We start from the raw sequence: 69523 nt of genomic DNA, 5'->3' as shown, positions 1-69523 counted from the left end.
TCCGACTATCCTCCAGTCTGCTGTGCAAATCTGACTTTTTTTTTTTTAAACAACCAGGCCTAAACGACTTCGTTTTGGACCTGGTAAAAAAAATTTAAAAAAAAAAAGAAAAAATGAAACGGGCAGTTTTGATAAGTTGGAAGTCAAAAAAAAAATATTATATGGGGGGGACCGCATGTCCCCCATTCATTCAATCTCTTCCTCTCTCTCTTTGTGTTGTGTCGTTTTCCACCTTTCCCCTTTTCATCCTCCAATCACAGCATCAAAGGGTAGCCTGCCCTGCTCCCCCTTTCGAAGTAGAAAACGGAAGAACTGCTACACAGCAGCACCGCTTGGCATCAGACCATTCAGCACTCAACAGCAGCACAGCGCCAGGGCCCAGCTTCCAACCATCAAACCCACTATTTAGGTAAATTTTTTAATTCCCAAATTTATAATCCCTAACCCTAATTAATTATTTAAAATGAATTTTGTTTAATTGGTATAGAATCATATAGTAAAACACTCAATGCACTAATATGGTTATTAGTTATTTATTATTGATATGAAAATATGAAATTATTTTTTAGGGTAAAAATTAAAATTTGAATTCTCAATTATTGGTTAATTAATTGAATTATTACATAATGTATTACTAAGTTTTCATGTGATTAGTTGAATTGAATTTTTTTTTTATCGAATAATTGTATGTTTATTGGTATTGATTAATTGAATTGTTAGTTGGATTAGTTATTATGCATACTATATAGTATAGTCTACTCTAGGATTAAGAGTCTAAGAATTTTTTTTTTCTTTCCATTTTACAGTTACATAATGGAACGATACTATAAGAAACAATGCTTAAATCCTCCTTCAAACATTTCGGGTAGTCCTTCTCCTTCAAATATTTCGAGTAGTCATCCTCCTCCTTCAAATATTCCAAGAAGTCCTCCTTCAAATATTCCAACAATTGTAATTGTATTGATAAATTATGGAAGACATTACTATATAAAAGGATTTGGTTGTTGCTATTCTTTTGAACCTTGCAATCTTTTAACTTCGTCCCTCCCCCCGTCAATTCCTGGCTTCGCCACTGGTTGTGACTGTGGAATTTGGGTGGCTGGTGGTTAAAGGTTAAGAGCTTCGAAGTGAGGGAGAAAGAGATGAGTTGAAGGGTGAATTTGTATCAGTAGATGAGATTCATTGATTTGGAAGATCCTCAAGGAACTTATTCAAAGAGGATCTGAATCCCAAAATGATAACCTAATAGCATAAGTTATTGAGTCACTATATTTTTTTTTAGTACAAGTGATATGACTATTTTAGTTTACACTAAAAAAAAAGGAAAGAGTTTGTATCTTGAACGCAGTGTGTTAAAAGAAAATATTGATCAATAGGCCAAAAACTGACCAAAATATATAAACAACTTCATTTCTATCTTATCATCTCGTAACAGCCTGAATTGACCAAGGGCATATATTAATGTACATTATTTTTTAGCAAAAGGAAAAAAATATGTATTCTTACTAGCATTAAGATTTGAGGTGGACAAGTACTAAGTTGGTTTTCCCTAATCGACGTCTCTGGAGTTCTCATTCCACAAATTGAATTCATTTTAGCCAAGTTAAATTATAAATTCACATAGCTAAATGACGTCTATAGGTGACTTGAGAGTTAAAGCACACTTAATATTTGTCCATGTCATCACTGAACACAAGCGAACCTAATAGATGTTCATTTTTCAAGACCTTATGTAGTTATTTGAAATGTTTTAAAAGGTTAGGACCAATTTGAAATCACCCCTAAAGGTTGGACAATTATTCGGACTTACCCCTTATGTAAATGTGAGAGATTTACTAATAATATAATTTAAGTCTTTAATAATAAAACTTACACATGGTGTGTCACGTTGGGCCAAAAATGTTTATCATTACATCATAGACGACTATTTTTCCAATCCATCTTGAGCTCAAATTATGCTTTTCTCGTTTTGATTTAGACCCAATTAACACACAACATTTTAGAGGAAACCCAAATTAATTTTTTGTGACAATTAATGTCCATTGAATTTTTTATTCTAGGTTTTGATGTTTTATTATTGAGTAATGTTAGGGAGACTCAATTTAGAAACTAAAATTATAAACTAAATGATGTGTCACCAGTAGAAATGAACACATCTATCAACGCTTAACTAATAAACCAATCATCAACTTTCATATCCTTTAGTTTCCAAAATTTAGTCTCCAAATTGAATCACCCTAGCATTACTCTTTATTATTAAATTTGTCAACAAATTTGCCCTCCTATGTGAACTAGGAAAACAATTTTAAAAATTAAAAATTAAATTAAAAAAATAAAAACTCTTGATTAAATGCATTATTTGATCCAAATATACATTTTAAATTTTGAAATCTTGCATTGCCTTCATTAAAACATGAATTCAAAATAAACAATATGTGTCACTTAGTACTATAGTCTAATGATATTTCTCTTCACTTGTAAGTGAGAGGTCTTAGGTTCGATTCTCGCCAAAGGCGAATTTGAACCACATTATTGCTAGCCCATTGTGAGGTTAAGCCAACCCCACTCCTCCTTAGGTAGGTAATATCGTTTGTTAAAAAAAATATGTAAGTAATAAAATCTAGGGTAGTGTTATCCACACACCACTTTTTACCTCTCACGAGCTCTTATTATTTTTCTCCATTGATCTTCTTCAATTTATTGGATCCGACAACTGGAAATTAAAAAGACTGTGTCGAAGGAAAAAATAAAAGTGTGTGTTGGAAATGTGCCCTAAAACCAATCATATGATGATACTTTACGGACATTTCACATGTTAAACTAATATAGTTTAATTTAAAGGGTAAAGATTTTTATTTGAAGCCGTCTCATATAAATGTTATATGCTTAAACGATAAGTCCAAAGAATATGTAATTTGGAGAATGCGATCTAAAGAAGTTAGATTCATGAGACCATTCTCTTTTGTATACATATCCTAAACATTCCTGATCATAGGATTGCCAATTGGGCATTGACAGTCCGTTAAGATCAGTACGTGTTATGTCTTCTCTTAGGGAGAGTGACTGGTCTCGAGTCATTGGTGTGACTGACACCAAGACAAGTACGTAGGTGCTCAATAGAGAATGAGTTCACTAAACGCGATCAACAAGGAGTTCTCATACTCATGTCACATGAGAACTCATGGTTGGGATACCTGAGGCATCATAGTTGTCTTGTGGTTAGGTCCTTGATCTTTGACTATGTCAAAGTCACTCCATTTGAGGGTGTCCACGACATAGTTGGGGTTAAGCCACTTAGCCATGGAGGCAAGTGAATGCGCAACAAGGGATCTCTAACCTTCAAACTGTTTGAGGGAGAATACTCTATGATATGATTAAGAATCTCTGATCAGAGTATGAATGAGATTTAGGAGGTCGTTCCAAATCACATTTAAGGTAATCATATAAGTAAATGAATCACATTGGATAGTAGACATGAATAAACTATCAAACCAAATAATGTGGTCAAGAGTATTATATTAGAGAAAGACCGTATTGCATTGTAATCCTAAACTGAATAGGTTCTCCACCTCTTCTGATTAGCTTGGGTAACCATGACATACTGCTAGGTGTCACTCATGGTTTGTGGAAGCCCTAAACGTGTATAATCACTAAAGGGAGAATTGAAAGTAAGTTTCAATTCACAATCGATTTGAAAGAGTTCTAATCGCCCAATACCTCGCTAAAAGGAACCTAATGGATCATACACCGTGTAAGGTAGAGATTGAAGAAACAACAGAGATGAGTAAAGATAATTAAATGGTTTAATTATTTATGGCTAGGATTAATTAATATGTTAATTAATCAAACAAATAAGTTCGTTATAGACCTCGGGTTAGTTTTGGGCCGCAAGGTCCAATGGGATTTGAATGTCAAGCCCATTAACTCAAGTTGTATGACAACTTGAAACCACAAAGAGCTTGAAAGTCCAATGAACCCTTAATGGCCGGCCATATAGAGAGGGGTAGTGAACTTGGCTTAATTGCAAGTTTGCCACTCCATTGTGAGGTGGTATAAAGGCAACTTTATAGCCATTTCATCATAGGGGTTTCTTTTGGAGAAAAAGATGAGAACACAAGCTCCATTTTCTCTCTAAGAGGTCGGCCACCCTAGAGGATTTTAGCTAGCAATCTTACTTCCTCTAGGTCACTCATCTCTTCTTCAAGTCCTACCTTGGTGTGGAGACTTAGAGGTTCTCAACTTTGGGAACTTGGAGATTCCTTTCAACCATCCTCATCCAAGAAATCCATGGAGCTAAGAAGCAAGGAATGAAGGCCCTCTCCTTGGGTGATTAGCCTTTGCTTATGCAAAAAGGAATCAACAAAGGTATAAAATTTCTCAACTCACTTTGTTCTTGAGTTGAGTCTTGGTTCACATAACTACTAGGCTTTGAATTTCATGGGTAATGTTTTGTTTTAAATGCATACAAGCATGATTCCGCCTTTAATTGTTAATTGCATGCCATAGATGTTGCTCAAATGAACATGTTTTTCACAAAATTTCCTTCAGTGTGGATAGCAACATCCTAAAATTTATTTGTTATAGGCCTATTTGACTGAAATATTCTAAGAGAATAGAGAGAGGGAGGCCGGCAGCAATAAGAGAGAAAAAGGAGATATTTAATTGTGAGGTGTGTGTTGTATCACCCCATTGTGCCTTTATTTATAGTAGTAGGGTAGGTTAAATCCTTGCCCTTTTAAGATTACAACTCTAATAGGATATTAACTATTAAAAGGAATATTCAAAGATATCCCTATATACACTAGGATTTACACAATCACATTCTTATTCTAAATATGACTGCAACACTCCCCTTTGAGTGTGTAAATACTCAAACAAAACATCGCATCAGATCTTCAGCAGATAATGTAGAACAATTGATGAAGTCGGCAGCACAACAGGCGAATGCAAGTCTCAAATATAAACAAAGTATGCATTGGTAGTAAAACTCACAAACCTTGCTATGGTAAAACCTAAGGCAGGTGAAAACCCATAGACTAAGGAGAAAAATGAGAAATATGCATAATGTCTCAAACAAACGTTAAACAAGATGAAAGAAGTGAACTCAACGGAGTATGATCATCCCAGGATGGGTGCCTCATCAAAACCTTGTTAGGTAGCAAAAATTCAGTAGGAAAAATGCTCCTAATCGTAGGAAAAGAGTACATTAAGATCAAGTGAGTATGCTTCAGGATACTCCCTTTGAGTTAGACATAACTTCCAAATAAGAGAACTACAAGCAATTCAACTCAGATAATTTACACATATTGATTCCTTGGACCAGTTTCTAAAAAGTAGACTTGGGCAATGACTTGGTAAACAGATCGGCCAGGTTGTCCTGAGAACGGATTTGCTTGACTTCAATGTTCTGATGCTGTTGTTGCTAGTGAGAATAAAAGAACTTTGGCGCTATTTGCTTGGTGTTGTCTTCCTTGATGTATCCCTTCTTTAGTTGCTCGATACATGCTGCATTGTCTTCAAAGATCGTCGTAGGAAGGTCAACGATGGAAGTAAGACCACTAATGCTTTGAATATGTTCCATGACTGTTCTCAACCAAAAGCACTCATGCGATGCCATACAGGGTGAGGATCTCTGCATGGTTTGAAGAAGTCGTAACTAGCGTTTGCTTGGTAGACCTCCAAGATATAGCGGTGTCTCAAACTGTAAAGGCATAGCTCTTTTGAGAACGTGCCCTATGTGGGTCAAACAAATATCCAGCATCTGTGTAACTAACAAGGCAGGAATCAACCCGAGAACCGAGAGGGCGGCGGGTTCTCTCGAGGATTTGTGGGTGTAGAACAAGCCCAAATTTGTCGTACCCTTGAGGTAGCGGAAAATGTATTTAACACCATTCCAGTGTCTACATGTGGGCGCATTGCTATATTTAGCCAAAAGATTAACAGTGAAAGAGATGTCGGGTCTAATGCTTTGAGCCGAGCACAATAAAGCCCCAATTGCACTTAGGTATGGAACTTCAAGCTCCAAAATCTCTTCCTTATCCTCCTTTGGATAGAAAGGATCTCGTTTAGCATCTAGAGTCCGAATGACGATAGGAGTACTCAAAGGCTTTGCTTTATCCTTATTAAAACATCGCAACACCTTTTGGGCATAATTTGATTAATGTACTAGGATTCCATCCGAACAATGCTAGATCTCCAGGCTCAGGCAATATTGAGTTTTCCTAAGATCTTTCATCTTAAATTTTGATTTCAAGTGAACGACAATTTCCTCAAGCCCTGCGGGAGTTCCGATGAGGTTTATGTCGTCGACATAAATTTCAACGATCGTAAATCTGGAATGTGACTTCTTTATGAATACGCATGGGCATAATTCGTTGTTCACATAACCTTAACTTGTCAAATATTCACTCAGATGGTTATACCACATCCACCCAGATTGTTTCAATTCATAAAGTGATCTCCTCAATCTAATAGAAAGAGTGTTCCGTGGTCTAGAACTATTTGAACCAGTCAATATAAGTCTTTTTACAGCTTTCATGTAGATTTTCGCATCTGAGAAAGCTCTGGATTTTTTTTGCAGATTTTGCAGATCCACGGCAGAGGTGAAAAAATGAAAAAGAACTGACACAACTTTTCGTATCGATTCCCACAGACGGCGCCAAATGTTGATGCACAAAACCGAAGGTCTTGGAACAACGTAAATCCGACCGTGAATCTGCAAGAAATGTAAATAACACAAGATGTATCGTGGTTCACCCCAAGGTTTGGGCTACGTCCACACTGATTGTATTATATTTCTATGAGAAATGAGGGAGAGAGTGTGAGAGCTTTGCTCTAGATAGGAGAGACTTAGGGTCTGTGAGGGTGAGGATGCTCTTTTATATAATAAGGGCTCATCCCCTAATTACATATTTACCCCTTCCTTTATTACATAATTACATTTAAGTCCCCCAAGTATTTATATGAGGTCTAAATACAAGGCCCTAAATATGGTATAAATAAGCTACATATTCAGTTTTTCAGAAAATACTAAACTGATAAGGTAGCGGAACGTTATGACGTCTATTACAGGGGAATACACCTCCTCGTAATCAATCTCAAGGCGCTAAGAGAAGCCTTGAGCTACGGGGCATGCTTTGTATAGCAATATTTCATTCTTCTCATTACGCTTCCTCACGAAAACCCACTTGTAGCCCATGGGCTTCACATGTGGTAGAGTATGAGCTATAGGTCCAAACACCTTACATTTCATAAGCGAATCGAGTTTAACCTGGATTGTTTGTTTCCAGTTTAACCAATCCGTTCTACGTCAGCATTCATCAATGGAACGTGGTTTAATGTCATCACAAAGCATGATGTCAGCAGCTACTGTGTACGCGAATGCATCATCGATGATCATCTCATTCAGATTCCAAACCTCATCCAATACTGCATACTGGACTGAAATCTCGCGATTCTCAGAAGGTCGAGTTGTCTCGTCTAAGACATCACTTAATATAAAATAACCTCATGCGTTGGAACAAATGAACGAGCGATGGTCGGATTCAGACTAGGGTCACTAGTTTGTGCCATTTTCCTCTTCTAGGTTATGAATCCTTTGAACCAAGGGGTCTGTCACACTTCAGGGTTGGAGCAGATGATTGGCTAGCCGCCAATGTACCGAGCCACATGGAATGTGCAGCCTCCCCACCTTCGGAGATGATTCAGCCTTCCCAGATGGCATTATGGTGTACTCGAGGTACGTTTATCCTTGCAGATGTGTTTGTAGTTGTTGGAAATGTGCCCTAAAACCAATCATATGATGATACTTTACGGACATTTCGCATGTTAAACTAATCTAGTTTAACTATAAAGGGCAAAGATTATTGTTTGAGCCGTCTCATATAAATGTTATATGCTTAAACGATAAAGTCCAAGGAATATGTGATTGGAAGAATGTAAGCTAATGAAGTTAGATTCATGAGACCATTCTTTCGTAGACACATCCTAAATGTTCCTGATCATAGGATTGCCAATTGGGCATTGACAGTCCGTCAAGATCGGTACGTGCTATGTCTTCTCTCAGGGAGAGTGACTAGTCTCGAGTCATTGGTGTGTGTGACATCAAGACAAGTACGTAGGTGCTCAATAGAGAATGAGTTCACTGAACGTGATCAACGAAGAGTTCTCATACTCATGTCACATGAGAACTCATGTTTGGGATAATGCAAATTAGTCCTTTGACCTAAGGCATCACAGTTGTCTTGTGGTTAAGTCCTTGATCTTTGATTATGTCAAAGTCACCCCATCGGGGTGTCCACGGCATCGTTGGGGTTAAGCCACTTAGCCATGGAGGCAAGTGAATGCGCAACAAGGGATCTCTAACCTTCAAACTGTTTGAGGGAGAATACTCTATGATATGATTTAGAATCTCTAGCCAGAGTATGAATGAGATTTAGAAAAGTCGTTCTAAATCACATTCAAGGAAATCATATAAGCACACGAATCACATTAGATAGTAGACATGAATAAATAAACTATCAAACCAAACAATGTGGTCAAGAGTATTGTATTAGAGAAAGACCGTATTGCATTTGTAATCCCAAACTGAATAGGTTTTCTTTACCTCTTCTGATTAGCTTGGGTAACCATGATATGCTGCAAGGTGTCACTCATGGTTTGTGGAAGCCCTAAACGTGTGTAATCACTAAAGGGAGAATTGAAAGTAAGTTTCAATTCACAATCGATATAAAATGGTTTTAATCGCCCACTGCCTCGCTAAAAGGAACCTAATGGATCGCACACCGTGTAAGGTGGAGATTGAAGAAACAATGGAGATGAGTAAGAATGATTAAATGGTTTAATCATTTATTTATGGCAAGGATTAATTGATATGTTAATTAATCAAACGAATAAGTTCGTTAAAGACCTCGGGATAGGTTTTGGACCTTAAGGCCCAATGGGCTTCGAACGTCAAGCCCATTGACTTAAGTTGTATGACAACTTAATGAATAATGATTCACTAAGACCCAAAAGCCCAAACAACACCCCATGGCCGGCCATTTAGAGGAAGGGTAGTGAACTTGCTTTAATTACAAGTTTGCCACTCAAATGAATAAAGGTATAAATATGACTTTATAGCCTTTTATTCATTAGGTTTTCTTTTAGAGAAAATTGGTGAGAACTTGTCTCTCCATTTTCTCTCTAGGAGGCCGGCCCCTTGGGGGGTGCATCTTGCAATCCCACTACTCCAAGGTCACTCATTTCTTCTCCAATCTCTCCTTGGTGAAGAGACTTAGAGGTTCTCAATTTTGGGAACTTGGAGAAACCTATTCTTCCATCCAAATCCATAGATTTAAGATGCAAGGAATGAAGGCCCTCTCTTTGGGTGATTAGCCTTTGCTTAAGCAAAGAGGAATCTACAAAGGTACAATTTCAACTCACTTTGTTTTGAGTTGAGTTTAGGTTCACCAATCTACTAGGCTTTGAATTTCTTGGTTAATGTTTTGTTTTTAAGTGCATGCTAGCATGATTCCGCCTTTAATTGTTAATTGCATGCTTATTGATGTTGCTTAAATGAACATGTATTCACAAAATAATCCTTCAGTAGTATGTATATCTGATTTTGTCACCTTTTTCTAGATCAGTAAAAGCATCCGGCATGCTTTGAACAATGCTTTGAATGTCTATAATTTGTCACACCTCAGTTTCAGATTGGGTAGTGCGGGGATCTAAATGAGACATAGTGGGAGCATACCAAGACAATTCGCAGTGTTCTCCAGGATTGTTAGCATGTTTATCTGCCCCTAGCGACAAGAAGATTGTCTCATCAAAGTGACAATCTGAAAACATGCGGTAAAGAGATCTTCTGTCAAATAGCGAATAATTGATGGTAAATCATAACTAGTATAGATTCCCATTTTTCTCTAAGGACCCATTTTGGTACGTAATGGCAGCGCTATTGGCACATAGACTGCGCACCCAAACACACTTAAATGTGAGACGTCAGACTCGTATCCAGTAACCAACTATAATGGTGAATGAGGTTGGGTAGTGGTGGGCTTCAGGCGGACCAGCATAGTTGCGTGCAATATTGCATAGCCCTAGGCAGATACAGGCAGTTTGGTTCTCATAACCAAAGTCTGAACTATCAATTGAAGGCACTTTATGAAAGCTTTTGTCAAGCCGTTTTAGGTGTAAACATAGGGTACAGGATATTCTACTTCAATCCCAACTGACATGCAATAGTCATTAAAAGTCTGTGACGTAAACTCTCCAGCGTTATCCAGTCGAACCAACTTGATCGGATAATCAGGGTGGTGAGCCCTTAGCTTAATAATTTTTGCTAGGAGTTTCACAAATGCAGTGTTGCGTGTGGACAATAAACAGACATGTGACCAACGTGTTAATGTATCAACCAACACCATAAAGTATCTAAATGGTCCACATATTGGTTGGATATGTCCACAAATATCCCTTTGAATCCTCTGAAGAAACTTAGGAGGGTTGTGAATAACCTTTGTAATCGAGGGTTGATTATTCAACTTTCCCAAAGAACAAGCTTTGCATAGCGGGAATCTAATGTAGGGAGGGGCACATCATGTCATGTCGGGATGTCCCATACAATCATGCCAAAGCAGTAAAGCACTCTAGAACTCAAGCATAGGGCCCGCCATATGCTGGGCTTCTATGCCGCGAATGGTTGTGACGTACAACCCACTTGAAAGACGTTACAACTTCTTATGAATATATTTCTGGCCATACTCGTAAGAAGTGATACAAAGAAATACAAAACCATTTTCTTCAGTGGTTTCAATATGATATTGATTATCTCGAATATCTCTACAACTCAACAATGTTCTTCCAGAACGTGGAGAATAAAAGTCCTCTTTAATGGTTAAGATAGTACCATTAAACAACGTGACATGGGCCTTTCTGTATCCTTCAATCAAGTTAGATGTGCCTGAGAAAGTTGTCAGAGGTGTTTTCTTAGGCACGAAGTTAGTAAAATAGTGTTGCTTGCGCAATATGGTGTGCGTAGTAGCATTATCAGCCAAACAACTAACTTCCCCACTAAACATACCTAGAAATAAATTGATTGAATTGGTCACATGCATAAATATAATTCCATTCATTCAATTAATCAATTCGAGAAATAATATCCATAAAAAAATATAAAAAAATAAAAACCAAAACCAAAAAAAGTATTCCAAATACTTAGAAAAATTGTCCAAAAATTAAACCAGAAACCTAAAAATTAGGGGGGGTCCGGCCACTCCTAATGGGTTCAGCCACTAGGGGTAAAAACACCATAAAAACAAGTCTAGAAGAATAAAACTTATTCGTCCATAAGAGTTGATGCCTCCTGAAAATATGATATCTCCATAGATGTAGTAATATCTTCAGGATGTTCCACATGGGCAAAGTTAGACTCACGACGGGAATGGTACTGGGCAATAGCCTCAGGGGTAGCTCTGCATACACGTGACTAATGACCTTTGATCCACAGCAGTAGCACATGTCCATTTCAGTGGAAGCCGATTGAATGGTCGCTTTTCCCTTGTTCTTGAAGTTTGGGGCTTTAGGGGCAAGGGGTTGGTGCTTCTGGGTCAAATTTCCTCCCTTGGATGGCCATTGGCTCTGTTGACCTTAGGCCCGTGGTTGGGCTTGCTGCCTATTTCCACGGCCATAACAATTCTTTCGTCGTTTGTGGTTGCTAGAATTAGTCGTGTGCGCTTCAAGCGTAGCGTTCGAGCTAATTGGTCAAGCTTGAAATCTAGTTCTGTTTTTCAGCGAGAAGTAAAACAAAGATCAAATTTGAACATTTGGTGAACTTATGTACCATACATTGTTGCTGCAGGACAATATTGGTGGCATGGAAGGTCGAATAGGTCTTCTCTAGTAAATCAACTTCTGTTAAGTCCATTTTACAAAACTTAAGCAGTGATCGAATTCTACAAACTTCAAAGTTGAATTCATTCACGGACTTAAAGTCTTGGAAGCGTAAATGCTGCCAGTCGTGTTTTGCTTCAGGCAAGTAAATGTCTTTTTGGTGATCGAAACGGTCAGCCAAAGCAAGCCAGAGGGTGCATAGGTCTTCCTTAGCGAGGTACTCTGTCTGCATTGCATCATGGATGTGTCTTCGAACCAAAATCATTGCAGTAGCTTTATGAGCTTCATCAACGGGTTTGTCATCGATAGGTACCTTCATGGTGGCCCTAATACCTTTTGCAATAAGATGGAGCTTCACATTTTGAACCCACTTCAAGTAATTTCTTCTAGAGACTTCCAAAGTGGCAAAATCGAACTTGTTTAAGTTCGACATATCCCTAAAACGGAAAGTATGACAAAACGTAGTTAGTCATATGGTAGTCCATAGACAAACATCGTAGAACACTCGGGTTCTATAGACATGTATTGGTTTAATTTAAGCATGAAAGCTACAGGTTTCATGTGGTAACTTAGCCACTCATGTGAAGATTGTGATGCGCCTCCTTTCCGAGGCGCTGCTTTCTCGTGTCAGTTTTCCACAAATGTTACTTTTGGTGTCGCATCTCATGGCTTTCATGCGATGGTCTTCTGGGTGAGTTAGGAAGGAAAAGTCTGCTTCTCTCTTCATTAAATGCATGTCTTAATGGGCTTTCACGTGACTCTAAGGCTCAGGGCTTGTTCCTTCCTAACTAAGTTGGTTAGCTTGCTAGGGAAAGGAAGAAACTAGGTTTGCTTTCTCAGACTTACCTATGTCGACTTCGAAGAGTATGGGCTTGGATCTTTGGGCCCCAAGCAACCCAAAGTCTTTCATAATTTTGACTCCACATAGGCCTGATAAACTCTCGTAACCATCCACACCACAATTCACTTGGCAAGTCCCGGACATGTGACTTGGGTTTATCTTAGCATGAATACTGATTACCATGATAAAACTTGGCGTGACAAATATGCATGAGTTTGCACAAGCGTGGTGTGATTTACACAAATATGTGGTTTGATTAACGTAACATGGCATGATTACGAGCATGACTCCTTCTCGATTCCGCACCTTTGCATGTATTGTATAACAGTTGGGCTTCAAGACTTGATTGGGTTTGCATGTGACATTTTTGGGCCTTAACAATGGGTTATTCCTTAAATATGTTTTAAATCTAACTGTGTATTTATTTAATGATAAGCTTTAAAGAGAAAACCATTTGAAAAGATTTTCTCTTAATTTGCTCTTTTCAAAATTTTTTTTTTTGTTGAAGAAAAGTATAATATTTTATTCATTAAAAAAATAGCATTACAAATACATATCATGAATAAAGTATTACTAATCACAAATCAACCCGAATTACATGAATAGATAAAAGCGAAGTAACCAAATTAGCGAAATTTGAAAATACACAGAATAAATTAGCCGAAATGCTTACTCCATTTTGTCTTTTAAGCGTCTTTTTAATGTTGATTTGCAGAATACACGATATTAGCTTAATCGAAACTCAATAACTAAAAGGCCAAATGAATTATATATCATTTAAGCCAATGGGACAACGAGGGATAGAAAAATAGTGGAAGTAGGGGGAAGAAAAAGAAAGTGAAACTTGGTATATAGATTTTTATAACAAGCCCAACAAACCACAACTTAATATCAATTTCATCACAAATATATCGTGATTATATCTCTACAAGGTGGAATACAAATTTGAAACGAAAAGCCGCTAAACCAACTGATCGGAAGAACATCAGAAAAAGCAGTTCTTTTACACAATAGTGCGAGAGCTTTTAAGTGGGAGTGCACAAAAGTGAACATATCACGTGCCATGTGGTGCCTATATGCACATTTGGATCAGTCTTCTTTGAATCATTGGTCCACATCCATTTCTTCCTCCACGTGGGAGGTCTCAATGTAGAAATTTACGAACTGCATAAAATTAGAAGGTTGTGCTCACAACACATTGCCACAATAACAAAGTTTATGGACCTTCCCCCACAAAAAGGACGCAAAACAATTTGTTACTTATTATTACGATCTAGTGGTATTCTTTTTTATCTGTAAGTGAGAGGTTTTAGGTTTGATTCTCGCCAATAATGAATTTGAACCACATTATTGTTTACCTATTGTAAGACTAAGTCTACCTCCTCCCTTTAGTGTATATATTATCGTTTGTTCAAAAAAAAAAAAAATATATATATATATATATATATATATATATATATATATATAATGCGATCAATAGTAACTTAGAATCATGGTCTAATGATATTAAAGTGGTGTTTTTCTTTATTTAAAACTGAGGAATTCTCGCCAAAAGTGAATTTGAATCACATTATTGCTAGCCCATTGTGAGGCTAAGTCTACCCCCTCCTTCTTAGTGTAAATAATATCGTTTGTTCAAAAAAAAAACGTGAGATACAAATCTTGTCATTATGACTAGATCATTGTGAAATTTAGCTCACTCTCTCACCCTTTAATGTAAATAATATTATAGTTAAAAAAATAATAATGCAATCAATTTTTATTATTTAAAAATGCAAAAAACTTTACAAGTAGTAGATTTTTGAGTTTTTCATGTGCATAAGATTTTTTTTTTCTAAATATGAAACGCTGTAGGAAGACTCAAAGCCCCAAGACTATCCGCATATCGTTTATATTATAATAATAGAAAAATACAATATACTTTGACTAATTTACTAAAATATTAAGTATTGCTTCATATTTTCCCATTTTGGAAGTTACAATGCCAGGACAGTTGTACACATGATGATAGAGCAAATGAAGAGGATATTGTTGTGAGGTATTACATCATGACGGTCTGGTCGGTGCACTATTGGACACTAAATAAAAAAGTTGAATACGACCTCCAATGTATTTATATTGTAAACCTTCTTTTGTGTGAGAAGCAGATGTTCTACACTAATACAATTTATAATTTCTAGCAAAATAAAATTCAAACTTGAGTACGAACGGACAGCCTTAATCATTTTATGGAACGGTTTGAAGAAGTAGACTTTATTTCCTTTGAAGGCTACGTTTGATATGCCAGAAACAGAGATTGGAAATGAAAATGGTTGACTTTTCATGTTGAATAAGTCCAAGGTTGGGAAATAACCGAAAGATGCATTGATTGCCGTCTTTTTATGACAAATTTGCTTTCTTTAACAATTTAAATTTCCATTACATCCCGACAAATGATATTCCGACCTAACGCGGCCTCAGGGTTTTGGTTGTGAGTGGACAAAACAAACAAATGAAATAAGCAAATACAAAAGCCAGAGATAAAGAACAGAAGGCAATTCACTAAAAACAATATCCAATGTCATATCCAACTTTAAAAGGCAATTCACTAATCGAGTGCGGACCTAATTTCGACCGAGACCCGACATCGTAGGATTCTCACTCCCACTCTCACTCTCAATCCTGAGCCTTTGTTTTTGCTTGCCTTTCTTCAACAACTTGGGCCTGGGCTTTATGGGCTTATTAAGATAGCCAGCCTGCAAACCCACCATGTCCCTCAAGACCCCAATAAGCTGGGCCTCAATCTCCACCCCATTGGGCTCAAGCGCACCCAGAGCTCTGGCCACAGCCTCCAACGTACTCACGCACCCGCCAAACGGCTCCTTCCTCAGAACCAACTCCGAGTCGTAAATGCTCCCACCGCTCGCGCTCTCGTCCACATCCAAACAAACCCTCGTCGCGAACGCCGACAAAAACCCCTCGCTCGCTTTCACCATCTCCCGCGCGTGCTTCCACGTGGCGTCGAACGCGACGAGAACGCGAGGGAGAGGGGATGCTGGGAGGTCCGGTAGGGTGACGGCGGGCGAGGATTTGGTGGGCGGGAAGAGGTATATGGCGGGAGGGGATTGGTCGAGCAGCGGCGAAAGGCCTGGCCGGAGCTTGCGGCCGATGACGGCGGTGGCGTTGGAGAGGCATTTGGTGAGGATTGGGGTTGTGGAAAGCTTGTGATTGGCTTCGTGGGGATGGTGGAGGATTATGACATGGGTTTGGGTTTGGATGGGCCGGGCCGGGAGAGATTGGCAGAGGCATACTGGGCCGGGTCGGGTGCAGTTGCTGCATATGGGCCTGGGCCCACGCGGAGTCGGATCGGCTTGGGCGGCGGCGCTGTCGGAGAAAATGTCAAGGTTGTTGAGGTCTTCTGATTCCATCTATATGAAGCTCGCTGGTGAAGATGCTGTGTGGAGACCAACGGCACCGATTCGTTTTTATGCCCTAGGTAGAGCAAGGAAAACGCGGCGTCGTTGCTGGGTTTAGAAACGACGCGTCGTTGGGGAGGCTGGGTACTAAATTTGGAAGTGAGATTCAATTCCACAGAGAGAGGCCCCGGAGGGAGAGAGAGAGAGAGTGAGATGACGACGTCGAAGTTGGAAGTAAGCGAGAGCTCCTGCGACATCTCTCGGTTCCATCACACCCCATTTTACTGGTACGTCAGTAAAGCCAATCAACTAGGCCTTTTTTTATTCGAACTTGGGTGCAAGTGGTGGGAACACTGCCCCCGCGAACTGTCCTAACCCCGCGTTTTGTGTTTTTGGTTTTTGGCTTTTGTGTTGTGCTATTGCTCAATTGCTAATCAAATTAATCACCCTTTTATGTCTCTAGTGAGGAGAATGTGTACTTGCTTTGCAAGGAGCTGTGCAAAAAGGGCATCGCAGATGCACAGGGTTCTGATCTTTTCGTTGTTTTCATTTCCAATGACAAGAAACAGGCATGTATTTTCTGTTCCCATGTTACCCAACTGGCTGTTTGACTTAAAATTTATGTTTCATTTGTCTTGTTTTTAATGAACTTAGAGTTTGTTCTGGTGTAAATAAAATGGTGCAGATCCCGTTGTGGCGCCAGAAGGCCAGCAATCGAGCGGATGGGGTTGTTCTGTGGGATTATCATGTCATTTGCGTGCAGAAAAAAGGCAGTGGTGACACACCCGCAACACATTTAGTGTGGGATTTGGATTCGAGTCTTGCATTTCCTTGTCCTTTAGCAACCTATGTCTTGGAAACGTTCTGCCCCTCGTTTCAGACCTTTTCTGAATTGCGAAGGTACTTCATCACCTTAGCGTTTTGCATTTATAGGGAAATGTTCTAATGATACTTGGGATGTTACGTTGTGAGGTTATTGGGACTATTGATCTGGTAAAAATTTGTGATCTTGCAACATAACATGCCATATATCTGATAAGTTTCTTACCCTCTATTTATATTGATATCTTTGCGGGTACCGTGATGCAGGTGTTTCCGGATTGTGCATGCCCCAATATTCCTTCGTTTCTTTGCCTCTGATAGAAGACACATGAAAGATTCTAATGGAAATTGGCTTCGTCAACCTCCTCTCTATCAGCCTATTGTTGCGCAGGGTAAGTGCTAAAATCCTCTGATGCTTTTATGTGGTCTGATGATGGTGGAATCATTTTGAATTGTCACTTCTTGGAAAAATTAAAAAATGTGTGGAACTCCCTTTTTTTTCTTTTTCTTTCGATCAAGCAACTCCAATCTAATTTGTTTTTGTAGTAATGTCAGATAAGATTGAAACTTATGTGATTCAATAGCCACTATTGATTACTACTAGTAATAAGTAGATGGAAGGTGCATAACTTGCCCGAGTTCAGGTTCATGCCAAAATCATGCTTCTTGTGGTGATTGTTATAAGTTCTGTTTGGAATGAAAGAGACTAATTTTATATATATTCCCTAATGAGCTACATCAGTCACTTGAGAACCATTATCTGAGTCTTAAGAACTAAGTATCTGATTCTTGATTTTAGGATTGTCATTTCTTGGAACTCCCTTTGTTTCGTTATGCGGTCAAGAGGGGAAATCCATCTAATTTTGCTCTTGTAGTAATGTCAGATAAGATTGAAAATTGAGCCGTGAGTTAAGAATTTTGTTTGATATCTAGAAAGTAGCTGAAATCAAGCTTCTTATGGTCGATTGTTATATCCTCTGTTTATAGAGAAGGAGAATAATTTTATATAAATCCTAATGAGCTAGAGCAGTCAACTAAGAACTATAATCTCCTCTTTTACTTACCCCTTCTTAGTAGCTTAATTATTTTGTTCTGGCATTGAACTTCTAAAAGCTATTTTCCAAGTGAGGTGGTGATGGAGTGTCCAAGTGAAAATTCAATATATCAGAGTCTTTTTACTTTCCTTTGTAATAAATGCAGTGTAGTCTACAAATTAGTTGTAATGTATTAGGTGTCATACATTAGTCTTTAGAATTCCTATAAAAGGGGGCTATAAAAGGGGCTACTTTGTAAGCTTTTTAAAAATAAGATTGTTAATAAAAAAAGTTCTGGGTTTCCTACCTGTGTGTGAAGCACAGCAACCATGTAGTGATTCCAAGGCACCTTCGGTGTGAAGCTGAAGGCCGTTGTGATGCCAGAATTTTTCTAGTTTCTTTGTTGGAGTGATTCCCTTTGGTGTGATGCCAAAGGCCAGAGTGAGCCCAGATTTCTTCTATTTCTACATCCCTTCATATTGTCCTGCATCAGGTGATGAGTTATGCACAACAGAATTGGATTTATTTTTTCCTGGGGTTTTGTAAACTTGTGCAGATGGGACTGTACACAACCTGGATGGTTACTTTCAGATCCATGCTACAGATGCGGTGACAGGAACAGGAGTTGACGTGACCAATGCAGTTTTTACTGAAAAGCTTGGTGTGGTCGTAACAGAAAATCAGCTGGAGGAGTTCTTTTCCCAGATTCCTTAATGTATGGTAATTCTCGTCAGCTGGTATATGTAAAGCCTTTATTTTCTGGCTTCCAACTGAGTGAGTTACTGCATCGCATTTGGGATTAGTTCATTCCAGCTGCATTTTCCTTTCTCTTCGATGCTTCTGAGAATTGGATTTCGCCTTAAAGACTGTATAGAGCATTGCATCTTTAACTTGAATGACAAGTACCAAAGTTTTCATTCTGTGCAAGTCTTGAGGCAGGAAGTTGATTATTGTTTAGTAAGATTTTTATTTTATTTTGTTATGAGACGGGTCTAATATTTACACATAAAAATTTGATTAGCGGACAGCCTTCGTTCTATCTTGTTCTGAGTTTGTTCATGTGTTAGCTTTCTGGTCCCATGTAAACTGTCAGCAGATTACTTGTTGATTTTCCTACGTCTTGTTTGGTCTTGTTTGGTTGAACCACGGAACTATAAAGTGGCAGTGCCTCATGAATGATGCATCTGGTGCGTATACAAATACTGCAGCTTCTGTTGCTAAAGCTTTTGATGTGCATGCTAGTTCAATACCAGCACTGCAGTACAAACTGTATAGCCACTTAGAAGGTCAGAGTAAGAATACTTCTTAGTGACTGCTCTAGTTCACAAGGGATTTTATAACAGTCGACCGCCAGCGTATCGAACAATGATTGTCTCTGAAATATGCTGGCGGTCGATATTGTTAAGCGTCGGGTAGTTTTTCTTGCAATTGATCCAGAGATAACCCTTCACTAATCTCTCTACCTAGTGCACAACTAAGAATATCTTTTGCCAATTCAGTAACATCAAATTCCAGTGATACATCCTGCCACGTCAAGTCGAAATTCCGAAGGACCTTCTGATCACTGTACACCAACTTGGTAGTCTTTCCTAGGCCTCTCCAAGTCCCATAGAATTAACAGAGACATTCTCACTCCCACCTTGGTCACCACCCTGGTGCATTACAAGATCAATAATTTTATTTTTCTCCATGTCTCTACCAATAGCCTCCCAAGCGCGGACAAAGGAGAGCGTCGTATGCTCCCTTACATGATGACCAAAATGATGAACAATCCGAAGATAAATAAAGTCGCTATCATCTTTAAGCTCACATAATCTCTCCCTTGTCTCCTTGATTTCATGACCCGCTCTCAATTGGAATGCAAATGGATAAGAACGGGAAAAGAAACAGCGTACCTTTCTAGTTGGACCACTAACGAACCATTCGTAAAGCTTCGCACTCAAACTCCTCCAACAAATCCTTAGCACATCTTCAAGTTGCCGTAGCCAACTGCATAGCTTCTTATACGTACTTGCTCCTCTTCGTCATCAATGGAGCCGAGCTTTACAATGAGTTTGGCTGCCAATGGAAATGCAAACTCAGCCATCTTCTTCTAGTCTTCTAATGAATCTGATCCTTAGCTGAAGATATGATCAAACTCTTAATATGCTTTTAAAAAAGTCAACAACTATCAAATCAAGTAGCCGTCCGGCTTAAGACACAAAACACCCTCCCCTACTCTCACCTCCTAGTATTTTGACCCCACGCACCCCATCTGACACCACCCGATGTGTCTTATATTGTTCAATCACGTGGTTTGGTCATCCCAGCCTAAAAATTTCTCCTACCATGAGTGTGGGATGACCAACCTACGAATTTATCCTACCATGGGTGTGATGTTCGAGAATGAAGTCACACAAGTTACCATATCAAAGGAATTGGATCATCTCCGAGGCAAATCATCGGGATCCTCCTGACCCAATAACACAAGCCGTTGGATTTTGATCCAACAGCTACAAATAGGGGGGGTCCCTCTAAAAGTTAAAATAATTGTAACAGTTAGATCAAAATCCAACAGCTCGTGTTAGTGGGTCAGGAGGATCCAAGGCTTTGCCTCAGAGAGGATCCAATTCCCATTTCAAAATCCCCAACCATTTATCGTAACAACCTAGTAGATTTATATTTTGTTTTTGGGTCCCAAATCTCAAATCGTACAAATAATTTTAGAAAATCTGTTGAATGCACACAAGTTACTCAATCTTCTTGCAATGCATAAGATGCCAAAAAATCAGAGTATTGAGTGTTTCTTGTACAGTTAGATGAAACAGGCCTAATGCCAGCCTCATTTTTGTTACCAATAAAAACAACTGAATAATTCGCAATCCCGATACAATCTCATTGAACCAAGCTCGAATTCAAACCTGAACCAAGCTTGAATTTCAAGCCTATGATACACGCCATCAAGATAAATATCGAGTATAGGCCTTGTTGGACAGTTAGAACAGCCTTGGATGTCAACCACACAACTTCAATTGATACCTGCATCAGAAGTCCACTATCCTTTAGAAACAATCTGACCAACCAAAGCTTTCACCACTTTTATAGAAGAAAAGTTCCCAGGCATGGCCGAGTCGACTCAAGTTTCATCTTCACCTTCTGAGAGCAAGCAATCTTGTATTTGTTCCCTGAAAGAAAACATAATGGCTGAATTAAAATGACTGTAGACTTCTCGCTTTGATTTCATCTCTCTTCAGCTACACAACGATATAGGCAGCTCATGCCACCATTTAAGACCAACAGAAGCCGATCAAATGTTTTGTACATGATCGCAGCACAGAAATACGGAACCATTCAGCAGTAGACTCTGTCTAGATTACCCCCTCGCGAGAATGCAAACTTTCTAATAATCTTCAAATTTCTGTTTGAAGTTTTGCGGTATAAAATGACAAAGAAATAATTAATTTTAAGTTCATTTAGTAGTACAGTTTTCTTCTTTTCGAACTTAACCCGTTACATGGATGTGCAGTACACCCAGTGCCATAACAAGTTATCTTCAAGCTTCTAAGGAATAATGAAAATTGATTCAAGCAATGAGCAAAGCATAATACATGATTAAATATGTATACTATTCTCACCTGAGGACACTGTAATGGTCAAGATTGTCATGCTTTGCTCGAGCAACCAGTTGCTGAGGTAAAAGCATAAAAAATTGGTTTACTGATGGGGTCTCTTCAGGAAGTATCTGAAGCCGGCAGCTCAAACAGCAGACAGAACTTGTTTTGTGGTCCTCAAAATTCTTCAAACTTAACAAGTCAGATCGGCTGAGTGGGCTATTGCAGATACAGCAGAATGATTCTGAGGAAAAAGATTCATTAGGTTTAAGGTTATATCTCTTAAGACGCCTTCGAGTTTCCAGAGGAACATTAGAGTCATTGATCTCTTGAACTCGGTTAAAATGAAATGGGATAAGCTTTCCGGCTGTTCTCACAATTGTGCACTCTTGAGAAGGATTTTCTTCCTGGATAACAAAAAGTCAATCAGACTTGACTATTAAGATATGTTTGAACTAAACATCACAGTATAACACCTAGTTCAGAACCAAAGACGATCACTTGTGGAATAAAAGTATGTCTTGCAGTAAGATATTTCTAAAAAAACACATGTTTTGAAAAGTGTCATTATTTTGAAACCGAAAAAAAGAAAAGTTTCACGATTTAGTCTTTAAAACCAACCTTATCAACTTTTCCAAGGGAATTAGAGATACCTTTTACAAATCTTTCTTACTTAACAATGATCAACCCTTGCTTAATTGTTCTGAGTTTGTTCATGTGTGAGTTTGCTGGTCCGATGTAAACTGTCAGCAAAATCACTTGTTGATTTTCCTGCATCTTGGTTGGTTGAACCACGAAACTATTAAGTGGCAGCGCCTCATGCAAGATGCATATAGTACATATACAAATACTGCAGATTCTGTCAGTGAATTTTTTTATGTGCATACAGATAGCTTTACAAGTTCAATACCAGCCCTGCAGCACAAAACTGTTTAGCTACTTAAAAAGGCAGAGTAAGAGAGGAGATAATAATTCTTAGTGACTGCACTAGAGCATAACGGAATTTATAACAGAATAATTATTATCTTTCCTTATAAACAGGAACTTATAACAATCGACCACCGGCATATCAGACAATGATTCTCTCAAAAATATGCTCGAACAAACTTTCTGAGTCACATATGGATTCATTTTCATATCAATCTTATCTGAGTTCACTGCAGAGAAAATTAGATTGGAGTTACTCACTTGATCAGATAAAAACAGAACAATGGGAGTTCCGCGGATTTATATTCTTTATTCCAAGTCATGGCAATCCTAAAATAAAGAAGCAGAGGTTTTGGAAGAGGAATATATGGCTTCATCTAAGGGACATAAAGAATAGTAAGACGAGTGAGTAGGCTTATGATTTATCAGTCACACTTCCTATGTTGGTGATTTTCCTGTCATCAATCTCATTAAACATACTTTCAGTATTTTAGAGAACAACTTACCTCGGTTTTCCCCAAGTCATCTCTCATTCGAGTTAAATCCATTTTCCAATATTTTGTTCTGAAGGGAGATTGGCGCTAAGGCAACAAGATCATGAAATCTTTATGGACTCCACAGCAACTGAAGTAGCTTTGCGAAGCTTGCGCGCACCATGTCCACCATCAAAGACGTTCTCTTGGATGCTGAAGAGAAGCAAGCACATAACAAGGAGCTTCGCAGTTGGCTACGACAACTTCAAGACGTGGTTCTTAATGCTGAGGATTTGTTGGTAGTGCGAAGCTTTACAAAGGCAAACGGTTCGTGGTAGTGGCGCAATTAGAAAGGTACGCCGTTTCTTTTCCCATTCTAATCTAGTTGCATTTCGCTGGAGAGTAGGTCATGAAATCGAGAGATTATGTGAGCTTTGCTGATCTTTGCACTGTTCATCATCACCGTCATCTTGGTGATGAGAAACAGAAAAATACAGTTGACCTTCAAATGGTACCAAGCGATGATCATCAAGGTAGGGATAATGAGAATGTGTATGTTATTCGTACAGTGGGATTCGAAGGTTTAGAGAACACCACACTTGCCAATTTGGGTACAACGATGAGAGAGTCGTAAGGAATTTTGAGTTAAGGATGTGGCAGCATATGTCAGTGGACTTTTGATACTACTAGATTGGCAAAAGAGATCCTTTGCTCTGCATTGGGTACAAAGATCACTGAAGGGTTGTATCTGGATCAAATGCAAGAACAACTACGAGATGCATTAAATGATAAGAAATTTATGCTTGTATTTGCTGTGTGGAATGCAGATCGTATCAAATGAAGCGAGTTACCAAATTTGTTGATAGAGGGCAACAAGGTAGGAACAGATTGTGGCGACTAACACGAAATATCTCAGTTTCTTCAGTCATGGGCATCATTGGAACACACAGAAATCAGCAAAGTTCTTATCTTTTTCTTCTTTTCTTTATTTTTATTTTTATTTTTTATAAGCTCACATAATCTCTCCCTTATCTGCTTGATTCCATGACCCACACAATCGGATTGCAACCGAATTAGAACGGGAAAAGAAACGGCTTACCTTTCTAGTTGCGCCACTATCACGAACCACATTGCCTTTGTAAATCTTCGCACTCTAACTCCTCCAACAAATCATAAGCACATCTAAGCACATCTTGAAGTTGTCGTACCCAACTGCGTAGCTCCTTATTATGGGCTTGCTTCTCTTCGTCATAAAAGAGCAGTCTCTGATGGCGGACATGGTGCACCCAAGCTTTTGCAAATCCGCTTTAACCCCAAGCAAATCTCCTCTGAAGCAACGGAGCCGAGGCTTTTCAATGAGTATGGCTGCTAACGGAAATCCAAGCTCAGCCATCTTCTTCTGCTCGATGAGGTGAGCTGAAGGTAATTCAGATTTTTCTAGTCTTCACTCTCAGTAATGATTCCGGTTCTTAGCTGAAGGTAGATCTAACTCTAATATGCTTTTATAAAGTCAACAACTATAAAGAAAGCCTAGTGGGTAAAAGTATTTTGGAATTAGATTCGTTCCTCTGTCTGTAGATTAAGGATCGACTAATTTAAACCGCACAAATTAAATTCAACGGTCTCTATTAACTTATTCTTCTATACTACCATATACAAACTAACAACTTTAATTTCTTTTACACACCAATCAGCAGCCTAGATGGATTAATCTTGAGACTTCGGACACAAGGTCTGAAGCGGATCCAATTCCAAATATTTTTATCAAACCAATTTCTCCACTTATCGAGGATATTGACAAATTTTAATAAAAATATAAAATTGATTTACGGTAGATAAATTTAGAGATCAATTCTATCGATTTTCAATATCAAAAATTAAAATAAAAAATTATATCAATTTCACATACCATTTTAACTAAAAATCCTACCGAGTTTTGTACCAATATTGTTTTATCAAATCACGTAGCCATTCGGCTTAAGAAACATAACACCCACCCCAATCTTACCTCCCAGTATTTTGGCCCCACCCAACCCCTCTGACACCACCTAATATGTCTTATGTCAATCGATCAATCAGTCACGTTGTCTAATTATCCCAACCTAATAATTTTTCCAGCCATAGGTGTGGGATGACCAACGTAACAATTTTTTCAACCATGGGTGTGGAGAATCAAGTCAACTAAAGAAAAAAAGACAATAAAAACAAATGCAGTTTAACGAAAAACTCTTGGTTTTGTTTATTTTAACGAAAAATCATATTTTTACATTAAAAAGTCAATCCTGATATTATTTATTTTACCCTTTATTTTGTCCTTATCGTTAAAACTCAAAATTTTCAAACATTTTTCATTAATTTTCCTTAAAAACAAAGCTTTGTTCATACCAACACAAATAGGGACTTGTTTTCCGCTTGGAAAATGATTCTGTCATTCTCCTTATGCTTTCTGTTTTTACCATTTGATTTATTTAATCTAATGGCTAGAGAAGAAAAAAAAAAAAGATGCCAAATGAATTCTCTTTCCACTTATCTCCCATGGCACCACCGCCGTAGTTAGGGCTAGGTTTGGCATGGTTACCATACCAAAAATTCGTACCAATTATCGTACTAAACTAGTAGATTTATCTACTTATTCTTTTTGGGTCTCAAATCTCAAATTGTATAAATAAATTTGGAAAATCTGTTGAATGCACAAAATTTGGTCAATCTTCTAATGCCAAAATATCAGAGAATTGAGTGTTTCTCGTACAATGTTGATGAAACGGGCCTATGCCAGTCCCATTTTTTAGTTATCAATAAAAAAACAACTGAATAATTCGCAAACCAGATACAATCTCAACTAAACCAAGCTCGAATTTCAAACCTATGATGCACGCCATCAAGACAAACATAAATTATAGGCCTGTTGGACAGTTAGAACAGCCTCGGATGTCAACCAAACACCGTCAATTGATACCTGCAGTTGTGTGATTGTTGTTCGCATCACAAGTCCACTATCCTTTAGAAACAATCTGACCAACCAAATCTTTCACTACCTTTATAAAAAAATAGATCCCAGGCATGGGCGAGTCGGTTCAAGTCTCATCTTCACCTTCTGAGAGCAAGCAATCTTGTATTTGTTCCCTGAAAGAAAACGCAATGGCTGAATTAAAAATGACTGTAGCCTTTTCATTTCGGTGTATTTCTCTTCAACTACACAACAGTATAAGGTAACTCATGCCACCATAAAAGACCAACTGAAGCTGATTAAATGTTTTGTACATGATCGCCGCACAGAAATATGCAGCCATTCAGTGCTAGACGGTGTCTAGATTACCCCCTCTCGAGAATGCCAACCCCATAAGTTTTCTGATAATCTTCAGACTTCTGTTTGAAGATTTGTGGTATAAGATGACAAAGAAATAATTAATTTTAAGTTCATTTAGTAGTAGTTTTCTTCTTTTCGAACTTAACCCCATTACATGCATGTGCATTAAACCCAGTATCGTCATTGATTCAAGCCATCAGCAAAGCATCAAATGATTAATATGTATACTATTCTCACCTGAGGACACTGTAATGGTCAAGATTGTCATGCTTTGCTCGAGCAGCCAGCTGCTGAGGAAAAAGAGTAAAAAATTGATTTATTGATGAGGGGTCTTCAGGAAGTATCTGAAACTGGCAGCTTAAACAGCAGACATAACTTGTCTTGTGCTCCTCAAAATTCTTCAAACTTAGCAAGTCAGATCGGCTGAGTGGGCTATTGCAGATAAAGCAGAATGACTCTGAGGAAAAAGATTCATTAGGTTTAAGGTTATATCTCTTCAGACGCCTTCGAGTTTCCAAAGAAACCTTAGAGTCATTTATCTCTTGAATTCCGTTAAAATGAAATGGGATAAGCTTTCCAGCAGTTCTCACAATTGTGCACTCTCGAGAAGGATTTTCTTCCTGGATAACAAAAGTCAATCAGACTTGCCCATTAAGATATGTTTGAACCCAACATCAAGGTATAATAGCTAGTTCAGAACCAAAGACGATTACTTGTGGAACAAGAGTATGTATGTCTTGCAGTAAGATATTTCTACAAAAAACATGTTTTGAAAAGTGTCACTTTAGTAACTGAAAAAAGAAATGTTTCACTATTTAGCCTTTAAAACGAACCTCATCAACTTTTCCAGGGGTACTGGAGATACCGTTTACAAATCTTTCTTGCTAAACAATGATTAACCCTTGCTTAATTGTGTACCCACCCAAAATTGTTGAACAAAAACAATAATTGCTCTTCAAGTGCATGCTAAACTCTACCAGTGAAGTTGTTCTTTCTAAAATCTCATGCCAAAACCATTCTTTAATAAATATCTTTGATCACACATAAATGATGAGAAAAACAGTGCCATTTCTACCTGCAAAAGTGTCACGAATGATGAGACCAAGCCGTTTATTCCAGTACTAGGACTTCTCATCAACTCCACAGTTTTTAGACTGCCCTGCCAAGGTGAGAGATCAGATACATAATTCAGTAAGGATAACAAAATTCTAACATAAGTTATACGGTTGCATAAATTACAAACCCATCAAGGCGGCAAAGCATGGTCAGCTCTCGTGCAAGACAATCACGAAGAGGAAGTAACACTGGGATCTCCCACCTTGCATCAACATATTGTATATCAGCTGGTAAAGAATATCCTTGGCCCTGTTGAAAGAAAATATAAGTAAGATCAAAATACCTTCAAAGTTTTGGCATAACACTTCAACAAAAACTAATATATAGCATTGATATAAACGGTCCTTCATTCCAAAAATCATCAACCTTCCTACTTTAGTTGGACAAAAAGCTGAGTCAAATGGAATTACAAAAGTTTAAACTATAAACACCATTTCCATGAAAAAAAAAAGGGGATCGCATACAGGAATAAATTTACTAAATGTCGCACAACACAATCTATTATCCGAGTCTCTGAGACGATGTCTTGCTAGGTTAGTTGTGGCCATCTTGTCCACTTCATCTGTAATTTTTTTTTTGTTTAATGCAATAAAATTTATTACCATTTCAGCTTAATTAAAAACTGTATTAAAACTAACTATATTTTTCCAATTAAATAAAATTAAAAACTTGTATATATATATATATATATATTTGGAACACTAAAAATTATAGCTTCAACACCAGAACAGAAAAAATATTCTCAACGTATCAAAATATATGCAAAGCAATTGCATGAAGCACTACATTGACCAGTGTATTTTATTGATCTATGAACAGGATTACCAGTTATTGTTATTTTTGACGGGGACAGAACTAATTCTCAAATAAAATGTATTGAAGGACAATGCATTGACCAGTGACAGTAGGAAATTTTATTTTCGGAGGAAATGCGCATCCAACTTAAGGCATAAAAAGCAAACCTTGACAGTGGCTGTAATAACATGGCAAGCAATCCTCGATATGCATGATCCAAGCACAAGTCTGTTGTATCCCTTTTCAGAGGCAACCTTCAAAACAAAACAAAACAAAACATTCAGCAAGAATTCACTATGATGCCCTTCACCGTATTTTTCAACTGAAATTTATATAAAATTCGCAACCTTTTGCAATGCCAACATCCGCATGTGAAGTAAAAGATCTTCTTTCCCAGTAGCATCAGGAACAGCATCTAACAACTGATTTAATCTATCCCTTCCATCACCAGAATCTGAAGAGTATACACTTTCAATTGGTACAACATGCAGTTCTTTTGTTGGTGGAGCTAGGTCTTCCACGATCAATCTAATATCTTCAATTGCGTTTTCTACTTCACCAGACGGAACAGAATAAACAGAAGTCTCATCAACAAATGCAACTCCAACCCCAAAAACTGGCAACGATCTATCCCTACTGGCATCGAAATTCTTCTGTGCTTTATTATGCATCTCATGTACAAACTGCAAAGCAACCCTGGAACCAAAATAACATTTTCCAAATTTCAACAAATCCGTAACGAAAAATACATCTTTCAAATTCTTAAAAGATTCATTTTTTTTTTTTAAATCATCTTACGCACAAAATTTCTTACTACAAGAAGCAAAATTACCATTAAAACAGAATCGATGAACGTTTAAGATTGATCCAGATAGAGAAAGAGAAGGACCTGGAAGAAGGGCCACCGGAGAAGGCAACGAGGACATTGTCAGTAGGAGAAATCATGGCGTTGGAGGTGACAGCGAACCTGAACTTCCCGAAGAGATTGCCGCGGAAGCAATCGGCGCAGAAGCGCGCTTCGTCGCCGCCGTCGGTGTTGGAAGAGATGGGTTGATTGGCCTTGCACTTGAGGCACAAACTACTGTTGCTGTTGTTGTTTCTAGTGTTTGTAGAAATTGATTTGTAATTGTTGTTGTCTTTGACATCTTCATCTTCTTCTTGTTGGGTTTTGTAGCAATTTGATTCGCAACCTGAAGCACTGCACGCCATGTTCTCTCTCTCTCCTCTCTCTCTCTCTCTCTGCCTGAGCTGAGCTCGAGAGCTTAGTAGGGTTTAAAGATTTTGTAGACTTAATTACACTTGAGACCCTCTAGTTTAGACTCGGTAACATATTTGTCACTCTATTTTATACATTTGCAGTTTAGTACCTTAAGTTACGGATTCCTACCCTAAAAGTCCCTTTATCAGTATAACTGTCAAGTAATATTAACTTTATTTTTATTACATTCGCACGTAGGGGTGGGTTCGGTTCAAATTGGTTCCCTTTTTTTGCCAAAACCGAAATCAAATCGAATTTTCAGTTCGGTTCAATTTGGTTTAAATTTTTTCTGTTTGATTCGGTTTAAATTTTTTCGATTTTTGTTCAGTTCGGTTTAATTTTGATTTGGTTTTTTAGGTCCAGTTTCAGATTTTTTTTATAGTCGTAAACAACGCAAAATCAACCCCTTCATGTAGAGGTTTTAATTTGAAATGGGCAGTCATGATTGAGCTTAAATGTAACAATTTTTTGAAGATTTCCAACTGTTTTTTGGTGGATAAAATTCGCTTTGGCTAATAAGAATAACTAACAAAGAAGAATAAAATTACAATATTCCTCAAATGAACATAAATATTCATCATCACGGTTGTTGACAAATTTGTAAAAGGTGGGTGTTATTTCAAGATCCATCTCAAGAAAGATTTGGTCCTACGGAAGTGTTTCCTCAAATGCAGTTGGGGATGAACAAGGATCTCCTACAATTCAAGAAACAAGGGTAGAAAATCCGTCTCAGGGTGAATCTCCCATACCTAGGGCTACGGGACGAAACAAGGTCCGAAAATTGAAGGAAAAGGGCAAGGCAAATGATGATTTAGCCTTTCAACAGGAAATGGCATCCTCATTGCAATTAATGGCGGAACAAAATGCCTTTGCCGCGGAAGAAAGGAACCGTAGGCACGAAGCACAGGCAAAACAAATATAAGAAGAGATGGATGATAGGAACATGCAAGGGAACACTTTGGATTACACTCCAATGAGTAAGGAATATTTTGATAGGAAAAAAGGGAAATTATGGCCCGACCGGAGTTGTTTACATCTGACTATACTCCTACAATGGCGGATGAAGATGATGATTATAGTCTTTAAATTGAAGTTGTTGTAGTTTTTAAATTTAAGTTGTAATTTTTAAATTTAAGTTGTTGTAGTCTTTAAATTTAAGTTGTAGTTTTTAAATTGAAGTAGTTGAATCTTTAAATTTAAGTTGTTGAATCTTTAAATTGAAGTTGTTGTAGTTTTTAATATTTACGTTGTACTCTTTAAATTAAACAACATTAAACAACACAATCTCCACCTTAGTACTACTTGGGGGAGTTATTCAAACTTAAACAACATTAAACAAAATAAAACTTATTAAGATTATATAAAGATAAGAAATATGAAGGCTTATTCACTTGGCGACAAGTGGCACTCAAAATATGTCAGAAAATCTTATTTTAATATGGTAGTTTAATTTAAGTAACCATATTAATTCAATTAAAATAATAAATTATGTTTGGTATATCCTCGGTTGGAGATGGTTTTTTGTCAAAGGACTATGTTTAGCCTATGACTCTTTGGCCCTCTTGGTTGAAGATGTTAAAAAATATAGTATGACACTGTTCATTAAAATATTAATTTCTTGTAAGGCTATAGGGCGAAAGGGAGCCCTTTGGCGCTTATTCGATTGGAGATGGCCTAATTTCCCAGGTTCACGGCCTGGTTTAGCATGTTCATTCATTTTCATAATTAATATATAATATATATGGATATGAAACAAGGTCTAAAATATCGATATTATCCCGATATTTCCATCGAAATTTCCGTGTTTTTGGACTACCGATATTTCCGATATCATCGATATTTTAGACCTTGATAGGAACTCTATGTGGTATTAAGTCACTTATGTATCTTACCATGCAATGTATAAAGTGAAAAATATTGTACTAATTCATTATATATAAATGATTATGGTGTGTTTAAACTTCTTTCATTAATTACTACATATTTTCAACACTCATAATGTTTACCAGCTCGCTATATAATCAACTTAAATCAGTTAAATCCATCATGCAATGCATTTTCTTCCAATTTTTTTGTGATAAACTAATAGATAATTGACTAAATAAACATCTTGCAAAGTTTCAATAAAAATTTCCAAGTTTTTCTTACAATTTCCGTGGTTTTTATTCAATTTTTATAGATATCGATAATATCCCAATATTTCCATCGAAATTTCTGTGTTTTTGGACTACCGATATTTCCGATATCATCGATATTTTATACCTTGGATATGATTAAGGGACAAATAATTTGACCAATATATTTACTCTTTTTTTAGCCTTTAGATTTTATAATATTCAATGGTCTTATTAAAAATTATGTTGAAAATTTTAAACGTTAAGTGACATGGATGATGATGTGGATTATAATTAATAAATAAACAATTATATATTATGAATAAGAATCAACTAATAGATTTAAACTTTAAAAAAATAATAATCAAAACAACGTTGAAATTCAAGAATAGGGGCTGACCACGAATGTAAGAAGGAGATGATAAAATCCATCGTCTTCACTCCATGTTGATTTGATTTGATTGATATAAAATTAAGAATCACACAAAGCGTATCAAGCTATCGAACTCGAAACACTAATTCTTCATTCCTGATATCTTTGAGTGATAAATTAGGTTGTGGAAAATGATTTTTTCCCTCATTGGCCAAGCATAAGAACAATCTGAACGGGAAAACATATCTCCTGATAAATGGTAATAACACATGGGTTTCTAGAGTAAAGAGATCAGGAAGGGTTTTTTTTTTTTTTACCAAAGATCAGGAAAAAAAGACCATGAGAAGATCCATGTGCAGTAGTGCAATGGAGGTCTCTTACCCTCCCCCTAACTTTGAAGTTCGAATGCTTACGGTTCTTTCTTATTTTTTCTTCCAGTTTTTATTATTTTTATTTTTAGTTTTATTTATTATTTATATTATTAATTATAATCCACATCATTTAATGTTCAAAACCCTTCGCATCACTCTTAATTAAGACCTTTGGATGTTATAAAATCCAATGGCTAAAAAGAAGTGTAAAAATATTTGTCGTTTGATATATATTGGTTCGGTTTAGGTTCTGTTCGATTTTCGGATCACCAAAATCGAAACCGAACTAATCAATTTCGGTTCAGCTTTCTAAGTTTGGTTTGGTTTTTTTGGGCATTGGTTTTATTTTTTTCCGGTTTTCAAGATTTTGAACCCACCCCTATTTGCACGTACTTGTCCCATCTTTTATTTGCCTGGAGTCATAACAATGAACAATAAATTGATAAATGCAAAAATATTAACAATCTAGTCTCTAGATATAGAAAGAGATGGATTTTGTTTCATGTATAGGTGATCATGTAAGCTCGTTCGAGTATCACTCAAGAAAATAACAACTAAAATAAACTGCATTTTATCCGCTCACTCCACAGCCTTACTTCTCTCTCTTCTCTCTCTTTGGTATCATTTAAAAAAATTACATTTTACACCTTTCAAAGAATCAAATTTGATTAACATTTAACTCTATGCTCTTTTTTCTCTCTCTCCCTAAAAGTTTTATTCGTGGGAAAAATTGAGCTTAAGTACCAAACAGGCTTACTTTCCTTCTACATCCTTAATGTTGTTGAGTTTGGTCAATTATAGGAATAAGTGAATAAGATATTGGGATAATTGAAAAAAAAAAGGCCAATTTTTTTTTTGTAGTCCCTGTGGTGACATGTCACTTTCAATGTGACCATTGTCATGAAAAAGCTATTAATTAAACTTTCGTGGTGAGCTCTATTAACAATTAAGGTCCAAATCCAAAGTTCAGTTAGTCTTTAGTTAAATAAAATCATGTGACTATCATATGTGGATCGGTCAAAATTAAGTTTATTTATTTTGGAAAATAAAAGAACAAAAACATGATTGAATTAAAATAAAATTACAAATAAAGAAACTTGTGAAGATAAAAAAACTCAACAGTCCCCGTATCTCATCTCAGGCTCCCAGCCACCACCATAGCCACTAGTCGACCTCCACCGTCATTAACCATCACCTCAAATCCTGTTAACCTAGTCAAATTGCAGATCAAGCCAAGCCCATTGTGAAAAACATATCCAAAGTGATACAAGAATGAAAATTCAAGTAAGACTACGACTCTAACTCATGATTAAAGATGTGTTGGCATTGAAAAATATACAATGGTTTATTAGAAGTATTAGGATTTCCAAACAAAATTAAATCATACCTAAGAAATTAGGTGCGACTTCACCTTTACCTCTTCTTCTAGCCATTGAAGTGATTTTACGAGTTTAGTTTCACTCTTCGCGTTCAAGCCTTTTTTTTCTTCTATAAAATCTAATTTCAATTAAACCCTAACTCATACTAGATGTCCATAAAATAGGATGTAAATTGGATTGAAATGACGAATTTGACCCTCAATGTGATAGTCATGTGAGTTTATTTAATGGAAGATTAACAGAAGTTTGGATTTCGACCTCAATTGCTAACAAGGCCCACCACGAGAGTTTAATTAAAAGTTTTTTCACCACGAAGGTTACATCGAAAGTGGCGTGTCACCATAGGGATCACGAAAAAAATTTGGCTAAAAAAATATAGATATTGAGATAATGATTTTTTTTTGGGGGGGGGGTTAGTAAAATACATTAGCTTTATGAAACTGGATGCTTATCCAAAGCCCACTCAAGGCTATTGGAAGTGCATAAAAAGAAGTTAAACACACGATTTTAGGGTGTGTTTGTTTAACCGGATTAGGGGGGACTAAACTGGACTAGACTAATTGCTATTGTAGTCCCTTGTTTGGTCTGGACAAGGATTAGGTTTAATAAGCTTAGGTCGGACTCGCTCGGATTATATACCTCTCTAGGTGTTCTTCACGAAGATCCCCAATTTCGGTCGGACTGTTAAGACCGTCTCCTTCTATGTCGTCTTCTCCTCGTCTAAGTCCTAGAGTCCCCTCTTCCGTCTTCCTTCTCTACCAATCTTCCACCTATTCCTCCTCTGACAAGGCCCATAACCTCTACTACCTCCGACCGTCGTGGGCACATATCAATGCAGATGGTTTCGTTGAAACCCAAATCACGAGATCTTTGTGAACCCAGTAGTGGGTGAGGAACATGATTGCGATGGAGGAATCTGAAAAGCCAAGAACGCCGGCATCCACGACGACGATGGAGACGACGAAGCGGCTTGGGATTGCCGCCTAAGATGCTAGGACGCTGGGACCAGCAAAGAAGATGGAGGTAGCAGCCTGAGAGACTATGATTTGCGGAATTATAGTTGGTTTTGAGACACTATTTCGACGACGAGACACTCTGCAATTGTGGAATTGGAGTTGTTTTGATTTGATCTCAAATTTTGGTCTCAAATTGTGGAATTGGTTTTTGAAGAGGAAAGTTTTCAGACAAAAAAATGAAGAGATAATTAATAATAAAATATTAATAAAAAGGGATTAAATAATATAATATTCGAATTTATTAATTATCATGTTTTTAGTCCGACACTGCCATAAACGCTTCACTAAGTTAGTCCAGGTTAGTTTAGTCTAAGCCAGTCCAGCTTAGTCCCTGAAGCTAGTTCAGTCCGAGATAGTCCGGTGCAACAAACGCACCCTTAATGGCCACCAGTATCATGGTCAAGTAGTAAATTGCTTTTGTTTACACGTCAATTGTTGCTCTTTTTTCGGTATTGTCATATGATCTTACGATTTTTAGTTGTTTCAATTACTGAAGCACAGGATAGCTTAAGAGTTTTATTAAACTTAATCTAAATCTTTTCGCTACAAGTGGCCCTTTACCATAATAGTGGAAATGTGTTGAGTCCTTACATGACGACGTGGGTTCAAATCCTATCGGTGGCTAATATAACATCTAATCTAACAAAATCTATTGTTTAACTGAAAAAAAACCCTAAACCCTTTCTTCCTTAATTGTAAAGATTAATAATCTAGATATAGAAAGAGATGTAAGCAAAAAATACAAAAGCTCATAGTGTAACATGAATAAATAACAATTAACTTGGTAGGTGGGCATGAAGGGGCAATCATTTAACAATTTGTAACTTACTGAAAGAATTGGGCCAAATTGTAACATATTGTAAAGGATAAATTACATTTTACCCCTTTTGTGGTCGATTTCAATTCTTTATAACATCATTAAAACATTTCAATTTCATACATTTACTTATTATTTTATTTTAATTTCATACATCCATTAGAAAATCTGTTAAGTAAACCATTAAGTGATGACATGACAAATATGAGATCCACATTTATGCTGATGTGGTTGCCAAATATGTGTCATGTGGCAAAAATAATATTTTTTATGCATTTAAAATATAATAATATTTACCCTTAAAAAAAATAATAACAAACAAACAAACAAACCCAAAACCCCCGACCCACCTCCATCTCCTCCACTCTCTTCACCTCCCATCCCATCCAAAAACACACCCCATCCCACCCCACCCCCACCTCCACGTCCACCTCCCCCACCCCACCCAAAAACAACGATATGAAAATTCAAAATTAAGAAAAGCTCACTGAATGGAAAGAGAATCTGAATCTCCATAAGGAAAAGGTAGAGGTGATAAATTCATAAACTTTTTGTAAAAAATTTGAACTTTTGAATTCAATTTTTTTTTTCTCACCTTTGGGGCTTAATTTCTGTTTGGCTACAAAGAAAATGGCATTGAGCATGACGCACCAGGCGTTGAGCTGGCCAGATCTATCCATGGCGTGCAGGGCGTTCGCAATGGAGGAGAAATCGCCGATTCTGGAGCACCAGGTGAGGGGTGTGCACGATAAGGGGTGGGGTGGGGGGTTGTGGGGGAGGTGAGGGTGGGGGGTGGGGTGTGGGGTTGTGGGGGAGGTGGGGTGGGGTGGGATGGGGTGAGTTTTTGGATGGGAGGGGAGGTGAAGAGAGTGGAGAAGATGGAGGTGGGTCGGGGGTTTTAGGTTTATGGGTTTGTTTGTTTTTTTTAATAGGGTAAATATTATTAATTTTAAATGCATAAAAATTATTATTTTTATCACGTGGCACATATTTGGCAGCCACATCAGCATAAATGTGGGTCCCATATTTGCCATGTCATCACTTAACGCTTTACTTAACAGATTTTCTAATGGATGTATGAAATTGAAATAAAATGATAAGTAAATGTATGAAATTGAAATGTTTTAAAGATATTGTAAGAAATTAAAATCGACCGCAAACTTGATGAGGTAAAATATAATTTACCCTATTATAAACTTTAAAGATGCAAAAATGTAATTTACACCAAAATCATCATTGAAACACTAAAAACAACAAAAGTAGCGGGTCGTGGCGGGTACGGGTTATGTAAACCCGTAACCGAACTTCAAACGGGTATACTTAATCCAAACCTAACCCATTTATTTGACCCGTCCACTGCACAGCCTCTCTCTCTCTCTCTCTCTCTCTCTCTCTCTCTTTCTCTGAACTACGAAGCTTCACCCAGGTATGATCACTCTCTGTCTTTCTCTTGAATGCCTAAAACTTCAATTCGATCATAGAAACACATGCAAACTCTCTGTTGCACCACATTCAATCTATTATTTCTGTTTTTTTTTTCTTGGGATTTTAGTTTCATTTTTTCGTGGGATGCTAGAAAGGGAAACGCTTTTGAGATTCTGGTCTTTCTGAAATCAATTTTTCATATATATATATATATTTATATAGTTATATAGTCTTTCTACTGGAAACTGGAAAGGTACAAACAACTAGGGGCTGTGTGTGTTATTTGAATTTTGAAACAACCGATGTTGGTGTTGCATTCATAGTAAGCAACGAATGTGAAATTCTGTCTGGGTCAGGTATTATTTTCGAGAAGGAAACTTACAAATGGTTTTTCATTACCGGGTTTTGTTCCTTTTTGTGAAATTCGAAAACGGGGTTCTTCCTCCCCCCTTCCAATCTTCAATACTGCTAAAGTTCACTGTTTTAATAAACCTTCTTGATTTTACTGTGTTTGTTAATGTTAATATGGGTGTCTCTCGAATATGGAAACAGAAGTTTGTATGGATAATTTGTTGTAGCTTTGTATCGAAAATTCAATGAATGTTTGTTCTTTTTATCTTTGTGGTTGAATTCTTATTTTGGTTTTATGCTGAAAGTATGCATCTTTTGCTTTTGTAAGGCAAGGAGCATAGTTAGGAAACTAGACGAAGAAGAGACAATGGGGCTTCCTGATGGTTCTGGGGATTTGCTGTCCGAAATGGACGGGGATGCTTTCAGACGTCTATTTCCTCTTCAGTTTTATGAGAGCCATTTTGTTAAATCTACACGCCCTGATGGCAGGTCACTAACCGAAGCTAGAGAGACTTCTTCAGCCCTTGGTTAGCTAAAGCGTGCATTAGAATCAATATCATGGATTCTCTATTCCTTACTTTGTTTTAACTTGGTTTATGCAACCCTCAAGTTTATTTAACCATGTAAACTGAACCCTTTCCTGTTTTAATGTAGGTGCAGTTGCATCCGCTGATGGGTCAGCATTAGTAAAGATTGGTTCAACTGTAATTGCTTATCACTATCTAACTATGTGTGTTTGTTTTCGATATTTAAATGAAATATACAGTCGTGTGACTGATGAGGATTTTTGGATTCAGACAATGCTCGCTGCAATAAAAATGGAAGTCATGACCCCTCCAACAGAGTCACCAGATGAAGGCTGCATAGGTTAGTGTGCACAACTCGCTAAGTTGTATTTCTTCTCTTCCTTGAACTTTATGTGATTTTGTTCTCTTCTAGTTAACAGATTGTCCACTCTTAAAAACTTTTCTATTTTCAGCAATTGATTTCCACATGCCTCCAATTTGTTCTCCAACTGTTAGGCCTGGCAGGCCCGCTGATGCAGCACCGGTTGTGTCAAAGCAGCTATCTGACACTATTTTAAGGCAAGTGAATTGTCAGTCTAGTTGTTTTTCATTTCTCAGTTCTACCTAAAGTTTCTTTAGTTGAACTTCTCAGTGATATCAGTTTTCTTTTGAATGATCTGTTCATATTAATATAAGAGGTGGGTTACTTGTGTGTCAATTCCTATTGCTTGTAGGAGTGCTTCTATTTTATCAGTTCATCCAAGTCTCATCTCTTAGTGTCCATTACTTGAGTACTTAATGAATTCACCTGAGGCCATAATCTTATAGAGTACTAAGCGATTGTTACCTTACGAAAGTAGTTCTACTGTTGAGGATCCCAAATAACAATTTTAAAAGGAATATTGGATGTTGAAATCAACTTGTCTATACTGGCTTTAGTTGAATTGATTTTTGTGCTTGAATTCAGAACATTTTATGCTGGTATCAGTATCCTATTTACGGTTAAAATATCTGATGCTTCATTTGATATTTTCATTTGGGAATTTACCAGTTGTCTTCGTTTGTTGCAGTTCTGGCATGGTTAATTTGAAGGAGCTATCCTTAATCAGTGGAAAAGCTGCTTGGATGGCCTACTTGGTATTTACTTTGAAACCTGGAAAATCATAGTCGTCAATTATTATGGCTTTTTTTTTTTGTCATTGTAGGATATATATTATGAAGTAATGTCTGATTTGTCTCATGCAGGACATATATTGTTTGGATGCTGATGGTGCTCTTTTCGATGCAGCTTTGCTGTCAGCAGTTGCTGCCTTTTCTCACTGTAAGTGTTACAACCATCTCATCATTTGGTATTCTGTACAATCCCTGTGTAATGTGCTGGCTACATAAAACAGCATATGGGATCACTTAGTTGCCCGACCTACTCCAGATATGCACTCTAGAGCAAGTATATTATTCAAATTGTGTACTATTGTACCCGACTAAATGTATGAAAATGTATGCATGGAAGAAAGAAGGAAAAGATATATATTTAAAAAGCTGGAACTTAACCAAATTCTGGTGAAGCTTATGTTGTTTGTCCATTAATATATAAAACTACAATTGATTTGTAGGGTAGATGAATCCAACTTGTACACATCTTGTGTTCTCCTATATTTAATTCAAGTTTTATTTGAAACTGTACCCATAGTTTGGTTGGATTTTCCCTACTATGCCATTTCATTTTGACATTTATACTGCTGTCAAAAGGATGGGTACCCTCACGGTATTCTCGACACAGAAGTTTAAGTTCGGGGGGTTTTAGGAAAGGAAATTATGCAAATGGAAGTACAAATGAGCAAAGAGGTGACATTGCTGAGTGATGCAATTGGGATGGGATGAAATGATGGGATTCCAGTCTTTGTAAAATCATTTAGTTGAGCAAAATACAAATGCATAAAATTGTAGCATAGGATTAGAGTGCAGTCATTTCTGCTGTGGGTGTTATGCTTAGAATTATAATTTCAATGCTGAAATTGTGTTGTGCTGCAGCATCTTTGTCTTATTACTTCCATGCCTTGCAGTGCAGATTCCGGTAGTTTCGATGAATGATGAAGGAAAAGTAGTAGTTATGTTTGAGGAACAAGGTGGGAAGGAGGCAGTCAATAACGGGAAGAGGAAACTCACACTAAGCAGTATTCCATTTTCATTGACGTGCATACTTCATAAGAAATACATCTTGGCTGACCCTACAGCAGAGGAAGAGTCCATCATGGAAACTCTTGTAACTGTGGTTTTGGATTCATCCGGTCAACTTGTGTCTCTTTACAAGCCCGGTGGACCAGTTCTTGCCTATACCTCAGTTATCCAGGTTAGTTACTTAGTGTTGACCCTAAAGTTATTAATTTGATGCTACCCCACAATTCAAACTTTGTAGGAGGTTACGATTACAATTCAAAATCTGTTACTGCATTCTATCTGCTCAACAGTGATAGCTGAAAGTAGAGAAAAAGTATATGTGAATGGATTGTCGTGTTCATGTTACATCCAAGGTTGTTAAAACTGATTTTGTCATCAAAATTTCACCCTTTTTGCTGTTTGAACCAATATTGTGAAACTTTGTAACCTCTGAAAACTGGAACTTCGAGGGAAAAAGGTTCTACTTTTCAAATGGTTTGCAACTTAATCAAAATGTTAGCAGTTCTGAAACTTGATTCCTTGTCCTGAAAACTATCTTGGTGAATTATAATTTATTTGTTCACATATTTGCACCAGTTTGTGAATATGCAGAAAGATGTTAGTGTAGCGGAGTAATAATTAACTAAGATTAAGTTTAATAAGAGATGGCCTGTCAAAAATACCTGTTAAGTCATGATCCAGATTCTTACAAGGAGTACTCTCTGTGGTTGCAGGACTGTGTTGCGCTGACTAGACAAAGAGCGAGGGAGCTTCAGGCGATTTTAGATGAAGCCATCTCTGGTATGGAGGTTGATTAGTTTCGTCCTTCATCGCCTAAGGGGTTTGTGTTATTGATTTGCAAATTCATCCTATCCTTATTTTGTGTTGGCATTGTGTTACCCTAGAGAAGGGTTTCTAAAAGGTAAAATCGTTAGTCAATTTTGGTTATTTTATATGTCGAACGGTTCTTCTGTTTTAGTTATATACCGCCGAAGTTTTAATTTTTGCATATTTAGAATGAATATTTTACTTGTCGATAATGTTTGTAAACAACTTAAACAACAATCTGACTTTAATTAAAAAAAAAACCTCATCATTCTAATTCATTCTCAATTCAATTCCTCTCAGTCTGATTACGGATTAGTAAACGAGTCATAAGTGTTTATCCCAGAGAGTGCTGTACGTCGTGTGTTTCTTCTTCTCTATATATCCGAGGGGCAAATAATGAAAAACAATCACAGATTTCGGCTTCTTTCAACAAAAGTTGAGCTTGTGTTGTCTGTCCGGCCCAATATTCCCAAAATATGTGGTGTCAATTTAAAATGTGAGGAAAAACTATAGGTCCAATCATTACCACTAAAAAGCAAGGACCCCTTGGATGAAAATTAGGAGAGATTCATGCAAACTAATTCATAGTTTCAACGGCGACACTCGACCAATCACTACTTATTCACTCTTCCGTTTAATATGGGTTTGCCGCGTAGTGAATTAGTGATAAGAGTATCTCTCAAAAATTACAATAATTGATATCGTAATAATTACTAAAGTACATGATGTTATTAATAAACGCAACATGAGTATACCACTGACAAGTATACGTGTATGATGAATGAATTGATGGCACTGCATTGCGGTGCTTTCGTCTCACGGAAGAAATTAGAGATATCAATTCAGATATTCTTTTCCGTAATTTCTATTCACACTTCCAATTTATCATTATACACTAAATATAATAATTTTACTATTTTAAAATACATGTACAAGAAGTGTTGATGACAAAATGAAAGTTGGCATAGCATTGCCTTTTCTTTTTTTTTCCACATAACAGGTCAAACTCTTTATAAGAAACTAAGATTGATTTTTATTCGAGCAATATTTTGATTAATATAATTTAAAGGATTTCTATCACGGGTAATACTTGAGTGCTTATTTTTTTTTTTGTCCGATGATATTATAACACATGTTTTATTGTTTAAAATATATATATATATATATATATATATGTTATTTAATTTTTCTTGGACTTTAAAAACAAGAAACACATGATATTTTTATATTGGACCAAATCAAAAAGTGAGTACGTAAAAAACTTACTAGTGAGTATCCAAGTATTATCTTTTTATCATAGTTGGTTTCTAAAAGGGTTATTTTATACACACCCCACAATTTTATGAAAACACCTCACATTAAAAAACTTTCTCAAAAATTCCAGCTTTGTCCCTCATTCTTCTAAAGCCACCCCACACCCCCACTCCAAAAAACAAAAAGCACACTCAGCAGCCCCAATTCGACAACCAAGTATATCTGATTACCTCCGTAAACATCAGCTTGAAACTCCCGTTTCTTTGGTTACAATCCAACATTTTGACTCATCAACCCGGATACTCCTTTACCTTTATCACCTTTGTCGTCAAAGTCGTCTTCCCGCACAGGCCACCCCATCGCGGCCCCTCCCACATGAGTTCTTGAGCATTACGAATTCATGAAAGTATCTCTTGTGTAAGTTTTCGATCGTCACATAATCGAGTTTCACTAAGTTCACCATTTTCTTATTCCCAAGAGGAAGAAATTCAGATATGATGGAAATTGCGATCATTAACTCATTCCACATATAACATATGTCTACACAAAATGTTAGAACTTCAAGTTCTTAACATTATTCATATTTTGAACTTTAGGTCAAAATATTATTCATATGTACTCGAAATTTATTCTCAAAATCGACATCATTAGAACCTTTAGGTTTATATTTTTGGAATTCATACACATACTTAATTTGTACATGGATTAAGGAACTTATGGTCCTCATTTACATGAATCAAGGAACTTTTGGCCTTCATGTAATAGTTTGTGGACCGAGGCACTTATGACCGTCATTTTAATTTAATTGAGGAATTGCTGCTCTCTTAGTTGATTAAAAAACTTCAGGTTTAAATTTGATCGAGGAACTTTGGGTCCGATTTTTTTAATGGTGGAACTTCAAGTCTAATCATTTATATGATGAGGATCAAGAACTTCAAGTTCTAATATGATCAAAGAACTTCGAGTTCTTTTATATACTCATCATAAAATGTAGTACACTAAATAAATTAAAGCAATAGGCTGTAATTCTAGCCATGTTAAATAAATTGCTTTTTAAGCAAATAAAGTTTGTGACAATGGCTTTGATTCAGCACCATTCACATAAATATTAAAGCTTAAAGTAAAGGATAATAACTCCACTCACTGTAAATAAATTGCTTTAAATAAATAGAACTTGTGATATGGCTTTAAACCAACACCATACACATAAATATGCCAAAACAGAAAAGGCAATGATTAAGTCTCCATCTCATTTTTTTTCTTTTTCTTTGTCTGCTACTTTCTTTTGTTTCATCTTTTTTATTTTATTTTCATTTCACAGTTCTAAATCCTTTTAGTTACTTTGGAAGTAATAGTAACAATAAGTCCCAATTGGTGTTCCTTCTTTGGTGAGTTTCGAAAAAGTCGAAAAGGTTCCCATAGGTTTTGGAGTCAAGAGTAGTATCTACAACTTATGAGAAGATTAAACCATTAGATTTAACTCAAAATTTAGTATAATATGGATAAGAGTATACCGAACAACTTTCCTAAAGAAACAGTTTCAATCTGAGCTACTGAAAATGGAGTTTTGGTACTCATAAGATGGCTGTTCAATTTTCTGCGTAATTGGAAATTAGGTTGATGTTTCAGACATCTGCGATGATTGCACAGATGGAATTTTATAAAATTTTGATATGTTATAGGTACTGGGCGGACGAACAACTTTCAAGAAGGAAGTATCTCAATCCAAGGTCAGCAAGTTGGAGATCAGAGGCTGTTTACATGGCTATCAGATTTTCTGTTAATAATAATGATAGTAATTATATAACCAAATGTACATTTACTTTAAGAAAATTAGTTATAAAGAGATATAAAGATGAAATAAAAAGATTTTCTTATCTGCGAGATTCTAGCTGACAGAGCTGAGAGGTAGGTAGTGCTTCACCGGATTTATAGCGTTGTGCTTTCCATTGACACAAGAACTTCTCGTGCTGATAACGTGTTATAAAATTGACGGTATGTGTGCAGTGAAACATAAAGTAAATAAGACATAATATTTACAACGTTCGGCAAGTGTGCCTACGTCCTCGGGGCAGCAGTAGTACTTTCTTTTATTATGTGAAATAATAGGAGTATAAATATAACTTTCACTATTTTCTTTCTTCTCTCTAGCCCAGCTCACTGGTATTTTATTATGTATCTCTCTTCTTTCTCTTATTCTTCTTCTCCTTCTCTTATTTTCTTTCTCCTTTCTTTCTTCCTCGTTATGCTCTCATTTTATAGGCAAAAGATTATTGTAATAACACTATTTGCTTTACAAACTTTCTTCATATGAATGATAACCCATCTAATTTTTCTTTGAATGAATAGTAATAAAGGAAAACTAATGAAAATAGTTTGAAAAGTTTTAGTTTTAATAAGAAAACCATGTTATAAGCTTTGTTTAAAGATTAGTACAAGGCTCATATTAAAGTAGTCCAACTAAAATGGCCCAACTATAATAAATTATGATATGTCGATTTTACCCCTAACGTTTTTAGGTTAAGTTCCAAATTTTTGTCGTTAATGGAGTTCATCGTTGTTTTGTAGACCTTCTTCTTTTTCTTTAAAACAAAAATATAGATCCTCATGCTATTTAATTTATATTTTGTATTATTTCGTTGAAATGTGATCGTCGTTATTATTCATAGTGTATACGAGATACTGTTTTTCAATTTTTCTTCATCAATGGACTTCATTGTTTGTTTTTCCATAAAATAAATTTGAGATCTGCATGCTATTCAATAATAACGACAAATCACTGTTTCTGGACTGTAAAAATAAACTGTTTCTAGATTTTAAGTAACATTGTTTATGGGTTTCTAGATTTTAAGTAACACTGTTTCTGGAATATAAGTCATTGTTTCTGGAATTTAAATTACTGTGTCTGGAACCTAATTCACTGTTTCTGGATCCAAATGAAATAGACACTGTTTCTTAAATGTAAGCTAGAAAAGAAATAGTGAAATTCACTATATTTGGATTCAAAGTAAAATAAGCACCATGTTTCTTAAATATAATCAACTGATGTATGAAAGAAAAGAAACAATCAAAGGTTAAAATATAGACTGTTTATGGAATCTAAGTCACTGTTTCTGAAATTTAAGTTACTGTTTTTGGAATTTAAGTCACTATTTATGGATTTTGGTTCTTTTCTTTCCAGCTACAATGTTTGTTTATGCACAGACAAAACAAACACTGTATCTGGTTTTTTTTTTCCAGAAACAGTGTTATGTTTTGGGTTCTCCAGAAACAATTTTATGTTTTGATTCTTTTTTTTTACAGACACTTTTTCGTCGGTTTCTGCCATTAAACTTCTTTGAACTTGTTTCGGCGGCTTTATTCCGATGAATGCTTCCTTTTTCTACTTTGGTTTGAACTTTGATTTGGTTGTTTTTGAAATGGGGGAATTTGATTTGATAGGAAGACAGGGAGTTATTATTCGGTTTCGTGCTGGGTTGAGGTTGGTGAAGAGTCAGGATAATATCGAATCATTTAGGGGTATTTACGGAAGTGTGGATTTGTAAATGGTTGAGCTTGTAAGTTTGACCCGTGGATAATAGTTTTGGATGATTTTTTTTATTAAACTTTGAGCCCTTTTAGTTAAATAACATTTTGGGATGATTTTTAGTTAAATATTTGTTGGCCTAAACCCTTTTCATTAAAGATCTTCAGTAATAAACTATTCATGTGGGCCATCCACATATTACATTACAACATTTACAACATTTACAACATTTTTTTCTTTTTGCTTTGTTTTTGTGGGGTAAAATTTGCCTTCATAATTTCAATTAAGGTCTTGATTCGAAGAGAACCACCTAGGAGGGGTTTCCCGCTACCGTAAGTCTCAGACCACAAGTATGAAGTCATGTGTAAAATTCTCGACGTAAATTTATATTAATAGTCTGATATACACTGATGACGGTAAACCTGTTTCACTTGCATCCTTCTCTTGCATCCGAGATAAAAAGGACCTGAATTCAAGAGGGCCATATGTTCTGCCGTACGTTCATGTGTCATTGTCTTCACCAGTTGTTATAACTGGTTCTCATTACACTCACACCCTCCCCTCTTTCTCTCTCTTCAAGTTTATGCTTTAATACTTGGTGTTCTCAGGGCATTCACAGGAAAAAAATATCTACTTCGCACTGAAAAAGGACACTAAATTATTAAAAAGAAGGGATTTTTTTAACAAGAAAATGAAACTAAGGAATATCTTTCTCTTTCCCCCTTTCTCTCTCATCATCCACACTCCCTCTCTCATGCCTCCTTATAAGAAATCCATTCCAACCAATCAGAATGCAGCAAACTCCATCACAATGACCCAAACAGATTAGCTTACCACACTCCCATTGCCCACTTCTTGATTCTCTTTCTCTCTCTCCTCCCTCTCTCACTCCTCCAAAAATTATAGACCAAATTGAAACTCTACCTCGTAAAAAAACACTTCCCTCATAATTCCCTGACTACCCATTAAGCCACGTGTCCCCAACTTCCACCACTGGCTATGAAAACCAACTGTTTCTTCCTCACTCCCCCAAGTGTTGTTCTGCTCTCCTCCCTCCCTTCACACAAACTATAAGACTCCAAACTTCTCCAGAACCCAAAGAAAAAGAAAGAGAGCTCTCTGCTTCTCTCTCTCTCTCTCTCTCTCTCTCTCTCTCTCTCTCTCTCTCTCTATCTCTAACTCCACCTTCTCACTCCTCACTTTTGAAACAGAGGAGTCTCTGCTTTTGGTGGTGGAGAGAAGCTGATTGGCAATGGCTTCATTAGTGTCTTCACCTTTCACGTTACCCAACGCAAAAGCAGACCAACTTTCTTCCCTCTCCAGAAAGCAATACTTTCTCCACTCCTTCCTCCCCAAAAAAACCAGCAATTTGGGCTCAAAGTCCTCCCTCAAAGTGAAATGTGCCATGGGCAATGGCCTCTTCACCCAAACCACCCAGGAAGTCCGCCGCATCGTCCCCGAAAACAAGCAGGGCCTCCCCACTGTCAAAATTGTCTATGTCGTCCTGGAGGCTCAGTACCAATCCTCCCTCACAGCCGCTGTCCAGTCCCTCAACGCGGGCAACCGCTACGCCTCCTTCCAAGTTGTGGGTTATCTAGTCGAAGAGCTTCGTGACGCCGACACCTACAAAATGTTCTGCCAAGACCTCGAGGACGCCAACATTTTCATTGGGTCCTTGATTTTTGTGGAGGAGCTTGCAGTCAAGGTGAAGGAGGCTGTGGAGAAGCAGAGGGACAGGATGGATGCAGTGTTGGTGTTTCCGTCAATGCCAGAAGTCATGAGGCTCAACAAGTTGGGATCTTTCAGCATGTCGCAGCTCGGGCAATCGAAAAGCCCCTTTTTTCAGCTGTTCAAGAGGAAGAAGCAGTCCGCCGGGTTCGCTGACAGCATGCTCAAGCTTGTGAGGACTTTGCCGAAGGTGTTGAAGTACCTGCCGAGTGATAAAGCTCAGGATGCTAGGCTTTACATTCTCAGTTTGCAGTTTTGGCTCGGTGGATCGCCGGATAACTTGCAGAATTTCGTGAAGATGATATCGGGGTCTTATGTTCCGGCTCTGAAAGGGGAAAAGATTCCGTATTCAGACCCGGTTTTATTTTTGGATACCGGAATTTGGCACCCTTTGGCACCCTGTATGTATGATGATGTGAAGGAGTACTTGAATTGGTATGGAACTAGGAAGGATGCCAATGAGAAGCTTAAGAGCCCGAATGCGCCTGTGGTCGGGTTGATTCTACAGAGGAGTCACATTGTTACCGGAGATGAGAGTCACTATGTGGCTGTGATCATGGAATTGGAGGCAAGAGGGGCAAAGGTGATACCGATTTTCGCTGGTGGGCTTGACTTTTCAGGGCCGGTTGAGAGGTTTCTGATTGATCCGGTTACTAAGAAGCCGTTCATTCATTCTGCGATTTCGCTTACTGGTTTTGCTCTTGTTGGGGGGCCAGCAAGACAGGATCATCCGCGGGCCGTTGAAGCTCTGATGAAGCTCGACGTTCCATACATTGTTGCATTGCCTTTGGTGTTCCAGACTACTGAGGAGTGGTTGAATAGCACTTTGGGTCTGCACCCAATTCAGGTGGCATTGCAAGTGGCTCTCCCAGAGCTGGATGGAGGCATGGAGCCCATCGTTTTCGCTGGCCGGGATCCTAGAACAGGTCAGTAAAGCTTTATCCTTTAACCATATCTATGATTCATAACTAGTCTTCATTTAGCACTTCGGAATGACTACTTAGAAGAAAGCCGAGATAAACGCTTTCTTAATTTTGGAAAGCTTAACCGAAAAAATTATTCTCCGTGCTTCTTCGTATGAACCGTTGTAGTCAAAATTTACAAAGTGTTGCTGAATGTTGTAATGTGATTGCAGGGAAATCACATGCTCTTCACAAGAGGGTAGAACAGCTCTGCATCAGGGCAATCAGATGGGGTGAATTGAAAAGGAAGGCAAAGGTATGCACTATACGTTTTCTTGTTTCTTCGTAGAATTAAGGAAGTCGCTTTGAACACATGACATGAACCTGTAAAGAACGAACTTTCATGCCTATTTTCAATATAAAACACTATAATTGCATATCTATCTTTAAAAATGACTATGAAAGAAAGGAACTTCATGAATCTGCACTTTTTCGGCTCCTGAGGGGGCTTCAGGGTTGTGAAGCGGGTGTAAACCTGAAATCTTTGAATATGCCTTGAGTTTCATCGTTGCTTTTGTCATTGCTTCAGACTTTAAGATAGAAATTTGATCTTAACGATGATGACGAAAGTAAATTACCTATTACTTTGGCTGGTGTAATGGTATACTAAAATATCGTCATCTTCTTGCTGTTCATGAGTAAAATGTATTTCGTAGGCATGATGTCTTCAATCTGTGATTATTCACTGACTAAACTTTGTACACTGATGCAGGCAGAGAAGAAGGTAGCTATCACGGTGTTCAGTTTCCCTCCAGACAAAGGAAATGTTGGAACAGCTGCCTACCTCAATGTTTTTGCCTCAATCTTCTCGGTTCTGCAAGAACTCAAAAGAGATGGTTACAATGTTGAGAACCTTCCAGAGACTTCAGAGGCTTTGATTGAGGATGTAATTCACGACAAAGAGGCTCAATTCAGCAGCCCAAATCTGAATGTCGCATACAAGATGGGGGTCCGTGAATACCAAAGCCTAACTCCATATGCCACTGCATTGGAGGAAAACTGGGGAAAACCTCCCGGTAACCTCAACTCTGATGGAGAGAATCTCTTGGTATATGGGAAACAGTACGGAAATGTCTTCATTGGTGTTCAGCCCACATTTGGCTATGAGGGTGATCCGATGAGGCTGCTGTTCTCCAAATCTGCTAGCCCACATCACGGCTTTGCAGCATACTATTCATTTGTTGAAAAGATATTCCAAGCTGATGCTGTTCTACATTTCGGTACTCACGGTTCACTCGAATTCATGCCTGGAAAACAGGTGGGAATGAGTGACGCCTGTTTCCCGGACAGTCTGATTGGGAACATCCCCAATGTTTATTACTATGCTGCTAACAACCCATCTGAAGCTACCATAGCTAAACGTCGTAGCTATGCCAACACTATCAGCTATCTGACTCCTCCTGCAGAAAATGCTGGACTTTACAAAGGTCTTAAGCAGTTGAGTGAGCTCATCTCCTCCTATCAATCCTTGAAAGACACAGGCCGCGGGTCACAGATTGTTAGCTCAATAATCAGCACAGCCAAGCAGTGCAATCTCGACAAGGACGTAGACCTACCCGAAGAAGGAGTGGAAATCTCAGCAAAAGAACGAGATCTTGTGGTCGGAAAGGTGTATTCCAAAATCATGGAGATTGAGTCCCGCCTGTTGCCTTGCGGGCTTCACGTCATTGGTGAGCCTCCCACAGCAATGGAAGCAGTTGCAACTCTGGTTAACATTGCCGCACTGGACCGTCCAGAAGAAGGGATTTCTTCCCTCCCATCTATATTAGCAGAGACAGCCGGAAGAGACATAGAGGATATTTACAGAAGCAGCGATAAAGGGGTATTGAAGGATGTAGAGCTTCTTCGGCAAATAACTGACACATCACGGGGAGCAATTTATGCATTTGTGGAGCGTACGACAAATAGCAAGGGCCAAGTAGTTGACGTAGCTGATAAACTGAGCTCAATCCTTGGGTTCGGTATAAACGAACCATGGGTGCAGTACTTGTCAAACACAAAATTTTACAGGGCTGACAGGGAGAAGCTCAGAACATTGTTCGTGTTCTTGGCAGAATGCTTGAAGCTAATTGTGGCTGACAATGAGATAGGGAGTTTGAAACAAGCATTGGAGGGTAAATATGTAGAGCCAGGGCCCGGTGGTGACCCGATAAGAAACCCGAAAGTGTTGCCAACGGGAAAGAATATTCATGCACTTGATCCACAATCTATTCCCACAACAGCAGCAATGCAGAGTGCAAAAATTGTGGTGGAGAGGCTGATAGAGAGGCAGAAGATCGATAACGGGGGAAAGTATCCTGAGACCGTAGCACTTGTTTTGTGGGGTACAGACAATATCAAGACCTACGGTGAATCCTTGGCTCAGGTTTTGTGGATGGTGGGTGTATTACCAGTTGCAGATGCTTTTGGACGGGTCAACCGGGTGGAGATAGTACCTCTTGAGGAGCTTGGAAGACCGAGGATTGATGTCGTTGTCAACTGCTCAGGTGTTTTCAGAGACCTCTTCATCAATCAGGTATTGTCTTGTGATACACGTTAGAAACATAATGTGGCACTCACAATAGTATAAAATAGTTACGATTTCTCGAAATTTTATTGTCTGCAGATGAATTTGCTTGACCGGGCAGTGAAGATGGTAGCTGAACTAGACGAGCCAGTGGAGCAAAACTTCATCAGGAAGCACGCACTGGAGCAAGCAGAAACCCTAGGGATCGGGGTTCGTGAAGCTGCGACCCGAATCTTCTCCAATGCCTCGGGATCATATTCCTCCAACATAAACCTTGCTGTGGAAAACTCCTCATGGAACGATGAGAAGCAGCTGCAAGACATGTATCTAAGTCGGAAGTCGTTTGCTTTTGATTCTGATGCCCCCGGTGTAGGCATGGCTGAGAACAGGAAAGTTTTTGAGATGGCTCTGAGCACAGCTGAGGCAACATTCCAAAACCTTGACTCGTCGGAGATCTCACTCACTGATGTGAGTCACTACTTTGACTCGGATCCGACCAATCTGGTGCAAAGCCTAAGGAAAGATGGAAAGAAACCCAGTGCTTACATTGCTGACACCACCACAGCCAATGCCCAGGTGAGAATCAATACGCCGGTGTACTATATTTTTGCTTATACTGCAGAATCTCCTGTGTCCAGTTAACAAGCTTGTCTTGCATTGCAGGTTCGCACACTGTCTGAGACCGTACGTCTTGATGCAAGGACGAAGTTGTTGAACCCGAAGTGGTACGAAGGAATGTTGTCAAGTGGATACGAGGGTGTTCGGGAAATTGAGAAAAGGCTGACTAACACGGTTGGGTGGAGTGCAACTTCTGGCCAAGTTGACAACTGGGTGTACGAAGAGGCCAACACAACTTTCATTCAAGACAAGGAGATGTTGGAGAGGCTCATGAAGACGAATCCGAACTCCTTCAGGAAGCTGGTACAGACGTTCCTCGAGGCCAACGGACGCGGTTACTGGGACACCGCAGAGGAGAACATTGAGAAGTTGAAGGAGTTGTACCAAGAAGTTGAAGACAAAATTGAGGGAATCGATCGGTAAACTCATACAGCGTTGTTGAGAACACTGTAAATTAATTTGCAAAAAACAGTAACACTACGATTTACTTGAGCTCCTCTCTGCCCCTCCCTTCCTCCAGCTCCTTCCAAAAGGACAGGCAAAGCCTCTAGGAACCGTCAAATGTGAACTTTTTAACCAGTTCCCCACCGTAGTTCATTTCGTTTTCGGGGATATGTACCTGTACTGCTACTTTGCACATTTGTAAGTCCTATAAATACATTGTTTCACAATTTCTGTCATAAACAATCTCCATATCGTCGGTTAGCCATCGGTTTCCCATACATTCACAGCTCTCAAATGTCAAAATAACAGAACTAGTATTGATTACCATCAGGTTCTTAATCTGATGACAGTGAATGAGTATGCTTAGTGATTTCGGGGTGTGACCCGTCCCTCACAGGAGGAAGGTTATGAACGAAATCGCCCGAGCTTACTCATTCCCCCCTTTGAAATTACATTTCGGGGTTTTTGTAGAGGACGAGTTGCCAAAAGAAATAAAGGTTGGAGAGCTAGCCACCAGTACCGGTTACTCTCGGGGAGTTTAATAATTCAAGATGATATTACGTTTGAGACAGAGACATTCTAACCAAAAAGCCAAATGTAGCAGTTGCAAGAATTTGAATCAATCTACAAGTCAAATTTGGGATTGTTGAAGACACAAATTCTAATTTCATATATTGATGAACAAAAAGAGATAGATGAATACATCTTTTGGGGGGATCTTCAATCAGTAACGAATGGTAAAACGTAAACCTACAGAAAATGAAAACGAGGAAAAAAGCGACCGAAGATACCCCCTAAAAAAGAAGAAAAGAGTTCCGTATGACAGTTAACGAAATGGTACATGTTTTCTTACACCCTTTTCACGGTATTTTTAGTATCAAAAGAGATGAGTTACCTTCAAACTAACTCCATTAGGAGAGGGTCACCTTCTGCCATTACTCTTATTAGTTTAATGAACTCTTGTTCGCTTGTCACACTCCATGGGTGAACCGCAGGTACTTTAGCCGAATACAAGGATGAAGAATTCGTAGAAGGTAGTTGTTCCTCATATATCATTGTACTGAGCACCGAGTCAAAGTTCTGAGGTGAATCTAATGCTTGAAAGAACATTGGAATGGCAACCTTGTAATGAATTTCTAGATTCCCAACTAGATTAACAAGATCGACGAAGTCAGCTACAAACCGACGAGGGATGTAGAACACCTCAGAACTGCATAATGTGACGCTCTTGCGACTAGTTACACTGTTCTTATAACTGACTTGGAAGTGAACTGGCATCATGCTAACAACCTTCTTTACCATGCCTGCTTGCTTTGAAAACCATTCTTCTGAGTTGTCTTTTGTTGACACAGTACTCCAAGACTTGGGTACCTGAATCCCATTGAAATTGTGAGGGAGAAAGCGATACTATAACAGTTTGAATTTTCAATTTTGTAGTCCTATTATAGAAGGTTTATATGTGTGTAAATGGGTTATTCGAAGTCATGTTACCTCATTTGTGATCCACAATTTAGTTTTGTCTGCCTGTAGAAGATTCCAGTAATTAAGAATAGTATTGTCCTGAAGAAATAAAAATCCATCTGCCCCGGAATATCGATCAAAAATTTTGGGCATGTACCTACAAAGAAATATGAAAAAGCACAACCAGAAAATTAGCAATGGCCCATCTTAACTAATTCCAGCTAGCCTTTAACCAAAATGTAAGTAAAAAAACAGTTAGGATTTCACATACAACCATTTCTCCATCATCATAAACTATTAAAATGAATACTTAAGAAAAAGTAAAATTGACAGCGAAACTACCAAACTTGCATTCTAAGGAAGCAATTCAACAGTCCTTCAAATAAAAGATACTTTGCACCAGACATATTCCAGGGGATATGCACAGATTCTGCAGCCTAAAATAGAATTGGGGGTTACAGGACTTGCTTCTGAAGTTGTCTTCAGTTAACTCATCTTATTTAGCAGAAATTCTATAAACGTAACTAGCCCATAGGGCTTTCCAAAAGGCACCAATTCACAAAACCGAGAAGAAATGAAAAATAACAATACTCCTCTAAAATTAAAATACTTTCTAAACTGCGGGGTTTTTTTAGTATAACTAATACCAACCATTAACTGCAGAAATTCAATCATAACACGATCAGGAAGACATGCAATTGAATCTCGAATTCTGGTAACAAGCTACTGAATATGTAGTAAGATCCCAATGCGGATATATACAAAAAAAATAAATAAATGCAGCCTGAGACTACCACCCCTTTAAGTGATGAAACTTTCTGCACTCCGCCTTCAAGAAATGGACAGAGCTTAGAATGACATCCCCTACTTGATGACAAAAACCTATACTGTGGGTATCAATCCGCAAAGTTGTCATGGATGATGAACTCGTGTAACTTAGCTAGGTCACTGATGCCACTATATAATTTCATACAAGTAAATTTCCAATGTTAACACAAATGCGTCCGGTTATATAAAATTGCATGTCTCAAAAGATGCCCTACTTTTACTTTTAACTGCACATTTAAGCTCCTATTCTCATCTACTACTATGCCTAACAAGTCTTAACCATGAGAATTCCAATACAACTATATCAAGATGGTTTATCCCAGTTGTTCTTGCAACAATCAATCAAAACCTTTAAAAATAGAAAACTCATATGTCCACAATTTGTATATCACTTAAACATGTATCTAACCTAATCCTTGGATTAATGTATCTAAATCAAAACAAGTTTCAATTGATTACCACGCATCCCCTTCTCTTCTTAATCCTTACTCCCCACCTACCCAGAAGAATATAGGAAGTGGAACTAAACAATTCAACATGATTGAAAGCCAACAATGTAATCTAATAGAAGTGATATAAGCAAGATGAGGTTCAAATTCATGAGAAAAACAACTTACTTATATACATTCTCCAATTTTCCTTCTTCAACAGCAAGATCGGTGTTCTTTAGATCAGACAAAATGATCACAGTTTTAAATATCCGCCCATAAAGCAATCTCCATTCCAAAGCAGTACGTTCCACAGGTCCACTGCAAAACATGATAAGCACAACATTCCCAAAATTCTTCCTCCATCTAATCAAATTTCCAATTTCATAGTTCACTGTTCCTGTTTCCTCAACTCCAAGATGAACTGATGGAAATTTTTGCGGGACAAACTCTTTTGTATCCCCATGACCAATATTTGCCCGTGGCCGATCCAATTCCAATGACATTAATCTAGGCTGCTGATACCCTACAGCAATTAAGTCATGAAGCCAAGCAGCGGTAAACTTCAGATCCTTCTCAGTCCAAAACCCCTCTTCTGCCATGACAAAACTTAACTCCAAAATCTTTTCAAACAACCTATGCTTACCCGATCTCCATGAAACCAAAAATTTGATCAAACGTCCTACATTAACATGAAGATCTTTCTCTTCAGAAAAGGGGTATGCCTGAATTCTATCATACCGATGAACAGTTGGGGGATAAACTACAACATATCCACCTATTTCCCACAAAAGCCTTTGCCCCCAGTAACCCCTTAATATATCAGAAGCCATTGTGCTAACAGAAACAGGAAGCATCAAACCCCAAAATGCCGACGAATGGTAAATTGTATTGAAAGAGTTAACAGGCACCATCGTCCCCTGCGGCAATGCCACTTTTGGGGCATGGTCATCAAACCTGATATCAAACGCTTCCAAACCTGATTTTCGTGTAAAATAAAACACAGAATCGACATCAGGAAGTCCATTGGATATACCCTGTTGTATAAACTGCTTTCCACCAAAAACCTCAGTGTAGAACTCTTCATGGCCAAGCTCACCAACATTCTCCAATGGCAAACCTCTCGGCCACACAGAGCGTTGCCCGAAATGAATATACGGGTTCACAATGGTCCTGTTGGGATTCTCATGGCTATACTGCAATATAGTCTCTTGCCTAGCACCCTCACCAATCAATTCCACATCAAAATGTTTACCCAAATCATCACCAATCACCTCTCCGCGATCATCAGCGTCGAAGATCTTCTTCGCCCCGTGCTGGATCGCAAACAAGTATCCCACACTCTTCCTAACATAAGAATCATAAGGCAAGTACTCCAAAACCCTAAAACCCAATTGAGCTTGTTGTTCAAGGGACAGAAAGATAGCACCTTTGAGGCTCCAATCCGACGGCGTTTTGGAGTTCCCAATCGCCAGGACCTGCCACCCCTTGAGCTTCACGAGCTTCTTGAGCGAGTCAGACGGGTAATCGGAGACGGAAACGACAACCCACTTCTCAGATCGGAAGCTGGCGTAGGGAGACGACGTGTCGGAGATGGTCTTGACGGTGGATTCGAGCTGGGGCATCCGAATCTTCTCGAGGTTCTGAGCCTGGGTCTCGAAGCAGAGCAAGGCGGCGGTGTCACCGATGTTACGGAGGACGAAGAGGGCGGCGACGGTGGCGATCAGAAGCACGACGGTGACGATTTTGTACAGATTCTCGGAAACCCATGAGGAGAAATCGAGATTCGGAGCGAAGGAAAGCGACGCTCTGGAGTTGGAGTGAGAGTATTTTGGGGATTTGGGTCCGTTGCGTTCTTGGACAAACATCGAAACGAATTCAAAACCCCCAAACGCCCCAGATTTTTCTGTATCGACAGATTGAGCTCAGTCAGAAATGCCTTGACTCGGACGCTGTATCGACAGATTGAGATGCACCGACAAACATCCACCCGCAGTGCTGCTTCTGTACAGCAACAAGATGTTGAGAGCTGAGCTGCCGGCTGCGTGTGATTTCAGCAAGTTGGTGAGTGATTGCTTTCCTTCTTTCTCGCACGCTCAAGTTGTTGCACTGCCGACAGGCGACAGGTGTGGTAGTCAGAGAAGAGAGAGAGTTTCTTAAATTTCACGTCTTGATTGAATACAACCGCTTTCTCTCTCTCTCTCTCTCTCTCTCTCTCTCACCCTCTCTCGCAGTTTGGTGGTGGGGACGGGGGGTCTCTGTCTTCTTTCTTCTTCTATTGTATTATTTGTTTATTTGTTTATATGAACTGGATCACGTTCTGGAGTTGTAGTTGGTTGTTCTCCATTGCAGCTCTGCAATTTTATGGTATCCATTGGATCGATGGAGTATTTCTCACACTATTTATCGTATGATCAAGAACGATTTGGCTTAATCCCACATCTCTTTATAATAATTTTTTTTTTGTCAGACTAAAATACTTTCGTTAATGCAAAAAACAAGTCGGATGGATGCAAATTTCCGCCATATGTTTTTGTGTAAATTTGTCTGCTTAATTTTATAATATGCAAAAGTTCGAAATTTCAAAGCAAAACCATAGGGAATCGATCCCCGCTCCTAGGTGAAAAGGTATGAAGTCTAAACCACTACCGCTGGCAGATAACTTTGGGATTCTCTTGCACATTAATATATTTATATGTATATGTATGTGTAAATGTCAAGAAATTTCAGAGGCCCTTCTTCCTGTGCGGTGGCATCCTTTGCACACCCTTAAGACCGGCTCTGTTGTGAGTAAGCTTTTATTGTTCTATGTCGTGCCCAACTCTTTGCACATGAATTTTTGGCTCCATGATTCAGTGCTTGGATATAGAGAGTGAGAATTTTGGAAGCCAAAGCAAGCGAGAAGGGAGTTGCGATAGAGGATATTTTGGAAGAGTCCAAACGTCGTTTGTTTCTTGTTATTATTTTCTCTAAAATTTCAGAAGATAAGATAAGAGATAATAGAGGTTTAGGATAACATAAAAGTTAACATAACTAAAATTAGTAAGTGAGTAAACACGTGTCACATTTTTAAGGAGGTCACAGAAAGGTCACGGCTTTTTTGTGAAGAAGATTTGGTGTGTTCTTAGCAGCACTCTTTAATACGGGTAATGTTAGGAAAACTAAATTTTTAAACCAAATTTTGTAAACCAAATGATATAGTTGTTGATGATTAGATTATTATTTAAATGTTGATTAACGTGTTTATTTCCTATTGATGACATATAATTTGATTTAAAATTTTGATCCCTAATATTATCCTTTTAATTTTGTTTATTTTAGTTTTGCCCATTTAGGAAACACACTAATTCTCTCTCTCCTTCCCTCCCGTGTTCTCTCACTTTCTCCCTTCCACGCTGCGACAGCAGCCAAGACGCAGCATTTACACAAATATTCTCGAACATCAACCTGACTGCCCGGTAAACATTAACCCTAGACTCAATTGTTAATAATGCACAACTAGAACACTACCAACGAACTAATAAAGCACTACGAAGCTATTTTTCAAAGCACAGCAATACCAAACCAACCCTAAGCAAACTGTTCTGCATCTAGTAATTTTTCAAGCCGTTTTATCTAATTCATGTAGTACATTCATAACAATTTATACCAAGTTCCATTGAACTATAAAGTGCCTCATGCAAACGCTCCATAAGAAACGATTGCCAAAGTAGTTTGTGGTTGATTGTGAAGTCTCCCTACTGCAAATAAATGTGAAGTGCTTATCGAGTTCCAAGGGATCCATATGGCGGAAGTTAAACTAGTTGGACATGAAGTGCTACATGCAGATCTGTATATTCGATCAATTTTCCTTATTCGTTTTGCTACTTGTAACTTTGTAAGTATGCTACATTTACCTCACCATTAAATTTTTCTCTTCAATAAAATTCGTGTTTATATTTTTGTTCTTTGAATTAACTTGTAAAACTAATTTCTTCAAAATTCATTGCGTGGTGAATAGAAGGTGCGATTTTTTTTGTTATCTAGCAAAGTACACACTCACAGATTTTCAAAACACCTTCTACATTACTAAAAATATCTCTCAACCTTATAGCTCAAAGTGCTTCTCTAAAAAACGCTTCTATTACCTATCACTATAAATATTTTCCGCCAAACATAAAAGCGTTTTGAATTATAAGAAAGTGCTTCGAGATCTTCTAGAAGCAAAGCAATTTTTCTCCTAAACCATTTATTATCGTTCAGGTAGGATGGATTCTCCTAATCCGGTGTCGAAAAAATACTTTAGCTAGAGAAATTAATAAAATTTCTAGTTGGAAAATAAAATAAAAAATAAACAGGTCTGACGGTGGGTCGGGTTATGCAATCATCGCAATTCCTAGTTACCAGGCCCAATGAAAATTTGCCCCAGTCAAACAGGTCAGGTAGCCAGCTGGCTCTTTAACAAACTCCGAGGCCCGCAGGCTCATTACCCAAGGCAATCTCCTCTCCACGTGACTATCTTAAACGGTTTAGAGAGAGACGGAAAAGGTTTTAGAGAGAGAAACTTTCAAATATAGGCGAAGAACCGCCAGTTTTCAGAGCTAGAGGGAGAGAAGCAGTGGCTATGGCTATGGCTCCGTTTCCGTCTCCAACTGAACGCATAGTTGCTTCCGCTCTGCTTCTCCTCACCGCCACACCTCCGAAGTAATCCACGCTTTCAATTCGCTTCGCTTTAATCTGTGCGTTTCTGTGTTTCGATCGTTTTAATATCTTCTGATTCATTTGCTTGAACTTGCAGGTTCTGTTTGGACGACGAACGGGAGCGAAGCAAGATCGAGAGTTGCAGAGGAAGCTCGGTTTCTGGCGATTCCATCAAGTCCTGCACTTCGTTGATCACTACCAGCGATATCTCAACGGATGAGATTCGAGCTCGTAAGATCAGGATCATGGCGCTTGCTGCTCTTCGTCGTCAGATGAATCTCAAGGTGATCTCTCTCTCTCTCTCTCTCTCTCTCTCTCTCTCTCTTTGTGATCAATTTTTTGAATTTTTAGGTGCTGTTTGGTTGATTTTGTTGTGATTTGTGAGCTTCTCTCTCTGTTTCTCTTCCAGTTTTTCAATTCTTAGTTTCTGTTTGGTTGAATTTGTGCATAACCTGAGCTCAATTCCAACTGTAGTTTTGAATTCGTGCATAATCCGATCCGAGTGGCCTTTTGAACTCTGAATTCCAACTGTGATTTCCGAGTTCCATTTTTCTCATCATTTTACTTGAATCTGCTCTCCTCTTACTGTGATCTCGGTTTTCTTCAATTTTTCTCTTCACAGTGAGATGAATCTCAGTTCAACCTGAGCTTCTCTCTCTCTCTCTCTCTCTCTCTCTCTCTCTCTCTGTTTTTCTTCCAATTTTTTTGCACTCTGTTTGACTGAGTTTCTGCATAATCCGATTGCATTTTACACAAACAAATCGACAATTTGCTTAATTAATGTTGTTCTTAATCTGCTGTTTGGCTGTATTTTGGCAAGAAATCGGACTGTGATTTTTGTGTTCGTGAATTTGCTAGAATATCGTTTTCAGGAACGAAGATTAAGCAGATGATTAAGAAGTTTGATTATTTAATCTGGTTTTTAATTAATCTCTCTAATCAATTAGTATTTGCTTTCTTGTTTACATAATTTGTATTTTTTCCTAATCAGGTTGTTCGGAGAAGCCGCTCAAAGACTCAGACGACCTGGAAAACCATCTCTGGATCGTCCAAAGCGACGGCGTCGTTCGGATCTGAGACCACAGAGTCTTCGTGCGTGTCCACCACCTCCAGCGCGGCTTCCAGCGCGCGAAGCCGAAGCCAGCACCACGTGTCGAGATCAGGATGGAGCAGTATCAAGCTTGCGGTGGTCCGGGAGGATCCGATGAAACGAAGGCGGCTGACTTGGTCGTCTCACATGCGCCGGAAAGCCGACGCCATTCTGAAGCTCTTGTCCGGCGCCGGCTGGCTGTCTGAAGTCAAGATCCGTCAGACCATCGGTGACAGTCCTGACACCAGCAAAGCGCTCAGAATGTTAGCATTCCCCTTCTCTCTCTTCATGTTTATGACACGTGGAACCTTGCGTGTGATACGCACGAATGGTTGGAGCTTTTCGACCGTCGGTTCTAAACAGTGGAAAGACGGGGGAAGAGGATCCGACGGTTGAAATGCATCCAACTATAGTGGTTTGTTATTTGTTAGTATGAACCTATAACACAACATTACGTGGCAATATGTAATTGGCTGCTCGTGGTGAAAAATATTGTTGACCAATACAGATGGTGTCTTTCTGTTGCTGCAGGTTGTTGAAGCTAGAGAAGGTCAAAAGAGCAGGCTCTGGAGGCCGTCACAATCCTTATGTTTACTCGGTATATATATTTATAAGTTTGTTATTCAAGTGTTGCCAAATGAATTTAAATTTTAAAATTTGTTAATTTATTTATTTACCGATAATTTATATGGTGACGAACAAAAATATTTTCACTTTAACAAAAAAAAAAAAAATTTCAACAGTTAACAAATATAATATTGGGAACTTTAACGAAAAGCACCTGGTACTGTTCACTTTAACGAAAAACCACATTTTTACACTAAAAAGTCAATCCTGGTACTATTCACTTTACCCTTTATTTTGTCCTTATCATTAAAACTCAAAGTTTTCAAGCCATTTTCATTAGTTTTCCTTATAATATTAGTACGATCATAATTCAAGATTCTAATAGCTGCTTAAATTCACTTAAATTTCATTTTCATATTAATTATGATTTATTGTTTTTATTTGCAGGTAGCATGAGAAGGTAGCTAGCTTGGTAGGTAGCTAAGGAGACCCGGTTGAGCATGTACGGGTCGGGTCAGAAATAATGGGGTTTTAGCTATCCGATCCGGATCCGCTCCCTTGATTGGGTTGGGAAAATTTTGGTATATGATGGATAGCTAAAGCTGCGAATATAATATATATTCTAGGTGTGTATATAGTGACACCAGAAAATAAAATATAAAATTGTAAAGGTTAATTAGTTAATATAATGGAACGTTCTTTATACTAACGTGAGGTAAGTATTGGTTTGGCATTTAATCCGGTGTGAATGGAATGACGAACCTGAACTTTGGCTTTGAAATGAATAACCAGAAACCTAATGCATAAGCAAAGAATAAAGCACCAAATTAGGGCGGTGTTTTGTTTTTTAAAAAGAAACTAGTTAGTGGCGAAGTTACGACAATCTACTTTTACAGAAGTTGAAAAGACTCATAGAGACATTTCAGCTATCTTCCAATTATCATTGTATAATTTATTAGCGTCAAGAATTGAACTCATGATCAGTCGTGCTACGAGTTTAGAATTTACACTAACTACTAGACCATCCCGTGATAGTTTCAAATTTGGACAGTTTAAGCAACCTTTATACATTTTTATTCACTAATACGTACCAATCCATTTTTCTTTAAAGAAACCGACAAGGTAATATTTTAATTAAAATGCTATAATTATATATTCCGTATGACATGATCGATGGATGGCTGGTGATTGTTCTTGAAATGTATCATAGTTCACGTATCAAAGGATAAAAATGAATAATTTTCATCTCCACTGATAAATAAGAGGTATTAAGTTCGATTCTTTTCAAAAACGAATTTGAACCACATTATTGCTAGCTCATTATGAGATTAAGTCTTGCCCCTTTTCTTAGGGTAGATAATATCGATTGTTCCACAAAAAAAAAAAAAAAAAGAATGGATAGTTATCTGAAGAACCCTCAAGGAAATCCAACAAAGGGCTTATAAGAAGGGACTTTTCGGTATTTTCATGCCATAAAGCGTTCAATACCAGATAAGCGGCGTATGTTCTTGCGTTTCAGCACCGAGTCTTCGACTAAATGCGAATATTCAACGCGTAGCGCTGCAGAACATGACGCAGCATTCCTTGGACCAAAAATGAATTAACAAAATGAATGAGTCAAATCTTGGCCTAGAAAAAGTTGTAAGGGTTATTTATTCTGGCATATTTTCATTTCAGTCATTCAACTCTGCTATATTTGAACTTTTCATCAATATGGTGGAATTCTATTTCATTATGGTCATCACGTGACACGTTGACACATCCCCATAAAAAAAATCGTGCAATTTTTTAATTTATAAATTTATATGTGAAGCATGCAAGTCTGAATTCATGTTCATCTCACTTGATATCAAATTAAACGTACCTTAAATCTTTAAGTTAATAAAAAATTTCACACTCCACATAAGTAAGTGGCAAATCACAAGTTCTGACGTTTTAAGTTTAATTGTCCAAATACGCTACTACCTTATAAACTAAAAAATTATTCTTTTTTAATAAATCGTAGAATTTGATTCTGTACCCCCACAGTTGGTTGTTGAAATCGTGCTAACCCACACCAAAATAATAGAATCTACCATGTTTTTTTAGTTAAATTTGTTTCTTTCGTAAGCTCTTTTAATATATCCACACCACCACTTGCCCTAAAAATTGAGTAAATTGATTCGTTGAAGCCTTTCACATAAGAAGAAATTAATGAAAATAAAAGGGCACCACAACAATTGATAGAAACTTTGGGACCTTTGTATAAAAACCGTACAAATGGAAAGACACAAATACCATAGGAAAGGCTATTAAAAGGACCAAGGTCTCCCCCTTCTTTGTATTGGGTTCTCTCTCTCTAGATTTCTCTCTTTCTCTCTCTACGAAGAGAGCAAGAAAAAGATCGGCAGAGAGACATAAAAATCCAGAAAGATGGCGGCGAAGTGGGTGGAATTATTGGATACGGGGGTGAGAATAGCAGCAAGGTTTCACTCTCATTGCCCACAAACCGGACGGTTGTATTACCATCCTCCCTGCAGCTCCTCTACCTCCGATCAAGAACACCATCATCTTCCCCCCCAGAAGAAGCCCACCACCAATGGCAGATCAGCCGATGACGTCATCATGACCAGTTGCGGCGTCAAGGCGGCGGCGGCAGCTTATATGGAGACCAACACCACCAATGAGTTTATGTTGTATTCTGTTTTGTGATAAGAAAGAAAGGAAAGAATGAAATATTAATCTGATTATTCCCAATGAAATATTACAATATTTGTGGCAAATTTTCGATTCGATTTTTTTCTTTTTACAAATCATAACATATTTTTCATTGTTTTGTGATAAGAAAGAAAGGAAATAATGAAGTATTAATCTGATTTTTCCCAATGAAATATTACAATATTTGTGGCAAATTTTATTTTCAATTCGATTTTTTTTTACAAACCTTAACATATTTTTCATTAAAATTATCTAAACGACGGGGAGGGATTTAAACTTTGGTGTTGAAAGAGAATAGCCAATTAAATATTTTAATTGTTTTTGTTTGAATGATGATCTTAGCATCCAGAATTGTATACAATCTGTTTTCTTAGAATTTTAGACTTTAACCCATGTTGTTGGGTTTCTGTTGAAATTTGGAAGACAATTCTTTTATTCGACAAATTGTTTTAGCTTGGTAGAAACAAAATGATTTTCTTAAGAATTCTCTCACATAGAAATAGAGAACGAAGTAACTAAAGGGATTGTTATAATATAATCCTCTTCTTTTATGGCGAATCAAGTACCATAACCTAATAAAAAACCGTTCTGATTAGTTGATAGTTTTGTGAAAATTCCTGTTAAAGGTTTCATTAACTTGAATTTGGTTTATAAATCTAAAAAATAGTGAGAATTCTGGATCTCTCTCTCAAAACGGTATCTGGTTTCTCTTAGCTTGATTGTTTTTTATTATTTTTAAAGCATATTTCTATATTTATATGATTTGGAGATTTTCTTCCTTTTTCTGCTTTTCAAAAGGAGTGATTGTTTGGGGTTGAATTCATGCTAGGGGTGTAGAGGATAAAATGCTCTACCACTGCAACATGAAAATTTGAAATGTTATAAAACTTGTAAACTACATAAAGAAATATGCTGAAATATGAATTTATAAATTGTAATTGTTGAACCGATCAAAATTACATACTGACGATGAGTGTTGGGTGTATATCCATCAAATACTACAAAGGGATAACAATTGAAACTTGTACATTTATTATTTCAGCCAATTTGCCAAATGAAAATTTACTTGTGATTATTTATTATTAGCAACATTTTACAAACATTAGGAGGGAGGAATTGAATTTGGAATCTCGTTGTCGTCCATATTAGAAATGTAAATAGCAACCAAGAAGTAAAATTTTTTTAGGTCAAATAAAACTTCATTAAGAACGTTCTAGAAGTTACGTAAGATCTGCATGTCAAACATGATTTTAGCATATTTTTATTGGAAAAAACCACATGGGAAATCCCTGTGGAACAAAAGGTCATACATGCCGAAAGAAACACCACAACTACACAATTATAATTCATCAGAAATATAGGATTACAATTCCTCAACTACAAGGGATCCATATCCAACCAGCATAAATATAGCACTTATGAGAACTAAATCTTGTTAGACTAAACCCTAATTCCCTATCCAGAATTGGTTTCACAGTTAACTTAGGAAACAAGTTAGGTTAGAGTCTTAATTATACTATTCCTTGTGGACCAAGTTAAGTGATATTCCCAAATTTAACTTAGTGCAATTAAGGGATTTCTTGTGAGCTAAGAAAGCCTCGCAGACTTTGATAGTACATTCATAGGCTATTAGGGTTTCTAGTATAGTCCGCATTGAGTTCCTTGCTCATCCTGCAATAATATAAACCCTAAACTCCCCATACACTTCTCGTGATTAAGGTGCAGTAGCGAGGAGAAGATCTTGAGTTCTTTCTGTGCAGATTATCATGTCATTCATCATGTCGAGCTCTCAAGGTTAATTTATTCATGTGTTTTAATGTCGAGCTCTCAGCTTAGTGCACAATTCCATTACAAGATAGCGTTTTTGGCGTTCGACACCAATTTTCTCCGAGAAATGTAAAATGTAGGGAGACAGCCGCACTTACATTGCAAAAAAGAAAACTTTTACAAACAAAATGAAATTCTGTTGGGAAATGATAAACACTCATTTTTTTCTTTCTCTTACATACTCTTGTTCAATCATGTTCGTTTTCTTTATTTGATTTATTCAATCTGATGGTTAGAAATAAAGAAGAGCATGTGGGAGGCTTAAAAAATGGGTGAAAATCAGATCCTTTTTTGTGATATCTTTGAAATCCCTACATATCTGATATATTTGCTGATGATAGTCCCAAAGACTTGCTCCAGTAGCAAAAATGAACACATTTGCTCGATGGAAAATATTAATATAAATTTGGGTTCTCATATCTCTAGCAGATTTATGGATTGCCCATTACGCTAATTTGACCACATGTTTTGAAGCGAAAGGGTGACGAGGTGAGTACCATGGTTGTGGGTATGTGGATGATATGATAGTCACGGGAAGTGACTTTGTTGAAAAAACAGCACTTTGAAGGGACGTTGTAGTATTTTCTTGAAAATCGAAGTGTGTTGTAAAATTTATGGGAATTGAATTCCACATGATTGAATCAAAAGGGAAAAAGTATGGAGTAAAAATAATGGTATTGTCAAATTTTGTTATTGTTGGATGATATGATTTTTAACATGCATTAATTTTCCTTGTAGACTTTTGCACGTAAATGACTATATAGAGAGTATGCACTGTATGATCAAACAACACATAAGATCAAGAGTGAAAGCAATAATACATATACCTCTTCCCTCTCTTTACTTGCATTGTGTGATACACTTGCGAAAATAAACAGTGTGATACATTGCACTCGTTCTACTTTTATCTCAAGCAAATTTTATCTCTCTTTCTCACTTTTATCTATTTATAACAAAGTGTCTATATTTCCACTAGATATTTCTTTTTATCTCAATGTAAATATGTCGTGGGGAGTATTTTTGCTCACCACCATAACTATAGTGTATGCTTACTATACAACTAATCATGTGCCACATGTTCTTTACCTAACCTTAATTAACTTTCATATTAAATGTTACATTTTCAATTTTGAAAAAAATTATCGAAAATTAAGTAAAATGACACGTGTGACGGGTAATTAAGTGTATGATGATGAGCAAACGTCATTTGTGCCAACCAACAAGGATCAATACCAGCGTCTTGTTGGACGGTTGCAACTCTTTTGAAAAACCTCGTGTGAAGGACAGAGAAATTTAGTTGGGAGTGACGCATTGCTTCAACCTTTTGAACACATACATCATCCTTCTCTCAAGTGTCTGTATCCCAAATATAAATATTAAATACATGCCAAACTGCATATCTTAACTTCTTAATTAAGTCATGAAATAAAGAGATTATAAATGAAATAATACAAATATTGCTAATTCAATGGTCACTGTCAACATCGATTACACAAATAAGACATTTTTATTGACAACAACAACAACAACAACAACAACAACAAAGCCTTTTCCCACTAAGTGGGGTCGGCTATATGAATCCTAGAACGCCATTGCGCTCGGTTTTGTGTCATGCCCTCCGTTAGATCCAAGTACTCTAAGTCTTTTCTTAGAGTCTCTTCCAAAGTTTTCCTAGGTCTTCCTCTACCCCTTCGGCCCTGAACCTCTGTCCCGTAGTCACATCTTCAAACCGGAGCGTCAGTCGACCTTCTTTGCACATGTCCAAAACACCAGAGCCGATTTTCTCTCATCTTTCCTACAATTTCGGCTACTCCTACTTTACCTCGGATATCCTCATTCCCAATCTTATCCTTTCTCGTGTGCCCACACATCCCACGAAGCATCCTCATCTCCGCTACACCCATTTTGTGTACGTGTTGATGCTTCACCACCCAACATTCTCTGCCATACAACATCGCTGGCCTTATTGCCGTCCTATAAAATTTTTCCTTGAGCTTCAGTGGCCTACGACGGTCACACAACACGCCGGATGCACTCTTTCCATCCAGCTCGTATTCTATGGTTGAGATCTCCATCTAATTCTCCGTTCTCTTGCAAGATAGATCCTAGGTAACGAAAACGGTCGCTTTTTGTGATCTTCGCTAGATTGCTCCGGTCATTAGTGTGGATAAGTATATAAATGGATAGAGATAGGAAAGCAAACACAAGATGTACGTGGTTCACCCAGATTGGCTACGTCCACGGAATAGAAGAGTTCTCATTAATTGTGAAGGGTTTACACAAGTACATAGGTTCAAGCTCTCCTTTAGTGAGTACGAGTGAATGATTTAGTACAAATGACATTAGGAAATATTGTGGGAGAATGATCTCGTAATCACGAAACTTCTAAGTATCGGAGTGTGGTGTCGTCTTGACTTGCCTTATCTGTCTCATAGGTAGATGTGGCATCTTCTCTGGAAGTACTCTTCCTCCATCCAGGGGTGGTATCTTTAACTGGTGGAGATGCACAAGGTAATGTATCAATTTCACTTGAAGCTTACTTGTAGTTTCAGGCTTGGTCAAGCGCGATACAAACCATGTAGTAGGAGTCCCCCAAGTCGCCGAGCTAGGGGGTCTGCTGAAAGAGGTGACAGACAAGGTAAGCAATCAGAGCTCCGACTGATTGTTCACCTTCTCCCCATCTTGCAGCAGCATGAAGGATAAAGAGAAGAAAAATGAGAAGAGATGATATGAGATACTTTTGCTTTTGAAGAAGTAACTTTCCACAGGCTTATTCTTGAACTGAGCTGGAGGGTTTTCTGGTTTCCTCCAGAGTATAAGGCCGACTGAAGAATTTGAGGGTCAAAACAAGTCCATCAAATCTAGAGTACGTTCCACCCTGCTGATATGGGATACTTTTGCTTTTGACAGAGTAATGGATGTATCGGCACGTGTGCTGTTACGCTTGTCTCCACATGCTTCCTTGTATCCTTCGCACTTGCCCTATCTGTTCCTCAAGCAGATGCGGAATCTTCCCTGGAAACATAAGATGATGAAGATGAGTACTCGAGAGCAATGCCAGGTAAGTAATCAGGTAAGGGGTTCCAGGCAGTCAGTTCCTGGCTGGAAGCTTGATTCCAAGTGCTGACTGATTGCTCTCTTTCTCCTTGTCTTGCAGGTAAAAACAAGGCCAAAAGAAAAAACAGGGAAAAAGCATGATATGGGATACTCTTGCTTTTAACCCTGATGATATGAGATATTCTTGCTCTAGTATAGCTTGTTTGCAGAGGTATTATCGGGGGGAAAGAAAGCTGAATATTTCGAAAGGCTTTGTTGGGAGTGCCTTCTCAGATATGATGAAGGGTTGAGCATTTTTGCAGGTCTGCCTGTCCGTTGGGGATGGAGGTCGACATATATAGGAGTCTCCCTAACAACAAGTAGTAATGCTATTCCTTTACCCTGCTTGGTCATAGCACGGTAGTGGGAGCTGCCAGTTTCACATGTTTTAACTCTGTCAGAGCACTTTGAAAAAGTGGTCTGTGGTATCTGGCTCTCGAGATTCGGAGAACGATGCCTCTTCGATTTTTGAGAAAGCAATCATGCTGGGGGTCTGACTCTCGAGATTCGGAGAGCAGTGTCTCTTCGATTTTTGAGGAAGTAATCATGTTGGGAGTCTGGCTCTCGAGATTCGGAAGGCGGTGCCTCTTCGATTTTGGAGCAAGCAATCTTGTTGGGAGTGTTGTCTCGAATGTGAGTAAAGGTTGGACATGTTTGCTAGTCTACCTTGCCACGAAGCACAAAGGTTGACACACAGGGACTTTCCAATTATCCAGCAATGGTACTGTTCCTTTACCCTCTCTTCGATTTTGAGAAAGTAGTCATGTTGGGAGTCTGGCTCTCGAGATTCGGAGGACGGTGCCTCTTCGATTTTGGAGCAAGCAATCTTGTTGGGACTGTTTTCTCGAATGTGAGTAAAGGTTGGGCATGTTTGCTAGTCTACCTTGCCACGAAGCACAGAGGTTGACACACAGGGACTTTCCAATTATCCAGCAGTGGTACTGTTCCTTTACCCTTGTGGGTAATAATATGGTAGCTAGACCTTCAAAATTTATGTGTCTAAACTTTGTTAGTGTTGTTTCTTTGCTATTCTTTTACCTTTCTT

At 37.9% G+C, this 69523-nt stretch overlaps 7 protein-coding genes and 3 long non-coding RNA genes across 13 annotated transcripts; 4 read left to right on the top strand and 6 right to left on the bottom strand.

Moving 5' to 3' along the window:
* Positions 1–15232: 15232 nt before the first annotated feature.
* LOC103456284 (tRNA-uridine aminocarboxypropyltransferase A) lies at positions 15233–16119 on the bottom strand. Its single transcript, XM_008395976.4, has one exon. The coding sequence runs from the start codon at positions 16117–16119 to the stop codon at positions 15316–15318; it is 804 nt and encodes a 267-aa protein (XP_008394198.1). The 3' UTR covers positions 15233–15315.
* Positions 16120–16259: 140 nt separating this feature from the next.
* LOC103456283 (protein N-terminal glutamine amidohydrolase) lies at positions 16260–19002 on the top strand. Its single transcript, XM_008395975.4, has 5 exons — positions 16260–16394; positions 16571–16676; positions 16793–17007; positions 17197–17321; positions 18520–19002. The coding sequence occupies exons 1-5, from the start codon at positions 16321–16323 to the stop codon at positions 18675–18677; spliced, it is 678 nt and encodes a 225-aa protein (XP_008394197.2). The 5' UTR covers positions 16260–16320; the 3' UTR covers positions 18678–19002.
* LOC139189953 (uncharacterized) lies at positions 17066–18447 on the bottom strand. Its single transcript, XR_011573758.1, has 2 exons — positions 18271–18447; positions 17066–17458 (listed from the first exon to the last, which is right to left on the bottom strand). It is a non-coding gene; the product is annotated as an uncharacterized lncRNA (long non-coding RNA).
* A 1690-nt stretch (positions 19003–20692) lies between the features above and the next one.
* On the bottom strand, positions 20693–29435 carry LOC103456282 (cytoplasmic tRNA 2-thiolation protein 2). 3 transcript variants are annotated; one of them, XM_008395973.4, is made up of 8 exons: positions 29061–29434; positions 28519–28867; positions 28339–28425; positions 27504–27625; positions 27336–27414; positions 26498–26880; positions 25989–26076; positions 25651–25909 (listed from the first exon to the last, which is right to left on the bottom strand). In XM_008395973.4, the coding sequence occupies exons 1-7, from the start codon at positions 29378–29380 to the stop codon at positions 26028–26030; spliced, it is 1389 nt and encodes a 462-aa protein (XP_008394195.2). In that variant the 5' UTR covers positions 29381–29434; the 3' UTR covers positions 25651–25909; positions 25989–26027. The 3 variants fall into 3 exon arrangements, with proteins under 3 accessions (XP_008394196.2, XP_008394195.2, XP_008394194.2); XM_008395974.4 differs by lacking the exons at positions 25651–25909; positions 25989–26076; positions 26498–26880 and adding exons at positions 20693–21127; positions 21578–21960 and having other exon boundaries at positions 29061–29435; XM_008395972.4 differs by having other exon boundaries at positions 25651–26076; positions 29061–29433.
* On the bottom strand, positions 22206–23128 carry LOC139189952 (uncharacterized). The gene is made up of 2 exons (XR_011573757.1): positions 22987–23128; positions 22206–22468 (listed from the first exon to the last, which is right to left on the bottom strand). It is a non-coding gene; the product is annotated as an uncharacterized lncRNA (long non-coding RNA).
* A 3861-nt stretch (positions 29436–33296) lies between the features above and the next one.
* Positions 33297–36234, bottom strand: LOC114820137 (uncharacterized). The gene is made up of 2 exons (XR_003767533.2): positions 36095–36234; positions 33297–33498 (listed from the first exon to the last, which is right to left on the bottom strand). It is a non-coding gene; the product is annotated as an uncharacterized lncRNA (long non-coding RNA).
* Positions 36235–36792: 558 nt separating this feature from the next.
* On the top strand, positions 36793–40947 carry LOC103456285 (uncharacterized). Of its 2 annotated transcripts, none has more exons than XM_070809848.1 (9): positions 36793–36925; positions 37604–37802; positions 37936–37979; positions 38073–38142; positions 38255–38360; positions 38852–38918; positions 39027–39102; positions 39845–40131; positions 40673–40947. In XM_070809848.1, the coding sequence occupies exons 2-9, from the start codon at positions 37643–37645 to the stop codon at positions 40754–40756; spliced, it is 894 nt and encodes a 297-aa protein (XP_070665949.1). In that variant the 5' UTR covers positions 36793–36925; positions 37604–37642; the 3' UTR covers positions 40757–40947. The 2 variants fall into 2 exon arrangements, with proteins under 2 accessions (XP_070665949.1, XP_008394199.2); XM_008395977.4 differs by having other exon boundaries at positions 37930–37979.
* A 5462-nt stretch (positions 40948–46409) lies between these two features.
* On the top strand, positions 46410–52065 carry LOC103456287 (magnesium-chelatase subunit ChlH, chloroplastic). The gene is made up of 5 exons (XM_008395978.4): positions 46410–48200; positions 48410–48492; positions 48949–50751; positions 50842–51318; positions 51406–52065. The coding sequence occupies exons 1-5, from the start codon at positions 46799–46801 to the stop codon at positions 51781–51783; spliced, it is 4143 nt and encodes a 1380-aa protein (XP_008394200.1). The 5' UTR covers positions 46410–46798; the 3' UTR covers positions 51784–52065.
* A 382-nt stretch (positions 52066–52447) lies between these two features.
* Positions 52448–57068, bottom strand: LOC103456288 (probable glycosyltransferase STELLO2). Its single transcript, XM_008395979.4, has 3 exons — positions 54711–57068; positions 53296–53422; positions 52448–53175 (listed from the first exon to the last, which is right to left on the bottom strand). Exons 1-3 carry the CDS (start codon positions 56387–56389, stop codon positions 52702–52704), a joined length of 2280 nt encoding a protein of 759 aa, XP_008394201.3. The 5' UTR covers positions 56390–57068; the 3' UTR covers positions 52448–52701.
* A 2019-nt stretch (positions 57069–59087) lies between these two features.
* Positions 59088–61314, top strand: LOC114820191 (uncharacterized). Its single transcript, XM_029090658.2, has 5 exons — positions 59088–59204; positions 59299–59485; positions 60193–60554; positions 60823–60889; positions 61306–61314. The coding sequence occupies exons 1-5, from the start codon at positions 59125–59127 to the stop codon at positions 61312–61314; spliced, it is 705 nt and encodes a 234-aa protein (XP_028946491.2). The 5' UTR covers positions 59088–59124.
* Positions 61315–69523: the final 8209 nt, after the last annotated feature.

This window comes from Malus domestica, chromosome 12 (genome assembly GCF_042453785.1).
Source record: "Malus domestica chromosome 12, GDT2T_hap1".
Lineage (NCBI taxonomy): Eukaryota > Viridiplantae > Streptophyta > Magnoliopsida > Rosales > Rosaceae > Malus > Malus domestica.
This window is presented reverse-complemented; position numbering and strand designations above follow the sequence as displayed.

Excerpts from the sequence above, each read along its gene's own strand:
- LOC103456284 (XM_008395976.4), bottom strand. The coding sequence starts at position 16,119 with ATGGAATCAGAAGACCTCAACAACCTTGACATTTTCTCCGACAGCGCC.
- LOC114820191 (XM_029090658.2), top strand. The coding sequence starts at position 59,125 with ATGGCTATGGCTCCGTTTCCGTCTCCAACTGAACGCATAGTTGCTTCC. Across the intron at positions 59,205-59,298 it reads CTCACCGCCACACCTCCGAA|GTTCTGTTTGGACGACGAAC; the intron begins GTAATCCACGCT and ends TTGAACTTGCAG. Across the intron at positions 60,555-60,822 it reads ACCAGCAAAGCGCTCAGAAT|GTTGTTGAAGCTAGAGAAGG; the intron begins GTTAGCATTCCC and ends CTGTTGCTGCAG.
- LOC103456283 (XM_008395975.4), top strand. The coding sequence starts at position 16,321 with ATGACGACGTCGAAGTTGGAAGTAAGCGAGAGCTCCTGCGACATCTCT. Across the intron at positions 16,395-16,570 it reads CATCACACCCCATTTTACTG|TGAGGAGAATGTGTACTTGC; the intron begins GTACGTCAGTAA and ends TTATGTCTCTAG. Across the intron at positions 17,322-18,519 it reads TCAGCCTATTGTTGCGCAGG|ATGGGACTGTACACAACCTG; the intron begins GTAAGTGCTAAA and ends AAACTTGTGCAG.
- LOC103456285 (XM_008395977.4), top strand. The coding sequence starts at position 37,643 with ATGGGGCTTCCTGATGGTTCTGGGGATTTGCTGTCCGAAATGGACGGG. Across the intron at positions 37,980-38,072 it reads TAGTAAAGATTGGTTCAACT|ACAATGCTCGCTGCAATAAA; the intron begins GTAATTGCTTAT and ends TTTTGGATTCAG. Across the intron at positions 38,361-38,851 it reads CTATCTGACACTATTTTAAG|TTCTGGCATGGTTAATTTGA; the intron begins GCAAGTGAATTG and ends CGTTTGTTGCAG.
- LOC103456287 (XM_008395978.4), top strand. The coding sequence starts at position 46,799 with ATGGCTTCATTAGTGTCTTCACCTTTCACGTTACCCAACGCAAAAGCA. Across the intron at positions 48,201-48,409 it reads TGGCCGGGATCCTAGAACAG|GGAAATCACATGCTCTTCAC; the intron begins GTCAGTAAAGCT and ends ATGTGATTGCAG. Across the intron at positions 51,319-51,405 it reads CCACCACAGCCAATGCCCAG|GTTCGCACACTGTCTGAGAC; the intron begins GTGAGAATCAAT and ends CTTGCATTGCAG.
- LOC103456288 (XM_008395979.4), bottom strand. The coding sequence starts at position 56,389 with ATGTTTGTCCAAGAACGCAACGGACCCAAATCCCCAAAATACTCTCAC. Across the intron at positions 53,423-54,710 it reads AAATTGGAGAATGTATATAA|GTACATGCCCAAAATTTTTG; the intron begins GTAAGTTGTTTT and ends ATTTCTTTGTAG. Across the intron at positions 53,176-53,295 it reads AATTGTGGATCACAAATGAG|GTACCCAAGTCTTGGAGTAC; the intron begins GTAACATGACTT and ends AATGGGATTCAG.
- LOC103456282 (XM_008395974.4), bottom strand. The coding sequence starts at position 29,380 with ATGGCGTGCAGTGCTTCAGGTTGCGAATCAAATTGCTACAAAACCCAA. Across the intron at positions 28,868-29,060 it reads TCCGGTGGCCCTTCTTCCAG|GGTTGCTTTGCAGTTTGTAC; the intron begins GTCCTTCTCTTT and ends TTTTGGTTCCAG. Across the intron at positions 21,128-21,577 it reads GACCATTACAGTGTCCTCAG|GGAACAAATACAAGATTGCT; the intron begins GTGAGAATAGTA and ends GTTTTCTTTCAG.